The sequence below is a fragment of the Ambystoma mexicanum genome, chromosome 6q (assembly GCF_040938575.1).
Source record: "Ambystoma mexicanum isolate Mex_15411 chromosome 6q, UKY_AmexF1_1, whole genome shotgun sequence".
Taxonomy (NCBI): Eukaryota; Metazoa; Chordata; class Amphibia; order Caudata; family Ambystomatidae; genus Ambystoma; species Ambystoma mexicanum.
In genome coordinates this window covers 418114166-418186254 of record NC_090937.1, presented here as the reverse complement: position 1 = coordinate 418186254, position 72089 = coordinate 418114166, and positions in this window count along the sequence as shown.

Sequence of the window (72089 nt, the reverse complement as noted above, 5' to 3'; positions counted from 1 at the left end):
AATGCAATGCAATGAAAACAGTGAACAGCTTCAGGCACCCGTAATAATGGGTGAGAACCCCTTTTCCATTCTGTCTTGGAATACGCATGGGCATATTCATCTATTTACCAATCCTAGCGTGGGCCTAGAGTTCAAGTCCCTCATCCTCCCTCATTCGACGTATACACAGTATTCTTCCATGTGGCCAGGCCAGGTGACATGTGTTGACCGTACAACAGCCTTTTCACCCTGGTGAAATCAGGTAAAGATGCCTTAGCTGTGATGTCCCTGGACTCTAATTCTGGTACCTTACTGACTCACATTTATATAGTTGGAAATGTGACACCCATCTATTAAATATAAATGTGCATTAGCATGAGCGAATTTCTGGGTTGGTCGACATTCTAAACTATTTAGTAAAAAGTATTAATCATTGGCGTGTGGCATGAGTTGAATATGGAAGGTCTCATATAATACTTGTTAGTGACTTCAATTCTGAGTTCATGGATTCCAAGTCTGGAGAGGAATATGATGAGAGTAATGTAGTAAGTTTCCTTAGGCAATGTAATGGCAGACAATGGTTGCAGTGCTTGAGGGGGCTGGGCCTGTACAATTGAATGGGTCGGTACTGAGGGACACTCCTTATCACCTGACCTGAACGAATGGGAAGGTTCACTCGGCCATTGATTACATCTTTGCAGGAGGGTGGTTATTTGACAAGTGTACTCAGATGACTATTTCACCTACACTACTTAGTGATCACTCTATGTTAGTGGCTAGGTTCTCACTAGGAATGTATCAGAGGGATTTGGGAGATCATGACCCCACAGATCTATCAACAAATCTGGTGGGTAATGGATTGGTCTGGAATGTAGTCCTGGTTAATGGGATGAAAGGCTTTCTTACACATCTTCTCATCTCATCTTCGGAAGACTGGAAATACCACACATTTTCAGGAAATAATTTTGAGGATTTTGCAAAAGATCCATCAGTTGCGTGGTACTTTAGGAAGGGTAAATAAACATTGTAGGCATTCTCATGTGTATAACAGAGAGATAGCGAAGAGAAAGCATGACATGCGGAAGGCTGTTAGGTGGTTAGGGAAATGGTCGGATCTCTCCCCTGAAAAGAGGAAGAGTGCAATTAGGTGAATACTCTAGTTATATAGGAACTAGCTCCAATATGGTCATGCAAAGATGAGTCAGGGAGATGCAGAGGTTATGTTTGCCACCTTAAGTAACAAACATGCTCGGGTCTTTAGGCGGTTAATGAATAATCTGGAATCTTCCCAGTCTGGTAAGCAAATTAATGCTGTTTCTGAGAATGATTGGGTAACCCACGTTCTAACACTATATTCTAGACCTAAGGGCGATCAAGTGTTTACTCTCCCAGACTGGGGCCTGAATGATAAACTGAACTCATCATTCTTTGACTATGATAATGTCATTGAGGTATTTAGGAAAATGATTTCCTCTCCGGTGCCGGGCCCAAATAAATGGTCAAATTCTTTGTTTAAAGCTGATTCTGTTCCATGGCTCGCAAGACTGACTGTGTTATTCAAAAGTATGGTGAGCTCTGGTCTTTTTCCTTCCTCGTGGTCCACGGCTCACATAGTGCTGATCTATAAAAAGGGAGTTAGATGTAGCCCCCTGAACTATAGACTGATTGCTATTCTAGATGCAGACAGCAGAGTGTTTGCCTCTATCTTACTCTCCCATCTTGAAACATGGCCTCATTAGGCTGGTAGACTAGACACATGGCAAACTGGATTCCAAAGGAATCTGGTAACATCTTTGAATGGCCTTATTGTTAAAAGCATTCAACATCTTGTCGGGGAAGGAAAGTATGACTCAGTTTTCATTGATTTCCTTGCCCTAACAGCCACCTTTAATGCCGTGGATCGTAACAATCTATGATCGAAGCTTCATCAGTGGGGAGTTCCTTTTGGGTCTCTTAAGGTTGATAGTGGGTTTGTATTCAGATTCTAAAATCCAAGTCAGTTTGAACTACTCTCATCTCTCCAAATGTTGGCCTTTCCTGGTGTCAGGCAGGGATGCTTTTTGGCATCCGGCATGTTTAACCTTTATATGTCTGACATAGCAGATTACTTAAAATCAGCTGCCTTTATTAGTCCGAAACTTCATCAATTAAGGCCGTTTTGGTTGTCCTACGTGGTTGACTTTCTTATCTTTCAGTGTACTCTGTTGGGACTCCCAAGGTTCATCGATGCATTTTCTGTCTTTATTGGCAACCATGCTCTTCAGATCAATCCAGTAAAGACACAGATTATGCATTGCTCTAGATTTTTTATTGGCCAAGAGCCAATTGGGAAGTTGACTCGCTGATGTATCTGGGCTTTTTGTTACAATCTAAACCTGGTAAAACAAAGCTTCAAGAGTGGCTAAAGAATCGTCCTTCTGCCCTTGCTAATCAATTGGTGAGTGTAAACTCAAGATATGGTAATTACATTTTGAACCAATGTATAACGTATTATGAAGGAAAAGACGTAACTAAAATCTTATATGGTTTGGATGTTTATCCTTAATCCACACTGGAGTATTTACCAAACCATGAAGCTTTGATTTTATGAAGGACTCTGCACTTACCTAATTTGGGTCTGATTCACGCAATTAGATATGAGTTGGGCAGTGTATCCCTGAGAGCTAGAGCGCTTTGGAAAATTATCTCACTTGTACGAAGGATCCTGTGTCCATCGACGGCCTCCCTGTTTGAGTATTTGCAAGTGATCTTAGAGGCAAGGGGCAGTATCTGGTTGGGTGAAGTCTATACCTTTTGTAGTGCCCTCCTTTTGGAGATGGCCAGCACCTTGACGGATTTAAGGGATAATCCCTCGAAAGTCATTAAAAATGTATTTGATTCCAATTGGATTTCAACTATTGAGAGATTGCACTCCTATTCCTCACTTGTTGATATACAGATGGAGCACAAGAAACTAGTAACATTGGCACCTTTCCTAGCTATATACCCAGCTAAGTTTGTAAGACATCGATTTTTGCAATTTTGTTGGAATTTGTTTAAGACAAAACAGATCTTGGGCAGATTTGGTTATTTGTAAGCGGACCAGAATGGATGTCGATTCTGCAAGCGTGAGTTTCAGTGCAAAACCCTGAAACATCTGGTGGTTTTTATTTTTATGCATTTTTTGTTAAATTAATATTGTTTGTATATTAACATATTTCTCTTGTTCTATTCCTGCTTTTTAAAGATTATATTTTGTTCAACCATATAACAATATCAAAAGAATTGCTCACAATCTTAACTTGGCCATTAAACAGAAAAGGGAACTCCCAAAATACACACCATTTGGGTCTATTTTATCAAATCCAAAATTTCCAGTAGCACTTACGCTTCTGATTTATTTACTAATTTCTCAATTGATATACACCCCTAAGTACTTTCACAAATAAGTGGATCTGGGATTTAATCTATTCCCCTTTAAAGTGTACCTGCCCACAGAATGATATTTCCCCTTGGCGAAAGGCGGATCGGGTAAGACTTTTTTATCACACCAGTTGTTGTTTATAGTTACAATTAAGCCATTAACTCACAGAAGACCACCATAAAGCCATTAAGACTCGCAATTAAGCCATTAACTCTCAGAAGACTGCTTTGAAGAAACACTGGTGACCATTAACTGCCCTGCAGCAATCAATATGATATGATATTTTATTTGTATCGCGCTAGTACACAAGTGTTGCAGAGCGCAACTAGGCAAAGGGAGGGGAACAAGGGAGAAACAAAAACAACGATCTTACTAGGCCCAGTGACATTGAGAATGCCCAAGTGCATGGAAAAGGGAGAAAGGGGAAAAGCGCATAGAATGGAGGAGAGAAACAGAATAAATAATACGTAAATGAATAAATAAAGGCGACGAACAATGAAAAAAGTACAGTCAGCTAGTGGCAAATGCTAGATTAGTGAAATAGGGTATATCTGATGAGTGCTGTAAAAAATGGGAGGAGGACTGTATGGGTACAGATACAGGCTCCAATACAGGGGTGGCCTGTAGGCAGTGCAGGATGGTGGCAAGGTGACTACTTAGGCATGAAGGACAGAACGTGGCCAGGTGCACAGTGCCGTGGGAGAAAACAGATCAGCAAGGGAGAAGAAGGGCAAAGGCAGAAGTGAAGAGAAAGGTCTTGAGGTGCTTCCGGAACTGCAGATGGTTCTCCTCAAGTTTCAAGGTGGCCGGGAGGCTGTTCCAAAGGGAGGCCCCAGCTGAAGGGAGAGATCTAACCCCAGCCTGTTTCTTTGAAAAAGAACTGACCCTGGGGGAGTTAGAAGTAGAGGAGTGCAGGGCTCAAGAGGGGAGGTATTTACAGAGGGATAGGGTTGAAGGCCCCAGAAAGTCTTGTGGACAATGCAGATGGTTTTAAATGTGATCCTTGCATCCACCGGTAGCCAATGTATGGATTTCAGAGTACTAAATCATGCTACTCCACTCTTACTATGCAAGCCCTAATATGTCTATTACAAGTCTCCTACCCCGGTGGAGATCCATAACTGCAGCCTCTCCGTGACTAGTTTCTGTGCCATCTCAAATATAGTTTTATTTGACCCTTGCACACCTGATGTAGCCCCCATACCATGAGACAAGGCTTTACCAGACTGCGCACGCCCACCGATTTTATCCTTATGCTTGTTTGCACACCTGACGTAGTCCCTGTACCATGAGGTGAGACTTTATCAGACTGTGTACACCCACTGGTTTTGTCCTTATGCGTGTTTGCAAACAAGACGTAGCCCCCCCATACCATGAGTCAAGGTCTCGGGAGGATAGCTGAGGGGAAATGTGCTTGCCTTGGAAGCAGATGACACAGATCAACACAGGTTCGATCCCCGGGTCCGCGCTTAGAAACCTCTGGGTATTAAGCACGTTATAAATAACCTGTCATATAATATCATAAGGCTTCATCAGATTTTGTACACCACTAATTTTGCAATCATGCTTGTTTGCACACCTGATGTAGACACCCCAACATGTGGTCAGGCTTTAGAAGACTGTGTACACCCACTGATTATGTCCTTAGGCTTGGCTGCACACCTGACCTAGCCCCCGTACCAGGAGGCAAGGCTTTACCAGACTGTGTACACCCACTGATTTTGTCCTTATGCCTGTTTGCCTGCCTGACGTAGGCCTGTAAAATGAGGTGAGGCTTTACCAGACTATGTACATCCACTGATTTTGTCCTTCTGTTTTTTACACTTCTTTAGTAGCCCCCACACCAGGTGGCAAGGCTTCGTTAGTCTGTGTGCATACACTGCAATTCTTTGGTGTATCACTGAACGTTTAACTATACAATGAACTTTCTGTAACTAGTGCCTAGATGCCTCTGGGTTTAAAAATAAATAAATTATACTTACATAGGAATTTCTTTTGGCTGTCTCACAGAGAGGTTGACACCCTCTTAAGGGCTTGTTCAAATGTCCCAATTTACTAACAGGAGGGCATTAGTCAGACAGATGGGTCAGCTTCCCATACCACTTGTTTTTTCTCCTTCTTTATTGGGCCTGTCTGATTCCTTTCCCACTAAGGAAGCAAAGTAAGTTGCTATGGCATTCCTATCAAAAGAAATTCAAGAAAGTGTGAACCCATATGTACAATTTAACAATCAAATTATTTTCCTTCCCTGTGATGGGTTCACAAAATGTTATTGGTATTTCAGGTGCCTGGCCTGGTGTCGGTTCCTTTTAGGCTCAGATCTGAGCCATGCATGACACCTCAGTGGGTGGTCGTCATAGGACTCTTTGTCAGAAAGTTCTTTGAAGTTCAGTTGCTCAGAGCGATTACGTGAACTGGCTGTCACAACTGCCACATTTCATGTCTGAGAAAGCATGAATTGCATCTTTAATGCAAGACTTTTTTTGAGAATGTCTAATTGCTTGGGTTGAGCCCACTTCTCTGAATATATTCTTGTATTTTGAGGGAATTGCAGGATACACACAGTGACAAAAACGTCTAATGGGCACCACTTGTTTTCCTCATACAGCCTTTGGTTGGGAACAAACAGAACATTTGACTCTTTAGTGAGGCATTCTCATAATGTGTGTAGCCCAGCCTCAAAGGCCTTGGGAAAACATCTCCCCAACAAAGTCACTGGAGTCAGATAAAGTAACATTGTGCTTCCTAGACAAACATAGCTTTGATTCATTCATTAATGTAGCATTTAAAGTAACTTTCTTTTCCATGTTTCCATGTTATAATTAGTTATTTAAACAGTAGAACATTATAACATGTTTGCCATCAAGCTCCTGTCAATAATCTGTACGTTATTATGTTATTATGTTATCATGCTGATTCTCAGACCTGCAAAGAGGAAAACAGAAATAATATAGGCTTCAATTCGATTTTCACTTTTCTAATAATATGTTGTGTTTTTTTATCTCATACTTGAGTATTCTCCATTTAACAAAGTTTGCTGGTTACTTTCATATAACTGGAAGGATGTACTTTTGGCCTTGTCTTTCACTGTGGACAAGCACATGTTTCTTGTAGATGTGATGCTGACATCACAATATTTCCGTGCATGTGTTTCTTTCAAATGTTTTGCGCAGGATGAGGTCCATATATCTTTTTTTAATGTAGTTTTCTCCTTTGCATCCTTTCCATTTGTATATATTTTGCTACAATGTTTATTTCATTTATTTTTGACAAGCCTCACCTCATCAAACGGGGTGCTCCTTCAAGCATGCAGACAGCATAAATGGCAGGAAAGGTGTGAAGTGGGAGAATGGAAGAACAGACTCCCGCCCTTCCCCTCTCGCGCTTGGCCTAGAGGATCACGGCCTAGACACCCGCCACGAGAGGAGTTTGCCTATCTACCAGATGACCAAATACCCTGGTACAGGAACATACGGATGTGCCCACCTACCTGCCCAGCAGCCCGCCCTGCCCATGCCGACACTTGCGGCATGGATCAACTCGACTAAACCTACACGTCGTTAGAGATGCCATGACGACCTAGCCAACGGTCAGCACACCTGTGCAAACATGCACACCAGACACTTCCATACCAATCCACACGAAGAACATACTCAGTGCTATGACGTAGGCGACAGACATACCCACGGACGTGCATCTTTATTATTTTTCACATAGGCTCTCAAAATGCAGAAACGCAAGACGCATAATGAACTTATCTAAAAAGGCTTGCTCACGCTTCTTCTAAGAACCACTTACCATAATGAAGAATATAGCGGCGACACGATACTGAGGATAGAGCAATATGATACCGTAACCTAAAGCGCTCTGCATCAAACGGTTCCACCTATGCACCAGGCCCAAGTAGGCCGCAAGCAAAAGCTTCCATGAACATTGAATGAGCAAGAGCTCGGTTGCTGACCCTGCAGAATGAGCCCGGCGAAAGCACACAGCCAAGGGCACGATGTTACAATCTCGCATGCCGCAAGCCGACGCCAAGGTCGCACCTGCAAGATAAACCAGGCACACAGTGGGAAAAACAATATTAATTGCGCTGAATTTTGCCTCAAACACGGTCCCACCTCACGTGACAAAGCCAAACCTGACAGGATGCCAAGCCCAGGAGGAAGGAGACGCCTGAATCCCACGTTTCAAGACACAGGCAGATACAATTAAAAGACTCATTGGACATCTGCAGCAGTGGGAGTAGTCGACCTCCCATCATATGAATAAATCCTCACATTGTTTACACCTACCCGTAGTAAAACATTGTTGCAAATGACAGGTGCACCGCGAGCTGGGAACAGCGATAGTCCCAGACTGGGAGGCTCGCGAGCGGACCAATCAGAACATGGGGTTCTTATCACTGACGCCATTAACATTGACCAATCCTCAGAGGTCTTCATGTAACAATTTTCATGTATCAAATTGAAGGGACAGCCCAAGTATATCACCTGACTAACCCTCAACCACTAACACCGTTCTCTATATGTATGCTATACTAACCCTACCACTCGAGTAACCAATCCAGAGTGGAAATAGGTTTATTGCTAAACTTTCTAAGGTGACGCAAGTAGCGCGTCATACTAAGGTAAAAAGGGCCTGCGAGCCCCACGATTGTGTGTGTGTCAGGATGGACGCGTACGGTCCTTGACCCATCCCTGCCGTTTTGTATAATAAACAGCAGAGTCACCTTGCTTCTTGCGTGTGTCTCATACTCTATCTGTTTTGGGATATACGGGAGGAGTTGGGGCCTCCCTGCCCGGAGGTCTACGGACGGCCCTGCCGACCCCGGCAGAATTTCCCCCCGACAAGTTGGAGGCACTGCTGAGATCTGTTTAAGATCTGCTTTTTATTTTTTTTATTTTTCCAGGTACTCCCGTTGCGAAGAGGCCCGGCGGCGCGGCCCCCTCTGCCGTTGCCCCCTTCTGAGGACTACAGGACCATCGCGGAACTGCGAGAAGACCGGACAGCGCAATCCGGATATTGGCCTTCGGGAGCCGTTTGAGAAGTATCCCGCCCGCGGTTGGTGAGTGTCCAGACGTGGTCCAGACGAGGGGAGGTGGCGAGCCGCTTGGAGGGGTGCACGCAGTCGAGCGGCCCCGCATCAAGAGAACTTGGTGAGCATGCCACGCACAACAAGCAATGTGAAATTGTGAGGGAGGGGGGAGGAATTAAATACGGGAGGTGGGAGGTGTTGCACAGGTGCACGGCGAAGGTTTGATAATTTAGTGTTGGCAATGAAATGAATGGTAGCCGAACGAGTGCGAGAGCAGTCGGCTACGTTACGCGAGAGAGGGGGTGGAGCACGAAAACATCACGTGCGGCCGCTCGTAGACACTGATTGGCCTAGGTCGCGACTACGCGTAAGGGTGTGTGTGTGGTTTCCTACAATTTGACAATTTATTGATCAATGAGTAGATGAGGATCCCTATTGTTCGAGCAAGAAACTCGATAGGTAGATGACGTTTCCCTGTAGGCGGTAGCTAGTTAGTTGCTCAATACAGAAGATAATTGGCTGGTTAAGCCCTCCTGTCGAGGGGCGTATCACACGCGAGGCGACGCAGCGTGCGCAGTCCGATTATATTATTGATTACCTTGTTCCAGGAGTGACAGGAAGACAGCTGTGAGGTTAACAGGGGTAGATTACAAGTGTATTTTGCACTTAAAAAATATAAGAAGAACTTACCAGTAGTTCGAAGAGATCGGTGACGTCACCAGTAGGGCTTTCATAGGATATTCCGAGTACAAGGCATCTTTCTTTCTGAGAGTGGTGGGGAAGAGAACTGTGGTAAGGGAGTGGAAACGGAGATAAACGGTAATGAGTTGATCGGGGAAAGGCGAAACGGGGGACGTGGCTGCGCATGGAGAACGCCGGCCACGGCAAGTGTAGAAGAGGGAGGAGGAGCAAGTGAAAATAGGACGGCTGTATAAGAACGTCACAAGGGGTACACAGCCGCAGGGGGATACGTGCGCCTCGGCCGCAGGGGGCCGTAAGGGTGTTGTGTAAAGGAAGAAGGAAAGAAGAAAATATACAAATGTAAATACTATATTTTAATAATTTTTAATAATTTTCCTTAGCGGACTATCGCAAGTCCCCAAATTTACGGGGCCAGGTAAAGGTATAAGGTATAAAGGTATAAGGCTGTGTATTGTAAGTGTTAGTAAGATAATAGCTACCAAATAGGGGAAGGATAACAAGTGAAGCGCTACTATGTCATACGGGACATTATCGGGAGGGTGGGGGAGCACATATGTACAACACTGTCACCCCATAGGGAGAAACTGATCAAGTATAGTATAGAATGGACACAGGGGACAGACAACAAAATGATAACACCATATAATGGTAGCTTCGATCCATATACCCAACATTCACTATTAAACCATCTGCATAATACATACAAAGGGAAGAAGTTGACACACCACGTGGAGGTGTTTAGCTTATGGAGGATGTTCCAAGGGTCCCGACCAGGACCAAATGGAATGTTCACTGTGGGGGAAATACCGGAAGAAAAAGAGATTAAGGAGGAAGGAGAGAATGGGGAAAAGGGGAGTGAAGACCCAAAGAACACTGGGAACGGACAAGAGGGAGGAGAAAAGAATAATAACCCAAAAGAAAATGAAATAAAAAAGGAACAGAGCAACGATATACCCCTAGCAAAGGTAGTGAAAACCGAGGGAGGGGGGTTGTACCCTTTAAGAGAATTAGGAGAAATAGAAAGAGGACAGTTAAGGGCGGCTGAGGGGTACTCGAACCCGGCATACAGCCCGCCACCATATGTGGCCCACAGGAAGATGCCAGCAGGGGAGGGGAGGACTGGAGAAGAACAAACTGTGGAAATAGGACATGATGAGTGGGTGGCTGCGCAGATACTATTAAAATTACGAGGTTCATTAACAGGAGAAGAGAAGGAGGTAGTAAGGAAAATAGACGAGGATAATACCAGGGAGAGTGGAATGAGAGGGGAAGAGCTGTTACGACAAAAGGAAGAGATTTTGGAGGAACGACTGTCAGAGTTAAGGGATGAGCAGAATGAACTGATCAAACAGCTCGAGAGGGAGGAAAGAGAGAGAGCAAGGGAAAGGAAAGAAGGTAAGAACGAATTGGAAAAAATAAGGGAACGAACTGAGGAGCAAAGGAGAGAAGCTGAAAGGGTAAAAGCAGCAGCAGAAAGGGTATCAAGAGCGGTACTACGAGAGAGGAGAAAGGAAGAGGAAGAGAAAGAAAAAGAAATGGCAATATGGAAGAAGAGATTACTATCAGAAACGACTAAGAAATACGAAGAAGGGAGGGTGATAAAGAGTATATTAGAAAGGGAGAGGGTGAGATGGGAAAGGAAGAAAGAGGATGAAAGGATATTGGAAAAGATGAGTAGTGAAGTAATGGAGGAATTAAAAAGGAAAATGGAGGAAATTGGTAGAGAGATGGAGGAGAGAAATGAAGGGGAAAGAGAAGGTAGGAGAGGGGAGAGTGAAGTAAGGGGGTATGTATATAGAGACACAGAGGTAGCAACAACATCAGCGCAAAGGGGAGCGGTTGGTAAAGGAGAAAAGGGAGAACCGGACCTAATAGACTTAAAAACAGTAACAATCAAGGGGAAAAAGACAGAGTGGGGGCTGCCATTTACGAATGACTTTTGTAGTGAAGAAGAAGAAGGAACGGAGAAGGAAGGAAGAAACAGTGAAAGGGAAAGCCTAGATAAACTATACACCACACGGACCAATGCAGACTCACCATGGATCTGTAGAAGAAAGGATGAACTGGAGAGAAGTGAGGAGGAAGAGCAAGGAATAGCGGAAAGACAGACACATGAAGCCACACCGTCACCATCACACCCTCTCCCATCCCACCCTACATGCTCAACCACCTCACGCTCATTACGTACAATAAAACTCGCGCCCTTCACAAACGAACTGACACCCTATGCAGGTAGGCTTAGAGACCTCCCTAGACGCAGGCTGGAAGGACGAATACACACGCCCACATTAAATACAGGAAATGATGGAAGAAGGGGAAAAGATGGAGAAGAAAGAGTTACGAGCAGGGGAAATACGGACGAAATTGACGATGTGGGAGAGAGGGAAGAAGAGGAGGGGTGTGAGGACTCGATTTTATGGAACCCAAGGGGTAAAACGAGACACAACTTAATGCCACTTCTGGAGAGGGGACGGGTTAGACCACAATACGTCCCTTGGAAGCATACCGACAAAGAAAATATAAAGTGCAGGCTCCCAACATTAAGTGGAGGTGCGGGTAAATGGATATATGAAATGGAAAAACACACGGCAGGACAGAAACTGGCAGTAGGAGATATAAAGGGCCTTCTAATATCAATATTAGGTGATGCAGCGGATGACATTTGGAAGAGAGCGGGATTCACTGGGGTAACAATAGCAAACACATCGCACGATGGGGCACCATTCGCAAACTGCAGACATGCACTATGGCAGGCACTGAGGGTACAGTACCCAGACACATCAGACATAGGAGCAATTACCTCACACAAGATGCGTGAGGCCGAAGATCCTGTTGATTATATCCAGGAAATACAAGAGAAGTGGCGCATGGAAACTAGAGAACAATGGGACAAAACACCAGCAATATTTTATCATATACTAGTACAAGGGCTCCCAGAGGGAGTTCAGAAACAACTGAAGAAAGTAGTGGGAATGGAAGCAAAAGCATGGCCAGAAATACAACTGACAATAGTGCATCATTGCAGGACATGGCAAGGAAAAATGAAACAAAAGGAAGAGGACAGGAAAACGGAAGAGGCTAAACTAGTACAGAAAAAACGTACTAAATACACAATGGAAGGGGCACTAATAACAACACCTACAACAATGACCCAAAGCCCCACACAAGTAGTGGCTGCACAAAATCCCTCCCAAATACCACCCTCACATACTATCACACAACAGGTGCCGCCACTCCAACCATACACGACCAACATGGGAGGAGGATACTCAATGCCAGGAGCTGGGTATTATAATTATAACAGGGGAAGAGGAGGAATTATGAGAGGGAGAGGGTACGGATATAACACACAACAGCAGGTGGGAGGACTTAGAAATTCCTACCCCACCGGGCAACCAGTATACCAGGACAACACAGGAAGCTTTCCATGGCAGAGTAGGGAACCACCGGTATGTTGGAGTTGTGGATTAGTAGGGCACATGTCACGCACGTGTAGAGTAAGACCAGGAACACCATCATGGAGCGAACAGGGACAACCAAGGCCCACACAGGAACAGCAGGGCATACAGCAACAGCAGACGTTGCACCAGGGAAATGAACAGCAACAACTAATAACACAACAACAGCCACAGACGATTCACTGCCACAACAACAGGTAGCGATAACACAACAACCCCAAGTACAACAAACACAACTGGGTAGGGTGACGGTCCTGGGACACAATCCTTACACAGGAAATGGTCAATCGTTGTACCCTCAATAGGACAGCCCACAGACGGCCTTGGTGTGTCCCATCCTGTCAATAACACCTAATAGTGCGGAGGAACCACGCATAGAGGTAACGATAGGTGACAAAAAATTATCATTCCTTGTTGACACCGGGGCAACCCGGTCTTGCATAAGGAAAGGTAAATTTAAGATGTCGGGCGAAGCCATGAACACCCAAGGATTCTCTGGGGCTAGAGGGTTGGTTCCCTTTACTGATAACATTCCCTTATCTATAGGAGATTATGACATGTCAGTCCCACTTTTATATTATAGTGCCTCACCAGTAAATATACTGTGGAGAGACTTCATGAACAGGTTGAACATGACGATCTCCTTTACGGAGGACGGCATAATTTGCTCTACTCCAGGAATTAACAAGCTCACAGCACGACAGATTATGCAAGCAACTCCGGACAGACAGCGATTAGGGCTGAGCCAGTAGATGGCGAACTATTCCAGTACGGGACAGACATGGCATTTGCATGGATGCCAGGGATAGAGGGAAAGATCTGGAGGAGGCCGGCAGCCTATTTGTTCAGACCAGAAACACCAGCCAATGAACCAGAAGGAAAGGTGGTTCCAGTGGACATTGAGAGCATTATAGCAACAGCTGATTACATTGCGGTACATGCCCAAGACAGAGAAGGAAGAGCATGAAGGGCAGTAATAGCACTAGCAGAAGGATGTAGACTCACCCAGGTGTCAGATGAGGAGCTGTTCTCAGAAGAAAAGGAGGAAGGTGAAATGGTGTTTATGATGAGTGTGGAAATATGGCTAAGAGTGGCGTACAAACAAGTGGCGCAGAAAATTGCAATGGCACTTGAGGCACCCATATCCACCCCAGTTCCCTTCTTTGAGGAGGATATGACAAAAGTACCCACGTCATTATGGACTACTAGCCCCTATGACGTGGGGTGCATAAAAAGCATAGGGGGAGTAAGGATAAAATTGAAAAAAGGTGCAATACTCCCCAGAGTAAAACAGTACCCACTATCAAAAGAGGCAGATGAGGGCATATATGAAACCATAACGGCCCTTATAGATAATGGCATATTGGTCCCCTCAGAATCACCATGTAACACGGCTGTATACCCAGTGCGCAAGGCTAGAGGGGGGTCTTGGCGCTTCATACAGGATCTCAGGCCCTTGAACAACATAGTAGAAGCAGAATACCCCATAGCCGCAAACCCGGCCACAATATTGTGTGGCATTCCAGCAGAAGCATCACGATTTACAGTGATCGACCTTAAAAATGCTTTTTTCTCAATACCATTGCACCCAGACTCACAAGATCTGACAAGCTTCACTTACAGAAACACAAAGTGGAAACACACCAGATTGCCACAAGGGTACTGCGAATCACCCTCAATCTTCAACAGAGTAATACAGATGGATTTGGGTAACATTGAAGTGGAAAGCACAGTGTTGCAGTATGTCAACTACATAATAATTTGCAGTACAAACGAAAGAACATGCAGAGAGGACTCATTAAAGATGCTGACAATATTGGCTGAAAAAGGTTACAAGGTAGACATGGAAAAGTTACAGTACTGTCAAGAACAGGTACTTTACATTGGTCAGCTCATAACCCAACATGGAAGAAAGATTGCACCACAAAGAGCACAGGCCATTTCAAAAACGCCAGTGCCACAAACAGTGAGGGAACTGCAGCAGTTCCTGGGTCTGTGCAACTACTGTAGAGCATGGGTATTTGATTACAGCTCATACATAGGACCCCTGCTTGAGGCGTTAAAGGAAGCTAATAAAGGGGAGAAAAAGTTGGGGTGGACAATGGAAATGAAAGAGGCTTTTGATGAACTAAAAGATGCAATATCAACTGCTCCGGTACTGGCAACCCCAGACTATGAGCGACAATTCTTTATATTTTCACATTGTGACTCAGCAGTAATGAAAGCAGTGTTGGCTCAAAAAACAAGCATGGGCTACAAACCAGTAGCATTTTACAGCGGCCACTTAGATCCTGTGATGTTAGGTCATTTCCCTTGCAAACAAGGTCTCGCCGCAGCTGCTTTTGCGGTAGAGAAAGCATCAGCAATCACCATGGGGTGCCCAACTACACTGTTTGTGGAACATGCACTATTTGCAATATTGAATAAACCTAAGTCCACCCTAACCACGCAAAGGGCATCAGGTTATGAGATCATCTTACCCAGAGCTGAACTATCAATTGTTAGATGCAGCACGGTCAACCCTGCGAGGTTCCTAGCAGAAGTAATTGAGGAAGGAGATTATGCACACGATTGTATGCAAATCACTGAAATGTACTCATGTACTAGAAAGATTGAAGAGAACGCACTAGAGGGAGGTGAGCTCCTGTTCATTGATGGGTCATCAACTATCGACCAAAGGGATGGTATAAGGAGGACTGGGGCAGCAGTGGTAAAAATGATGGAGGTACCGGTGTGTGTGGCAATGAAGTGTGTACAACTACCACAGCATTATTCCGCTCAAGCAGCAGAATTAATTGCACTAATCTTGGCGTTCAAGGAAAGCTTTGACAAACGAGTGACCATATATTCCGACAGTGCATATGTTACGTCCACTGTCCACTCAGGGCTGTCGAAATGGAGAAGAAGAGGGTTTAGGAGAGCTGATGGCACTCCAGTGCAACATGCCCTCCTATTAGCTGAACTAATTGAAGCAATAAATGACCCCCAAGAATTAGCTTTGGTCAAATGCACCGCACACACCAATGGTGAAGCCCATATTTCGAAAGGGAATGCAGCAGCAGACGCACATGCGAAGTATGCTGCATATTTTGGTGAGATATGGAACCCCCCAGAGTCAAAGATAGGGAGAGGGAGGGGAATGGCTAAGGAGATGTTGATAAGAGAAGGATACACCCATCTCCCAGCCACACAGATAATGGAGCTACAAGCGGCTGCACCAATGGCAGAAAAAGAAATATGGGTAAAAAGAGGATGCACAATGTCACCAACTGACGCACTATGGCACCAGGGTGACACTGGAAAGATTGTAATGCCACTGACACTATTGAACACCGCCCTGAGCCAACTACACCACCCAGCCCACACAGGCAAGGAAGTAATTGCAGCACGAATTAGAGAAGACTGGTTCTGCCCCGAGTTAAATTCTCATGTGTCAAATTTTATCAGCAATTGTCTCACATGTCAACCGTTTACGGCCGGTCACACTCTGAAGGTGATAAGAGGTACTATACCCCGGCCAGAGGGACCCTTCCGACATCTCCATATTGACTATGTTGATATGATCAACTTATGTCAAGGAAATAGGTATATGATTGTAGTAGCATGCCCATTCTCGAGGTGGATTGAAGCAGGGCCCTGTTCACACCCAGATGCATTCAGAGCAGCTAAATTCCTAGTGAGGGAGGTCTTCCCCAGGTGGGGAGTGTGCGAGGTACTGCGGTCAGATAATGGCCCACATTTCGCAAACAAAATGTTCCAGCACATCACATCCTTACTGAACATCAAGCATAAATTTGCATGTGCAAACCACCCACAGGCTGACGGTGTATGTGAACGCCTGAATGGCCTATTAAAGGAGGCAATTGCAAAAATACAGCAAACAACAAAGAAGAGTTGGTTGTATTGCCTTCCACTAGCCCTATTTGAGCTAAGGAATAGACCAGGTTCCGACCACCACCTCACCCATCACGAGGTGGTTACCGGACGTCAAATGCGCCTTCCACTAACGCCAACATCAAGAGCATTTACTGATCACGAGAGTACTACAAATGTCCTTGGTGATGAAATGTACCAATATGTGTCTTCTTTGATTACTAGTGTAGTGTTTGTGTCTCAACAGCTCGAGCGCACGCGGGGCGGGTCTAACAGCAATGAACAAGAAGACGCGGATAAAGAATTGGAAAAGGAAAGACTGTGGAAAGTTGCTAAAGGTGACCACGTACTACTTCGCAATTTCAACAGAAGGTGGAACAGCCCACGCTTCACTGGCCCCCATCTGGTAGAGGAGGTATCAACGAGAGCAGTAAAGCTACCGGACAAACGTGCCTGGAACCACCTACATGACATAAAGATCTACAAACTCCAGACCCGCCCCAGCGCCACCGACAGGGCCACTGGAAGAACAACAACAGCGTCACCAACGGAGGAAGAGACTTCTACCACAACTAACGGCCTAAGTGTCCCCATACGCTGCCACCCCTCAGATTCCCCAGAGACAACTACCAGAAAAGAAAGGGGTGATCCCCATACCGCCCACCCCATGGTTACACGATTAAAGAGTAAAGAGACTTCCGACAGTTGAGCCCCAAACCCTCTGCCCATTGACCCCCTACCCACTGCAGTAATAACTGAACTGAAGGACATTGTCTTGCACATATACACATGTAAACACATGAATGTTCTCTTTCTTTTCTCTCGCACATGCAGGTACAGCGTATTATTGTACTACTAAGAAAGTAAATACCTAACAAATTCACTGCCCAGGAGTAGATGGTACCCTCAGACGATAATTACCCGGAAGAATTGTCACACCAATTTGTATATGAAATAAAAAGGCCAACGTACCTGAAAAGAAGGAGGGTATGTGTCTACTACATAGCATTCCTCTTGGCCATAGAACATTCAATGCCCCACCTCCAACCATACTTGCCTGCCCTAAGATATAGATCGCTTAGATTGGCGTGGGAACAGCTCTTCACCTGGGCACTGAATGACTATTTGATAGGGAGAGCTTAAACTAACACTAATAACAAGCATATTAAGAATTTTCAGGCGGGCAACTGTAACATTGCAAGAATAAGCTGCCGGACTGCAGCAAGGTAAGAGCAAAATGCCGGGGAAATTAGCATTTGTAATAAAATTGATAGGGATTTTAATGATCACCGGATTCTTGGCTGCCTCTGTATGGCAGTACAGCTATGCTATCAATATTATTGCTGTACCCAAACCTAATACACCCCCACCCCCAGCTGCAACAGGTGTTACGTCAGGTGGTACTAGTAAAATCCCACACAAGGAAAATAGAGTTAAACGCAGCACATACTTAGATAATAAAGGTATTGACAACTACATACAAGATTCAGCACACATCTCAAACAACATATGGTACCAACACATGACCCGCATAGGCAAGCAGACAACAGAAGACAGCTGCTACGTTTGCTCATTAATCCCATACGCCATGAGCGCTTCTCGAACATTGTTGCCACGGAGATAGATGAAAAAATAACACGATGTATAATATACCTGGCACTGTTCCAGACGAAAGGAAGATTTCAAGGGACAGTGGTGCAACTGGTGTGGAAAACACAAGATACATATCCATATGAAAACAACTTCCTCAAGACTTATTTGAGTTACCACAAGAGCAGTTTACATGCTGAAGGATTCAGATACATAACAAGTGGTCCTGAAAAAGGAGAAACAAAGAAAGTAACACTACAGTACCTACCATGTGATTGGTACGCCACTGAAGTCCCTGGTAAGAACGGATGTTGGGAAAGACCACTGGTGATAATAACAGGGAAGGTGTACATGAACAACAAATGGGACATAGGAGTGGTTGGTAGCAACATGGTAACAAGAGAAAATATTTCAACTATTGATGGACACAACCATAGATGTTGGATGACTTGGGTTAAGTACGTACCCATGCTCACGTGGATGGAGAAGGATGAAGACCCAATAACAATACTGCCGCTAACTGCGCCTAAGGTATGCTACCAACATAAAGGGGAGGTGGACGTAGGATACAACACCAATTGTGAGAGCGTGATGGAGTTACCTGAGGGGGGAGCAGGAACAGCAGTAGTAATGGACCATTACTGGGCCTGTGGAGAAAAAGCATACCACACACTGCCCCCTCTGTGGAATGGTATATGCACAATGGTGCATGTTAATGTACCATCACTAGTGGTACCCCAGAAACATGTCAATGTGGCGAACTTCCCCAAAATGGATGAAGGGAACAAGAGGAAGAAGAGATATGTACAACCTCAGAAGAGGCCAGAGAGCAAAACCGACGGCAATAATACTGTCCTGAAGAGAAAGAAAAGACAAAGAGAACCTCTGACAGGAAATTACCTATGGGGAAGGTCGGAAACAGCACTCACTTCAATTCCACCAGAACACAGACTATTCAGCAGAGCAGCAATGTTCTTCTCCTCAATAATACATCCAGGACTACAGGCTTACGCAAACGCAAAATGGCTCCAGATAACTCGATGGGAACTAATGATGACTATTAATTCTACGGTAAATGGATTCAACGCAATAAAAGAGGAACTGCGAGCTGTGAGGATGGTAGCACTTCAGAACAGATATGTACTGGACCTCCTCACAGCAATGGAAGGAGGAGTTTGCACTAAGATAGGACAATCATGCTGCACATTCATCCCTGCCAACGATGCTGACAATGGTACACTGACAGAAGCAGTTTTACAATTGGCCCAGATGCACTCAAAAATGATGGATGAAAGTAAAGGTGTGAAAAAGGATGAGAGCTGGTTTTCAATATTATGGTCATGGATGCCATCTTGGCTGTCAGATGGACTGAAGATTATAGTTGGATGTACTATTTTGGCTGGGGCTACACTGATCAGAATAAGATTTTGGAAGGCCCGGAAGGCACGCACCACAGACGAGATGATCGAAATGGCTGGTATGCACCTCTTGATGCCAACAGATGACGGCCAACACACAGGCACAATCATAAAGGAGAGAGAGAAGTTGCGCAACCAGATAATCACCAACCACCTGGACCCACCATCTGTGAAGCTCGAAAACCCAAGAAACCCAAGGAGCTACATAGGGAAATGGGTATACTGCACTCCTGGAGGAACCTGTGCATATATGTAGGGAATAACTAAAATATGGATAGTAAGAGGAGATAAAGAAAAGGATATGTTTGTGGTCGACAAGTCGACCAGAGGGGGGACTGAAGTGGGAGAATGGAAGAACAGACTCCCGCCCTTCCCCTCTCGCGCTTGGCCTAGAGGATCACGGCCTAGACACCCGCCACGAGAGGAGTTTGCCTATCTACCAGACGACCAAATACCCTGGTACAGGAACATACGGATGTGCCCATCTACCTGCCCAGCAGCCCGCCCTGCCCATGCCGACACCTGCGGCATGGATCAACTCGACTAAACCTACATGTCGTTAGAGATGCCATGACGACCTAGCCAACGGTCAGCACACCTGTGCAAACATGCACACTGACACTCCCATACCAATCCACACGATGAACATACTCAATGCTATGACATAGGCGACAGACATACCCACGGACGTGCATCTTTATTATTTTTCACATAGGCTCTCAAAATGCAAAAAACGCAAGACGCATAATGAACTTATCTAAAAAGGCTTGCTCACGCTTCTTCTAAGAACCATGTACCATAATGAAGAATATAACGGAGACACGATACTGAGGATAGAGCAATATGATACCGTAACCTAAAGCGCTCTGCATCAAACGGTTCTACCTATGCACCAGGCCCATGTAGGCCGCAAGCAAAAGCTTCCATGAACATTGAATGAGCAAGAGCTCGGTTGCTGACCCTGCAGAATGAGCCCGGCGAAAGCACACAGCCAAGGGCACGATGTTACAATCTCGCATGCCGCAAGCCGACGCCAAGGTCGCACCTGCAAGATAAACCAGGCACACAGTGGGAAAAACAATATTAATTGCGCTGAATTTTGCCTCAAACACAGTCCCACCTCACGTGACAAAGCCAAACCTGACAGGATGCCAAGCCCAGGAGGAAGGAGACGCCTGAATCCCACGTTTCAAGACACAGGCAGATACAATTAAAAGACTCATTGGACATCTGCAGCAGTGGGAGTAGTCGACCTCCCATCATATGAATAAATCCTCACATTGTTTACACCTACCCGTAGTAAAACATTGTTGCAAATGACAGGTGCACCGCGAGCTGGGAACAGCGATAGTCCCAGACTGGGAGGCTCGCGAGCGGACCAATCAGAACATGGGGTTCTTATCACTGACGCCATTAACATTGACCAATCCTCAGAGGTCTTTATGTAACAATTTTCATGTATCAAATTGAAGGGACAGCCCAAGTATATCACCTGACTAACCCTCAACCACTAACACGGTTCTCTATATGTATGCTATACTAACCCTACCACTCGAGTAACCAATCCAGAGTGGAAATAGGTTTTTTGCTAAACTTTCTAAGGTGACGCAAGTAGCGCGTCATACTAAGGTAAAAAGGGCCTGCGAGCCCCGCGATTGTGTGTGTGTCAGGACGGACGCGTACGGTCCTTGACCCATCCCTGCCGTTTTGTATAATAAACAGCAGAGTCACCTTGCTTCTTGCGTGTGTCTCATACTCTATCTGTTTTGGGATATACGGGAGGAGTTGGGGCCTCCCTGCCGGAGGTCTACGGACGGCCCGGCCGACCCCGGCAGAATTTCCCCCCGACAGGTGTGTTTATACAGACTGGCAGAGCTTCACCTCATGTTGCGGGGGGGGCTTCTTCACGCATGCATGGGGCTACTTTAGGCATGCAGACAGCATAAAAGGCAAAATGGGAGAGTTTATACAGACTGGCAAAGCCTTGCCACATGGTATGGGGGGCCACATCAGGCATTCAAACAGAATAAAAGGCAGGATAGGAGTGTGTATACAGACTGGCAAAGACTCACCTCATGGTGCAGGGGCTACTTCAGGCATGGAGACAGCATAAAATGCAAAATAGGTGTGTGTATATACATACTGGCAAAGATTCACTTCCTGTTTCGGCAGGTGAGGGGGTCTACCTCAGGCATGCAGACAGCATAAAAGGCAAGATAGGAGTGTGTATACAGACGGGCTAATTCTCACCTCATGGCGTGGGGGAGGGTACTTTAGGCATGCAGACGACATACAAGTCAAAATAGGTGTGTATATACAAACTGATGAAGCCTCACCTCATGCTGCGGGGGGCTACTTCAGGCATGCAGACAGCATAAAAGGAAACATAGGACTGTGTATACAGACTTGCAAATCATCACCTCATGGTGCAGGGCGGCTGATTCAGGCATGCAGACAAGCATAACACCATGCTAAATGTGACTAAGTAGGTAAGCTTAACAGCAATATAACATCAAGTAGGCAGGCCTTGTGGCTGGGTAACATCATGTTTGTTCCAGGAATAAGGTTGTTTATTTTGAAGTCAGACAATTATTCATGGGAAATGCACGTGCAATGGCAAATTTGAATGAATAGCTGCAATACAAAATGTCCTCTCTGGGACAGCCTAGCATAAGATACATTAAATATTTAATCAAAAACCGTTCTATTGGTTTATGGCAGACTAGGTTGACAGGGAGGTTTTGGGAATGACTGAACTCACAAAATGGCAATCCCAATGTTTTGTGACATCTGTCTTCCTGGGACAGAAAGAAAATGTTCAGGTTTTTTGTAAGCAAAATAAGTAAGTCTCAACATAGAGTTCAGCTCATCAGGTCCAACCTAGAAGGAAAGGCTCCACATCTCAAAATTAATCTTAAAAATAGAAACACAGAACATAGCTCTTACGGGGCTTTTGGATCTTTGGAAAGGCTTACCGAATGGTACTATGTGAACTGAAGATAATTACATGAGGAAAATGTAGGTTCTAGCTGCACCCTAGTCAGAGTCCGACCCAGTCAGGGCATTTTTGTCTCCTTTTTTTCTTCCCTTCTTCCCACTTCCTGTACCTCCCTTCCTGCATGACTCCCCTGCCTCATGTTATAGCACTTGCACGTTCCGAATGCTTCAAGACCTTTTAAGAACGTTTTTTGTTTTTTTCTCCTCCCTCATTTTTCCTATTCCCCCTTCTCTTGTCTTGATGCACCTAGAAACACAATGTTTGCTGTACAGTACCCATTACAAACAAATCCAACAATTATCCCACGACTTTGGGAACACTACTGCAATCTTTAAAGCACAGGATTGGTTGTAAGATTCTGAAGAAAAAAAAAAGGTGATATTGCTATGCCTCTGCATCGGGAATAGCATAGCACCAGGGAATCAAGATCTGCATGATGGTGCTAGGACTCAGCTACCAGAATGGGCTCTTAAATAAAGTTAATATATTTTGGTACGAGTATGAATATGAAATTGGGCTGTTACATAAGTATACCTTGTGAAGACGACCATTTTCAGAATTAAATATAAAAAAACATATCAAAGCATTTCAACTCAATGGGCCTCATTACAACCCGGTAGAGCTGCATTACAGCGCCGGTAGAGCTGCCGGCTCCGTTATCACTCTGCCGCCTCATTACGAGGTCTGCTCGCGGGTGCCAAACTGCACGTGTAGTCTGGCCAGACGTGCATACCGGCACCCGTGAGCAGACCATGATGCTAACAACGGACCCGTCATTAACAGTTCCGTTGTTAGCATCCTCCCAATTCCCATTGAGCCCTATGGGAAGGCTCCCCCGCCACATCACTACCTGAATAGGTGGTGTCAAATGTGTGTGGCTGGTGTTTGTGCCTGGATCTGGAGTCCTTGTCCATGGTTTCTACTCTCCAGCACTGCCTCTGTCCTGTTTGCCAGCCACATCACTTGTGGAAAAGGGAACACAGAACATAGACATCAGACAACAGACAACAATGACAATGCATGTGTTGCATACACAATAGTAACATTAGCAAGAAGTCAGCATGAGTCAACTAGCAATTGAACACACACACATGACCATGCGCTGCAATCAATATGAATAAAGTCACACAAGTGTAAGGAAAACGATGAGTCACAATTGATATGATATGATAGTTTATTTATATCGCACTTAATACACAGAGGTTTCTATGCGCGGACCCAGGGATCGAACCCATGTTGCTCTGGTTCGTCATGCTTCCAAGGCAAACCCGTTGCCCCTGAGCCATCCTCCCGAGACTGCAAATTATAAGACACACACATGTGAACACAGCACATTGACGTGTGGCCACATGCACATGGCAACAAATCATTCCACATCACAATACCAGTGCTGCAGAGTGTTCTTGGTGTGGTCCAGAGTACGGACTGCCACCTCCTCTTCATTTATGGCAGCCATCATGTCCTCCCAGATCTTCTGACGTCCACACATCCCAGTTCGCATCTGCAGGTTGCAGAGGGTGTCATAGTGTGCCAGGATCTGCTCACCCAAGATTACAACATCTTTAGCGGTGAAGCCCTCAGCCTCGCGTGGCGATGCCTCTCGATGGAGCTGACATGGATCCCGCCTCAGGCTGTTGAAGTGCATCTGGGCCCTAACAATTTGCTATGATGGTGGAGACACAGTAGAACACACAATGGGGGATGAGCAGGGACTCCAAGGTAGTGCTGGTGGTCATCAAGCACTCACACACTATCAGGCAGCAGCAGATGGTGACGTTTGGGGAAAATCTAGGGCATGAGCAGACAAGAAATGGTAGGCGGCAGGAAGAAAAGGTGTCTCATGGATTCACGGTGCAGCAGTGTGAAGATCAGATGAAGGGGTCTAAGTGCATATTTTCTGCAAATCCCTGTATGATGAGTCTTTGGCCTATAGGGACCAAAAGCAGAAGATGATAGACTAGACAGCTTTAGGGAAACACTGCATATGGAGGTGTTGGCCTCAAGGGTATCCCAACATCAAGACGTAGAGGCATATATTAAGTGCCTGCAGACTGAGATGTTGAATCAAGTCAATCCCGCTGTCAACACATGGAGACCTTGATGAAGTCTCTCCACAAGTAAATGGGTGCCACAAGGGACATCCTCGGCCAGGAGATCACTACCTTGAGACAATCTCTCGACATGCAGTTGGAGACGTCAAAAGTGTTTATGGATTATGACTTGGTGCCCACTCGCAAAGTACATCACCAGGACCTTGTCACAATTGGGGCCCTCATACACGCATCCCTCTCATGAGTGGCCGTAGCCAATGAGGACCAGGCTTTAGTATTGGGTGGACAGAGCGCACCATCTGAGGATCCAACACAGGATTCCACTCAGGTGTATCCTTTGACCATTTCCACACACACCCCTGTCCTCATGCCCAAGCCACCTCTTCTTCATGTGCCCTGGTGTCCATGAACCCGTGGAGGAGGTATGCATTTTGATTTTTTATTCTTCTCCAGGGTGGACTATTTGTTGCTTCTTTTTTGATTATTTCTCCCATCCAAGGTGGATGTTTTATTGTTTTGTCTTCGTCCAGGGTGGACTCTATGTCAATTGTACACCTGTCGAAGTTCGCAAGGTGGACTATATTTTTCTTTGTCCAGGGTGGATTCCTTTAGATTTTTACCCCCACACAAAGTGGCTTGTTCCATTTTTTTGTCCTCATCCAGGGTTGGCCTTCTAGTTGAAGTGAGCTTTGGGGTCACTTTGTGTATTATTTTCATGGGCTCTTTGGGTTCCAAGTCCACTCCTGTCCTTGTTGCATGGGATTGAAAAACACCTGACGGTCTCATTTCACTTAGGTAGATGATCCAGTTTAACTGTATGCATGTCGGTAATGTGTATAGTGTGTGGTGCATTGCTGGTGAGGTGCAGGCGCCGGATGCTGGTATGTCCTTTTCCTGTGTCATATGTCATGTTTCTGATGTTATCCCATTAATATGGTCAAGGAATGTTGAGGGAGCGGGGTGTGTCACCTTAACTTTTCATTCATGTTTGTGTATCCTGTGGTTGGTTAGTTTGCTTTCTAATATTCTGTATGGGGGACATGTTGAGGTCACTAGCGACATGCATGTTTAGGGGGTGGGTGGGCAGCTGTTGATTTTCCCCATTTCAGGAACATGTACATGGCTGTGGTATGTGAGGGTGAGCAGGTCCAGCAGCAGAGGGAGACATCTTGAACAGGACTTGTGAAACCACCTCACATGCTTGCATAGGCAATCAAGGACTGACTCAAGGAGCCCTGCATGGAACTTAAAAACCTGACAGCTATGGTCTACCCAGCAGCACATTTGACTCCACAACCCTGCAAAGCTCACATGCGTTTAGTGGTTGCCCAACCTGCCAAGGGCCCCACATCCCGCTCCAAACATCCTGGGTGTTGTCTCTCAGTGCAACACAGCAGGGGGCCTCGTTTTGCCAGGGTACCAGGGTCCCTTCCCACCTGTGTCCACTGGAATGCATTGCTCTACAAGATGTTTCTGTCCAAGTGCAGACATCTGTAGTGGGCCATACGAATGGTTGGAAGAACCAGGTGGCCGGCCTGCTCTGGAAGTCCGGATATGCACCAATTAGTATTTTACTCCATTTGGGTCTATAAAGAGGCTGGACACTTTTGACAACCCCCCCGCCGAGTCACCCAGACAGACGAGAAAGCTTATTCAGAGTTTTGTACACAGTGTGTATGGGTCCTGTCTCTGCTCCACTTGGTTTTCGCTGCCCAATCCAGGCCTTATGGAAAGTCACAGCACCTGCCCAAGCCGGTCAAGGGCCACAACGTATGCAATGTACCAGCACAGCTTGCCTTGCTGGGGCAACCTTCCAGCCCACAGTGGTGGGAAAACAAGTCTCTGCTGATTTTCCGAGAGTCCACCTTTTTTCAGTACAGCAGGGTGCCTGGCTGAAAGAAGAACCTTAGCTGACTGCAGGCAGACGGAAGGCCAGCCAGGATCGATTTGGTGCACTTGTACCATGTAGGGTTGGACTGCTTGGCTGGCATTGGATGCTGTTTTGAGCAATTGGTGTCCACTCACCTTTGGACTGTGGCAAAGGTATATCCCCTTGGGGTGTGCCCCCTTATGTGGGTGTCTACAACCTCCAAGCAAATCAAAGGATGTGCAGCTGAGCAGCTCACTAGTGGGCAGATCACAGTGGACGGAGTGGAGAGAAGGAGGTTTAATTGTTTCATCAAAGTGAAGGTAAGTCAGTGAATGACAGCGAAGTAAGGAACTCACACAAGGGAGGAAAAGGATTAATTGGAGCAATTAAGTAGGTATGTTGCGTGTGGTGTGTATGAAAGCTTTCATGAAAGATGTATATGTTTAAAAAAAATTAAATACAAAAATATATAGTAAATGTATATGTTTATTGTTATTATATAATGCATGTATTTGTTTTCAGGTAATTCAAAAGGGGAGTTGTAAATAAAAGATGCATTTTATTTAATACTGTCTGTCTGTCTCTGTTTCAGATCACTAACTTGTTTCATTCATTAGCGTTCCCTGGAGCCGGGTCTCCACGAAGGAGGCTGTGTGACGGAGAATGGAATCCCTGGGATCAAAAGGGGAGAAGGAGACTTGTGGAGGGGGAAAAAGAAATCCAGATGACAATACGGCATCCAATGCTGCATGAAAGGAGACAATGGGGGTCATTCTGAGTTTGGCACCATTGGTATTAGCACCATGGCTGCCTCCAAACTCGGGTCTGGGTCCGAGTAGTCGGAATGGGGACTTACCGGGACATTCCGAACTATACAGACCTGGAAAGCTCCCATTTCAAAAACCATTCCCCAAAGGTCTTTCCCAATGACAGGGCTCTCCTTCTCTCTTTTACTTATTCACCTCTTCCACAGTCAAGGGGCTTTGCCACTTTCTTACACCTTCCCTCTTATGGGGATCAAAGTCAACCTCTCTCTTTATTCACTGTGCCACACCCCTCTTCTGTTCTCATGCCCCCCACTCACTGCGGTACACCACTCTTCTGAGGTTCAAGGGGATCCCATCATCTGCGAAACACCTCTCATCTAGGGATCAACAGTCAATCTCTCTCTTACTGCTTTTCACTCATCCGATGGCAAGTTTCTTTCTTCTGGTCTCAAGGGGCTCTTATGCCCCTCACAAGGGCAACTAGCCCTCCTCGGCTCACTGGCTCTCCTCCCTCTGACTGAAGCAAACTGCTCTTCTACGGTGCAAGGGCTTATTTTCCACCGCACTGGAGCATGCTCCTCTACTGGGACTACAGGATTGTTCTTCCCCCTCTCTGGAGCACGCCCCTTTTCTGGTTTTCTGGGAGCTCTTTTGTGCCTCACTGGAGCACACCCCTCTTCTGGGGTTCAATGAGCTCCCTTCACCCTCTATGGAGCACACAACTCTTATGGACACAACAGGGTTATCCTTCCCTGGTGCTCTCCACCTCTGAACAAGCTCCTCTCCTGAGCATGGAGCCCAGAGACACTGGGGGTCATTCCGAGTTTGGAGGCAGCCATGGTGCTATTAGCACCATGGCTGCCTCCAAACTCGGGTTTGGGTAGTCAGAATGGGGACTTACCGGGACATTCCGACCTATGCGGACCCGGAAAGTCCCCATTTCGAAAACCATTCCCCATTCCCATTTGAGCCCCCATAGGGCTCACTGGGAATGGGGAAGGAGCTAATAATGGGCCCGCAAATTGCGGGCCCGTTATTAGCTCCATGGTCCCTTAACAGGTCCCACTAAGGGCGGCGGTTGAACCAGCCGTTCCTGGTGGGACCCGCTAAGGGACCTTGGAATGTGGTGGTAGGAGGTTAATGGCACCGGCATCCTTACCGGTGCCATTAACCCCCTACCGCCATACTCGGAATGACCCCCAAGGTGTTTTTTATTAAAAAACTTTTTGACTATGATGTTATTTTTAACCTGGACAAGTACTGGTGGAACCGGGCCTACATCTGGGAGTGTAGTAAAGGAAGCCCTGGTTTCATTGGCGAAATATGAGACTGTTATTTCAGAACATTCATTCTAGTGTAAACCCGGATTTGATCCTAGGAAAGTGTCTTAATATCTCAGAGCTTAAGTCTACCCAAGTGAAAGAACAGGTGCAATTGCACATGGACGGGGCTCAAAGAGCATTGAGAAAGATCCCGATACAACTGGAAAATACTTTAATTAACTTGTCCCATTTGAAAAAGAAGAGGGGGTGAAGAATGGTTGGTTTTCTGTTTGCAGTGATTGTCATGACAGAAATTGGAGCTATTGTTGGGACAACTGTTTCCACCACCAATGCAGAGTCAGTGAACACTTTACAGGTCAAAGTCTGGGACTTGGGACAAGATTCGAAAATAATTCAACAGAGGCTAAATTTAATTTAATGTATTAATAAAGTGATATAGTTTATAAATAAACTTTACATATGATTGTGTTGCATATTAGAAAAGAAAAAGTAGCAATAAAGAAAGAAGAAATAAAATACATGATAGTAATTAAATATACTATATAAATTAAAAAGCATCTGATTGCTACATACTATCCAATCAAGGTAGCACCAAGTAAACCAATACAAAGAATAATTACAATACAAAAAAAATAACATCTTTTCCACTTCTCTAGGGATTATTTTAGCATTTATCAAAGTACAGTTTACCTACAGAGATAGCACATAGTGCCTCTACCATTGCTTCATCAATTGCATTTATTAAAATAAGCTTATAGACAAAGCTTTAGAACCATATTTCTATCCTAAACTTGCCTATAACTCAGAAATGAATGGTGCTTTCTGCACTAATTTGCAGATAATCAGAGTTGTCAATTTGTTTTAGATGGAAACACCCAATATATTTTCAATTTTGAGCCAGACATTAAACATCGAAATGAGTACCTTAGTGCTTTGGGAGTTAATACAGCGCAACCAAAACATGGGTCTCTAATGGACTCCAAGTCATGTACATAATTTCCATAACATGAATGGTACATATCTATCAAACTAACACATTCTGTCAGTATGTGTTTTGCAGTTTCTCTTATCATTCCGTTTTTACAGATAAGGCAAAATCTTTCCAAAGACTAAATTAACTTTGGTTTGACCAGAAAGCAGTGGTTCAATACGTAAATCAAACTATCTTCATCATTAAGAAGCAATCAACAACAATTGCTCACAGCATAACATTCATGGTCTAAAATGTGCTGAAAAAACATACTCTTGACCGACCAATTTCAGACTGATCACTACGGTTCCGTTGCTCCTAAAAATTCTAGACAGGGCGGCCTACCTCTAGATACAAAAGTATCTGGAGACCAACAACCTACTCGGCACTAGTCAATCTGGCTTCAGACCCAGGCATGGGACAGAAATAGCTTTGTTAGAGCTGAAAACTCAAATAGAGGACCTAAAAGATAATGGCAAACTAGCCCTACTAGTACTCCTGGACCTTTCTGCAGCCTTTGATCTGGCCAATCCCCAAATCCTATGCAAACACTTGAAATCTGCTGCTCACTTCTCGGAAAATGCGACTAACTGGATCAGATCCTTCTTGGACAATAGACACATGAGAGTATTATCACCCACTGCCTCTGCTGACCCATCTCCGGTCCCCTGTGGAGTTCCTCAAGGATTGTGTGTATCCTCTACGCTCTACAATGTATTTACCAAACCATTGTTCGATGTGCTTGACTATCTGGGTGTCACCTACACTAATTATGCGGATGACACCCAGATACTGATCCCCATCACGGGCGATTACATTGCAGACGCCAAAGCCCTGAACGACGTATACCAAGTCATCCAAGCATGGATGGCACATTACGAGCTTTGTCTTAATGATGACAAGAAAGAGCTCCTCATCCTCGGCACCCAACAAAGACTCTGCAAGCTCGACCCATCTTTCAGCACTTTCAACATTGATGGTAAACCCATCAAAGTGGCTAAAGAGACCAAAACTCTCGGTATCTACCTTGATTCCACACTGTCCTTAAACAGACAAGCGAATGCAGTCGCCGCTGCCTCAGCCTACACATGTAAGCTGATTACAGCTTGCCGCCTATTCCTCCCCTCCCAGAACTGCATTACTCTCGCCAGGACGCTGGTTATGTCTAAACTTGATTACTGTAACGTACTCTATCAAGGCACTAACCAACGTAACCTTAACAAATTGCAGATTGCCCAAAAAAAAAAATAACAGAGCAGTCCTCAATATTCCTAGATCTGCGCACATTACTGACACAAGGAAGAGCCTACACTGGCTCTCTGTTGCCCAAAGAATTTCGCTCAAATCACTGACTCTCACTCACAAATGCATCAATAACTTGGCCCCCTTATACCTAATCTCTCGCTTCTCTCAGTACATCTCCTCACAGACCCTAAAATCTATCCAAGCCCACTCGCTTATAATTCCTAAATACAACCTACAGACGGCCGGAGCTGTTAGTTTCCCAGTCCTTGAATCCAAGCTTTGGAACTCCGTACCATTGTCCATCAGAACCATCCCATCCGCTACGCTTTTCAAACATAAAGCTAAGCGCTGGCTATCGTCCACCTCCCACTCACTACCAGCCTAAGTAACCTGCACCAGTACTCCCGCATTAGGGGCACTTCTTATCGTGAGAATGTATTATATTTTGCCTGTACCTGTACCACAGCCACTTTTGTACCTTTTTTGCCTTAAGATTTTGCACCTGTGAACTTAATCTCTGCCTGTAACTGTAACGGTATCACTGCCATTGTTGTACCCTGTGCCTTAAGACATGCGCCTGGTTGCCCTCGGGCCTATGCGCTATACAAATAAATAAAATACAAAAATACAAATACAAATGACTGTTCTAAGTGGGGTGTCTCAGCTGATGCAGGGCCAAATTCCTTTGTATTTTGTGTCATCTGATATCATCTGATATCATGGGCCAAATTATGGCACGGATCACACAATGAGAAGTGGAATCAATTTAAGAGAAGATTGTATTTGAATTGGTAGTGTGATTGCCTTGTATATAGATGTGGAGTGGGTAGAGCTTGGTTTTAATTTGAGCATTCCATATATTACTCTGGAGTTTATCATACTAACGTAGTGCACAATGTGGGTTTCTGGCATAGTGACAAATATATCAAAATTGCAATTCCTGAAATGGTAGCTTTTCAAACCTCGGAGCCTGATAAGAATCTAGTCGCAACATGTGGTACGTGTGTAAAATTCAAGGAGCGAAATGACATATGTCGTGGGAAACAATTTGTACCTGATACAACAAGTGCAGTTTGCGGGAAGCTCATGCTGTTGCTGAAGAGTGTGCAGTGTCCATAAGTAACCCAAAACCTGAAGAGTTAGCGCATGCCAAATTAATTAAACACTAGTGGCTGGTCAGTACTTGTGCAACACATTTCACAGTCACCCATCTTAATCATGGCTCATGTGTTGTCAAGCCGCTACATTACAGTGTTTATTTTTTATCTCTGAATCAAAAGATATCGTGGTGACAGTTCGGGGAGAGTGGGGGTGACATTGTTTCATGCTGATGGGTACATGTGGGAAGGTAAAATAGAAAATGTAGTACTCTTCCAAAGGAATAAGTTTCCCATATATCCTGACATTATTGAAACACAAAAACGTGCATACAATCAAACTGAATGTACATCAGAACAACATCCCTATGAGTCACATGGGCTTGACAGGCAGAGATGTGTACTCATGAGGAACTTGGATGGAGAAGGGTCTGGTGATTAGCATGCATCTTTGTGTGGTTGATAGTGCTAATGATCAGGTTACGCATGATGATGTTTACATTGTTGACTGTTGAAAGATGGAAAATTCAATTGAATGGAGCACATGTTTTTAAAGATCCATATGTATTCAGTGCTTTGTGTAGCAAATGTGAAATCCCCTCTGGTGAGTCATTCATTTTCTCTCTGTTTCGCGACATTTGTTGACTATATGGACAATTGCTAGTCATTTCCTGCAATAGATGAACAATTATCATCAATTATCATCATGTTTGAAAGAAATAATATCAGTTACTTATGCTTCAATATTAAGCAAGTCGCATAATCACATGGTTAATGATACGATAATTGATAAATGATGGATTCATTTAGATTTAAGGGAAATTGCTGCTAATTTATTGGTATAGTTTTAAAACAAATTGTATTTTCAAAACATGTGCTAACATGGTTGCCTAATGGTCACATGAGTTGTTGAGGTGTAACTAGGGTTCATGCTTCTGCAGAGGCCTTTGTTTATACAGGTCTCTGCAGAAGAAGGGGGAAGATGTTGGAATAATGTAGTGTATACATTTCAACCGTGCACTAGTTTAAATTGATACTACAATGACAGCATGACTTATGTGTGTGAGTTAGGATATTAATACTGATGTGTGGCACTGAGGGAAATCTAAAGAGGGGGGTGATTTGGAGTTTAGCATAGCCAAGTGTAGGGTATTAACAACCTTAACCACTAAATACTAACACTGATAAGGTTTTGTGTTCTTACATCGTCAGGTATATTTTTGCTGAGTTGTTTGCTTAAAACTTTCAGCCAAAAGAGTTTGTTATTTAATATTTGGGGGTTGCCCCCAAGCACCTCTTCACTATTATCTAGTCCATCTTCCCCACACCCCCTACCCCTAATATCCCTTTACCCCCGTCCCAGAGAAAGGGTGCATTATCAATGAACTGCAGAGCCCTATCAGGTGGGAGAAGTCAGATCATTTCTTGTCAAAGACTGGATACTGTGCTCAATACCTACCGATATATGCCATCACCACCAAGCCCTAGTGGACACTTCTGAGGTAGGATGAGCCCTTCAGCTGGTCGCTGGACTACCAAAGGGCATTCAACACCATCAAGATCGAACTCACAAACGCAATGCACCTTGCCTTCTTCAATCCGACAAGGCACAAAAAACTGGAGGTAGATGCCAGCCCGGTCAGTCTGGGGGCCATTCTAGTGCAAAGAGAGAACCATGAGGTGCCAGCAAGGTGCATGGTGGCATATGCAATTAGAACCCTCTCCCAGACAGAGTGTACATATTTGCAAGAAGAGAAGGAAAGCCTAACATCAGTGTGGGCCTGTGAATCCTTCCACCACTTCGCGATCGTGCAATATTTGCCCTCGTCACAGACCACCAAGCTCTTTTGTCACTGTTCGGAAACCCTAGGACCAAGATGCTGCCGAGGATAGGACGGTGTGGCATCCACATACAAGAGTAGGACTATACGATCACACACAGGCCGGGGAGAGACAGCAACCCGGTCGACTACATCTCACAGCACCCAACAGCAACAACAAAGCCACCAAGGGAAGGAGATGCAGAATACCTATGCTATGTCAGAGAACAAGCCCTTCCGCTTGCCCTCACCATCAGGTACTTAGCACGGAAGACGATGCTGACCCAAACACTGGCTGGGCCAAAGAGTTCAAAGTTTCCAACAATTGAAAAGACTACACAAGGCTGCTACACCAACATGATGGGGCAAAGAGTCAAGTTGGAACGACTTGCGAAGATCAGTGCTGAACTAGCAGTATCGGAGCAGGGAATACCACTAAGAGGCTGCTGTATTGTCATCTCATTATCCCTGCAGAGGGGGTTGGTAATGCTTACACAAGAAGGGCACTGAGGGGAGGAAGCAAACAGGAAATTACTGTGTCAGACAGAATGGTTTACGCTCATGAACTCCATGGTGGAGGGCATAGTCAAAAGCTGCCTACCCTGCCAGTGCACAGCCCGAAGTGAACCATCAATCCCAATGCAACCGACCTGCATCCGGAAGAAGGTATGGCAAGAGGTCTTGATTGTATTGTACAGATCATTAGAGTGCAGGGACCACCTACTAATGATAGTGGATGAGCTTTCGAGGTTCCCAATAGTCAAGTGCACATCATCCACAACTTTCACCCAGGAAGTGGGAATCATTGACAAGGTCTTCAGCAAGTGAGACATCCCCACCACAGTCAAGACAGACAATGCACTGATGTTTAATGTCCAGGACTTCCACAGATTTGTGAAAACCATGAGTTTCACACACCAGAGGATAACCCCCTATGGCCCCGAGCTAACAGCATGAAAGAAAAGTTCATGTCATCCATAAAAAGGGCCAATCAGAAGGCCGCGATTGAGGACATGTTGATCCAGCAAACAGTGTCTACAGTACAGTACAGGAGCACGCCAGACTCAGTGACAGGAGTGCCGCCCAGCGAATTGATGAGGGCACACCAGGACAGGAAACCACTACCCCAGGGGGAAGAGCGGCACAGTGCCCACCAGAACACAGAGGTGCTCTGGAAGATGAGGTGAAGGAGCGAGCCAGGGGACCAAAGGAAGTTGTGAAAGAAAGAACAGACTAGGCCCGGAAGGCGAGAGTGAACGAATTTGAGGAAGGAGACAAGGTGCTCATGAAACAGCGAATGTAAAGCAAGACGGATGCCAAGTATGACCGTACACCCTTCAGGGTGACAGATGTAAAGGGGACAATAATCACACCTGCCAACCAACAGAGGGTAGTCTTTAGGACTGGTCCTTCTTCAAAAATCTCATACTTGGAGAAACCCCCAGCGTGGACAACGCAACAATCCAGGAACAGGCGATGTAAGAGGAGAAAAAGGGGTGCAGCAAAAGAGGGACACCGATGCCACCAGGAAGTGGAAACAACAATGACCCAGAGGGGAGACCAAGAAGGTTCATCAAAAGACCCTACCGGCTCATTGAAAAAATGTGATGTGGACGTAAGAAGATGTGTGAGGGGGAGGTGTTGCAATTGAAAAGTGCCCTTTAAGAGTGAAGGACAAGGCTGGAGGAGGAGGAAGAGGAGGAGCCTCAGGGTGGAAGAGGCAGTGGGAAATAAAGTGATGTTAAGAGCAGACAGTGTTGTGTGGTCTGTCCATTGCAAAGGAGCTCCATTCCTGCTAACTGGTCCACACACCCTCCTCTCCCCACCAAACCTGACAATGGGTGATATCCTCCCCCCTGTGTACTCCCCTGGTTTCCTGTAGATCCCTTGCTGCCTTTTTGATCCACCCGATTGATAGCTCCATCGTCCCTTGTATCTCTGCTTCTCTCAATGTGTCCTTCCCCCTATGATTTCTAAAGTGCTCCTTTGCTTCCCTATGCTAAGTCAGCGATCAACAAATAACCTAGTAATAACAATAATAATCAAAAAAGTTGACTGCCTTCTTTACTACCCTTCATAAAATGGGAATAAACCCCACTGTATATTTCTTTAAAATGAAAGGTAAACATATTAATTTATGCAGTGAAATACGTTATCATCACATACATTTCAAAGATGTGTACTGTTTTTTATGACAACTATATTTTTTATTTCAGTACTTAAGTTTGGGTTTAAACAGTTATTGATGCACTGCTTATTTTATTGTTCGCATTACATTGTTAAATTTGTTTTATCATTCATAACATTTTCCTCAAATAAATGTCTTGACTGGTTTCAATGCAAGATCATTCTAAAACAAATTCCACAATGTACCAGTGGCATTTTGCTATGATTTTTTACGAAATTGAATTGGATGTTCAGCTTTCCAAGTTAAATCACTCGCCGACAGTCCCAAAATGCTATGGTTTTATGCATAATATAAGGTTATGAGTGTGAGCCAGGAGTAGTGGGATGGTGTGAAGAGAGTCCATAAACGGCCACTGTGTCTTAATATTATGGAAAGGGGGAAGCTAAGAGGGTAAGGATGCTGCCTGGAGGAATATGCCTGGAGACTCGTTTTATAACATAGCCCATTCACTCATGCAGATCCTAGTCCTTTTTGGATTGCTCCATTGCATTATGTGATTTGTGGGACTTAAAGTCCTGGATGAATGTGAAATAGCAACGAGTACTGGATTAGTGGCTCCCGAATGGAATGGAGCATGTTGGGATGTAAGTGTATTGGGTTCAGAATGGCAATGAGTAGTATATTGGACATGAGCTGAGGGCCTAAGGTTTGGATTTGATAAGTCAGGCCAGAGTTCAAGTGTTGAGATGTTGGTTGTACAAATGAAGACAGAGATCTCTCAACATATTGAGAGGAATGGACAAATACAGGTGGCTGATGTCTACGGCTGGGCGGATAGTCCTTGTTTGACGTGCGTTCAAAAATATGAAGCAAGACACAGGATAATCTGATGAAATTGAATGACAATTGGTGTTACCAGTATTTTACTCCAAAATTAAACAAAACAACCCATTTGGAAGCCTATACTGAAAATACGTTTTTTTAATATTTTTTTAAAATTATTTTAACCATTAAATGGATGGTTGCTTGATTTTACATTGTCCAAATAATGAAATGTGGATTTGAAACTGAAATAACTTTCGAACCTGAGCTAGCGTGTGTTAAATCGTATACACACTTGCCGCTACTATATTTCTTTTCTTAGTGATGAGTCAATTAGAAGACAAGTAAAGCAACTGAACTGTAAAGAAATGGAATTAACTAATTATAATTTCAGTTTCCACATCATGGTATGCAGAAGAATTCTTAATAAACTAAAAGATACGAATGACATAGTTAATCCCTTGTTGCATGGGAACTAGAAAATATGTGTTTTGCATAATTTTTCCATTTTAAGGGCGAAAATAATTAGCATTTCTTTGTAAGCATGGTGAACCATAAAAGCATATTTAGAAAAGTTGAAGTAAAACAATTACGTGTGGAAAAATCATACATTTTAATTTCGGTATGAAACAATAAGATGTTACATTACATTCAGGTGTGTGCTATGAATGCATGGTACCAACATTAATGGGCAGAGAAAGTTTACAAGGGGCCTCTTTTACACAATTTTTAGTGCGGCGCAAAGTGACAGTCTGCCATAAAAGTGCACTTTGAGCCGTTCTAAAAAAAAACATTTTCCGATTCACAGAACGAACTGTGCGCTGGCCCCTTCCACTCAGTGCTCTGTGCAAGCATTTTGTGTGGGAAGCGCAGGTATGGCCATCGTTCACTGCTTGATGTTATTTATTCCATGTAAGTCATAATTTGTGTTCACAATGCACTATCCACAAGCTTCATACTGTGAGCGTTTCCAATGACGTGTATTGCAGTCCATTGCCACACATAGATGTAATGGTGTTGCAAACAAATTCTTTATACAGTAATGTGTCCTGTCAAATCAATGTCAACAGCAAACAGAGTTCAAACACCCACCTTCTAGGATGCACAGCATGTAAGGGAAGTGACCATCAATGCATTACCGTAGTACTCATGGACGGGTGAGGATGGGTGCGAAGGACCTTGACCAACTGTACCACAACTTTTGATAGCATATCATGTTTAGATTGAACCATATACCTGCACACATGGCACTCACATGATGTTGCTGCATAGGTGTATGCCTCCAACGCCAACCATCTGGTCACTGCTGACGAGGCTACTGGCAACCTTGTCAAATGGATTCAGTTAATCCACATGTGCTGATCCACCTCCAGTAGTCTGGGCTGAGGCCACATTGCCTACGCGCTTCTACTTGGTCCATCGCATGAGGTACCCCATCCTCTTGTGGACCTCTTCTGCAGTGCACCTCTCCACCCCACAGGCATTCATGTTATCTGTGACCACCTGCCACATCTCAACCTCTGGGTCACTGGAAAAGTACTGCCAGCGCAAGGGTACAGGTCGAACTGGTGTTTGTCGTAGTAATCAAGAAAAAGTTTATTTCGGATTTCTTCATTAACAACCAGATCAGATAAATAATAACAATCATGAAATAAATAATAACAGAATAAAACCCAATTTAAAAGCATTGGCCTCCACCCACAAGAAATATATTTTAAACAAACAAACAGTCAAATTGACTCTAATACCATACCATACACAAGGATTCTAATACCCCATGTCGTGCAAAACATACGTTCTCAAGCTATATTTAAATTTGGAGTCCTCAGAGTTCAGTATATAAAACATAGCTTTCTTGAGATACCTAATATGATTGTCTTTGAAGTAAATCATTCTTTCCTTTCTTTATGATATTGAGAGCAAATCAAAAGAAAATAAGCCAGTTCCTCATTCACCCCCATTTTACATTGGCATTTACATGACACCTTCATCCAACTCAATCTTTTAAACATTGGGATTAAATTCATGCGGGCCAATATTAGCAACCTCCTACCTGCTGGTGAATTCAACTGGACAATAGGCCCCAAACCCAATTTAAAGTTCTTCAGATCTGTGTACCAGGCCAACAAGAGTAAACATTTTGATTTCACTACGTCAAACTCCAAGGCCTTTTTCTTAGTCCAGGTATGGATTCTTGCCTTGGTTTGCTTCATGGTACCCTTCAAAAAGTTACTCCCAGATGCGTACAAGAATTCCTGCCCAAAGGCTGTGCTGAGACCTTTACCACTCATATTTGGTCATGCCCCTTGAGGCCACCATCTCTAAGAACCCTGCAGCCACATTAGGGTTATATACAAAACCTAATTTAAGTTTTGCCCAATATGATAAAAATCAGTACTGTGCTAATAGTTCCACTCTCTGAAGTCCAAGCTCAATCCTATGTGCACTACTTGGGCAGCCAGGTGGGAGCACATGTAATTGTCATAGAAACCTTTTCTGTACAAAGTCCAGAGGTTTACGATCCTGGTATCCCCACACTTCACTTTCATAGAGCATTAGTGACCCTACTTTCACCTTATATACGTCCAAATACGTATTCAATCTGCGTGGCCCATACTGATGGTAAAATGTCAGTAACCCTTTTAACATGAGGGTCACATTTTCAGCTTGATTGTTTATCTGAGCGGCCCACTGACCAGTCCTAGAAAACAGTCCCAAATACAGATAGGAATCAACTTCCTCTAATGGTACTCCTTTTATACTGCAGTTGCTAGGTTTAAGGTGCTTGCCAAAAATCATGATCTTGGTTTTGTTTTCATTTAAATTTAGTTTATTCTTTTCAAGGAAATTATTGGCATATGATAAGCCCAGCTTGAGGGTACCAGGGGTGAGTCCCAGGATCACTGTGTTGTCCACATACAGTGGAGCACTATATTAATTGAAGTAATCAGTGGGGATTGTTAGCTCCTCATCTGTAAATTGCCTCTTCCTTGGTAGCCCCCTCACCTTGACCTGTGCCTCTGTAGTCTGGCCCCTCTTGGCCATAGTGGGTCTTGGTGGTACACGGGCATCTGTAGGCTCACCACCATGTTTAACAAGTGGACCCTTTTTCTATGCTCTTCGCTGTCCCCATCCTCTCTCTCTCTGCAAAGCCCTCTCACTGATGTTGCAAGTGGCATTCACAGCAAAGTACACTTAAACCTTGCTGCCTACAAATTTGTGTGCTACACCCTACCTCTCACTACATCCGCACATGGAAGGGAAGGCACATGCAGGTTGGAGGCACACATGAGCCTGTTTTTACAGACTAATGTGTATATGAACACTGCATGAAATACATAATTTACACGCATAAGACTATTCCTCTGATTCTGTTACAGCTGCCTCGTATGTGAAGTGCAAACATCTGTGCCTTGCTGTAGCTCCTGCCTTGTGCCATATCTTGCCTCCTCCAGCCTTATTTTGTCTCCATATCCCAGGATCGCCTGCTGCACGCTAGTGTGTCACTGGCTGCTGACCACTAGCACTTCCTTGGAGTACCTGCTATTGCCCCACAGCCTGTTCTTCTGTGCCTCTCCTGTGAGGCTCTGTGACCACCTCATCTGCCACATTAGGACTTCCTCTTCTAAATACCACCACCACTGCTCCACAGTACGCATAGTCAGGGCCCAGCTTCACTCCACCAGCGTCAGGTGCACCATGCCTGCAACATCGACCAGCACCCCAAGCCGAGGGCTGTCAACATCTCAGCTTAGTTTAGTTTCTTATTTTAAAAATGCTACATATCCATACGCCTCAGAGGTGGAGAAGTTGTCATCCTCAGTGATAAGGTCCCGGCAAATTATGATGCCCTCTGCAGAATGAGCGGAATATGTGGCTGTCAACAAATCTGGGTGGACTTCACGGCTGCCATCAATGCAGAGGCGATGACAGTCCATACGGGGGACCATGCAAGGATGCACTTGGATGACCTTAGTATCTGGAGCCAGACGAAGTCAAAGGCATCCCTTGAGGCAGGTGCCGTCATGGAGGTGCTCCATGAAGGCTGCCTTTGGATGTCAACCCTTCAACTCTGGATTCTGGAGAGGATCAACCCAGAGGTCCATGTCGAGGTCCCTGACCCACATGCATGTATCCAGGCTGCTGGTGAGTACTCAGAGGGTGTACATTTCCACAGATTTGGTATGTCCTGCATAGGTATGCTTGACTTAATCAAGTTAGTGATTTCCAAGGCAAGCGTGTTGCAAAATCCTTAAATGGCATGCAGTCTCATTCTGATGCAGTAAGTATGTAAGGGCACACATCTGTGAAGTGGGAATGTGTATGTAAAAGTTCAGTAAGCCACTGTGACAACGTATTCTAGTATGAGTGCACTGTGGGATGCGGTCAGCAAGTCCTCTGAAAGGAACAGTTGCCAGATTGAGTTGTTGGGGTCATGTCAGATACATAGATGCAAGCACATCTATGGGTTGTTCCATTGTGTATGATGATGGCATCATCTCCACTCAACAGCTTAGACTGACACATGTGAATGGATGTGTGGTCATGGCATTTTGTTGCATTTGACTATCCAGATCAATATTGGGTCCTGTCATGCTAGACACTGAATGAGGGGGCATACATGACCCTCAACAACAGGTGCACATACGTGTGCTTGGTTACATGTTGGGCTGTCAAGGGAGCATGCTGGTAGATGTGGTTGGTTGGAGGTGTGACTATTGTGCTTTGGACACATGGGGCCAGGTGTCCTTTCCATGGCCCTGTCTGCAGGATATACTTGGATCACTGCCTCATAGTGATTTTGATGTGAACAGAGTTGTTGTCATGTGTATGTGGACAGACATCAAAGTTCACATTTGCATGTCTCATCACTGTAACTTGTCCTTTTGCCTTCAGTTGTGAGACTGCAATATGTCCATTTCTGAGTGTGGACCTGTGTTAGGCAGTTGCTTGTTGATTGATGCTGAAGGCATGCTACTGATGCACTCAGGGAGAGTACATATGTATTGACACTTTTGATTCATCCTCTGTTGTTTGTTACCCAGTTGCAGTGGCTGGGGAAGAAGGTATGAGCTGCGCTGTGGAGCTGAGGCCATATTCCCGGGGGGCGGAGGTGTGTGGGGGGTTTGAGAGTTCCCTCTGTTGTACTTTTAAATTCTGAAAAATAAATGGAAGTTTCAGAACTTTCTAGACTTCCAGGGCTTGATTCCGATTGAAATGGAGACCTCAGAGCCTCAGGACTTTTACCGGACAAGCCTTATCCAGAAGGAAATTCAGCTTTAAAGAAAAACAGTGCTGGAAAGGGGGGGCTCAATGCACTAGGTATAATAAACACCTGAGATAGTCTTTCTTTTAGGATTATTCAACCCCATTGCAGTATGTGGTAGTGAGAAAGAGGAAGGCTATCTAGTAAAACTTTGTCTTGAAAGAATATATCTTATTGGATGATAGGGATATGGATTTGGGAATAAAGAGCCTCTTTAATGCTGTAATTCGGTCCGAACTATGGATTTCAATAAGTATTTTCTCCCCTTCCGGTAGTATCACGATAATCAGCGTGGGTTTCAACTTCTATCAATTGAGTAGTATCCCACTCTGATGCCATATGTAAGGGAGGCATGGTATAACAAGTATTACACTAACACAAGAGTTGCAAGTTTCAAAACCTTTATTAGATTCTTGGGATTTGGAGAAACTCCTACTTTGCCCTATAGCTATTACGGGAGTATTCTCTACCATCAAATAATAGAGATAACACAGTCCTAGTCAGTGTTTGTAAAATCAAAATGGCCAATACTAACAAACCCTAAAGCCTGCCCTAGCTCTCATGCTCTCATACAAAAAGTTTTTAAAGGGGAATATGTATGCAAAGGAAAATCAGTGTTATAACATAAAGGATCAAAGTGGCTGAGTTAGTTCTCCTCCCCAAGTTGAACAGCATGGAGAAAGGCAGAACCCATAGACAGGATGAAACACTATGGCTCAGGTTTTCAAAACAAAGGCAGTTCAAAATGTGGATCGAGTCCCACTTGGCCTTCCATATTAAGGTCACTTATTCCAGCTTTCTAAAAGTTCTTTCACAGTTCAACAAAAGGTTCACGTAGGTGTCCCTCTGTCGGGCTCGTACATCTCAAAGCTTTAACAGTTCACAAAGGTGTGCCTCAGTACCTGATTCAAAGCAGATCTCCCTCAGCTGAGCTTGGACCTCGCAATCACAGCACTAGCAGGGATCCCTTCCCCAAAGTTAATGCACATTCGTTAGGGGTTCTCTTCCCCTAACCTATCATACTTCTGGTCTCTCTCAGTTAAGCTTGGTCCCTTTACTGATGTCGAAGACTTTCGAATGTGCAAGGCTTTCACCAGAGACCTCTGCAGGACCACTTTGACTCTCTCTTCAGCTCACACTCTTATGTTATTTGCCAAAGTGTCTCTTAGTCTTGGTTGTTCAGTACCAAAAGCAAAAAGTTAAAAGAAATCTTTCGCTTGAAGCATTCACCGGTTCACTTCCCCTTTTGCCGAGATTAATCTTGACGATTACGCATTTCAGAGGGGATTCACTTTGCCGCTTTATAAGAAAACATTGCACATTTCACTGAGACTGTTGAGTGGGCTACTTCCGTTCGCAGGACCACTCTGCTACTCTGTATCACTGCCTCACAGTAATCAGCCACTTAAAAGTTCATCACTGGTTAGCTTTCTTTCGCATCTCATCCGCTTGCGCACAACCATCACCTTTGAGATACACTGTTGTGGCTTCAATCTTTACTTGACACTGACTGACCTTTCATTTCTTTCACTAACTCACCGGTTGTGCAGATTTCTTTCTTGCATATGCGGCTTTGATTCACGAGTCAAGGTTAATACCACAGGCTTGGCCTCGCTTCCCCAAATCTGTCGTTCACCCAGGAGGACACTGGTAATCTTAAAACACAATGCATGTTTCTTCTTGGTGTGATTTAGCTTTCTCTGCCTCTCCTTCATGGTTTCTCTGAAGCAACAAACTTTCGTAGGGATTTTCACGGTTGCCCTACACTTTACTCTAGTCTCTCGATCGGTCGTCCTGCTCCAGTAGGTTTGCCTCTGCCCCAGAAGTTCGGCTCCTTCCCGTGCTCCACCATGCTCAGAGTGTGTCTTTATGTTTTGCCTTTTATCCGTGTGGGGAGAGCTAATGTGTATCAAATGTATGTGATAAAAGTCATGTGCCTGACTTTGTCTGACCGTATTAGCGGGACATGTCCAATGAGATATATAAGTGTTAGCCTCTTTACTTTCTTTACTCTCAGTCAATCTTTTGTCATTGCCTCTCCATATTGTTGTCTGTCTGGCTTACTTCCCTGGAGTGGCGAGAGTATCTTCGCTCTTCATCATCCTCACTCCCCTACGAATCCTCGTCTGACCCCCATGGTCCCAATACTGCTGTCACTGTCAACTTATCTGTTTCCATCAAAGCTTAGTCTCCTTAATATGGCGTTTACCCTCTGCATTCCCTTTTTGTAACTCTATGTTCACCCCTCACTGCTTCTCCTGCTCCAATAGAGTTTCCCTATATTTCTTCATATACATTCCCCATCCTCATCATTTAAACATTGCAAGTCCATCTTAATCTCTACCACTTTTGAAGAGTGCCTTTCTCGGCTCGTGTCTCTGTCTCGTTCACTTCTCTGCTCCTCACTTTTTCTGTGTCGGCGTTCTTTGAAGAGCCGCGTGACTTGTAACCTCCTTTTCTCTTTCTTAATTGTAATTGCCTTTCCCTCTCTTCTTCGGCTTTCCTCCTTGCTATGTCTTCTATCTCTCTCTCTGTTTTCTTTTCTCCATTTCATCGCTTTCTCATGTTTCTGCTTCCTTGCCGTCTTTCACTTTCCTCCTTTTCTTCCCTTTCCCTTCTATACACTTTCTCCATTATCTCGGCCAATTCTTTAGCTACCTCCTCCACATCTTGGCTATTCTGTAATTCCTTCCCCACATGCCCTGTCTCACTTGTTGTTTTTCCATCCAGTTTGAGCAATATTTGTCTGGCTATCCATTTGTTCAGTACTATCGATTCTTGGCCTTCATTAAGCCCTGTTTTCCCCAAGTTATTCTCCTTTGGCTTTGCTTGCATCTCGCGGAGCTCATTACGGTAGCTGCTAATGTCTCACGCTACTTTACTTGCTTGCCATGTGCCATCTGGTGTGCTTCCGGTGCTATACGCTGGATCTACGAAAATGGGATTGGTATATCACACTGCTTCTTTTAATTCCTTCATTGGGGAAAATCCCTTGCTTTCTGTTGCTGTGTCTTTCTTCTCTGTTTGAGGAGGAGAAGGGGGAGAGGGAGCCGAGGGAAGTTTGTCCCCTGTGTCCCATTGACTCAGCATCTAATGACGCCAAACTGAGTCACCTTCCTGGTCCTGAAACATTTTCAGTAACTGTAATATGGCCAGTCATTTGTTTAGTTTACTCCCCGTGTATTCGGCCTGAAAATAAGTGGTTATTTGTTGCTGCATACTTTTGGAAAAACATCCGTCTTTGGGCCATGGCTTTGCCAGCTTGCCCTCCGTTTCACGAGTCCATTCTGGACTATACTTGCGTATTTTGTCTTGATACAGGGTGAGGTGCTTGCACATATGTTGTATTGTGTATCTCTCATTTTGTTACCTTTATATTACACTTTATCACTACTTACTTGCCCTTATATTGGGATTTCGATAACTCCAATTTTAATCAATACAACATAACAAATCTCTCCTGCTCACCACCATAACACTGCCGTGCTCCCCGCACAACTCCTCTGTGGCTCTCTGCTCTAAAGGTTCAAATCACAACTCCACTTGTAAATTTCTTAAGCTCCACCCAAATGGCACAACAGTGGTTTTCAATCGCAATCGGCACCATTACCCAAAAAGTTCTACCATGTTCTTGTACATCACAAGTCCTATTAAACAACCTTACTGGTGGCGTCACCAATACAATAGTGGAGGAAGTTTCAAAACTCGATCTTTCCATAGGTATGTCCACTTATAAACTGCCCCAAACACAATGACCCAATGACAAGCATAACATAACATATATATGTCCGCCTTCCTGTCTCATAACAGGGAAATACAATACATTTGTGGTCCCTCTTCTATCGCGTCACATTATAGAGACTACCAGTAAACTACCTTCCGCGACATTAGGTTGCCTCTCCTGCTAACCAATATACCCAGGTAAACCATTATATATTCATCCATGAACCAAGCTAAATTGCCTAACACACAGGAAAAGCATTATATTTTTTTTTCTATGTTTTTTCATCCGCCAGCGAAGCTGACTGTCTAACCTGACCACCCAAACTGACCACCTAACAAAAAGGTATCCTTACATAAAACACAAAATTCAACAAAAGACACCAAGTGAACCTCTCTCCCCATTTGTCATATAGCTGAGTCTGTACTTACAATCTGTGATCTGCTGAGGTCTTTCGGACACTGACTCTCCCTTAACCTGCCACTCTGCCATCCGGTCTGATAGGCATCCCATGGGAAGCCAGCAAGAATTTTCCTCCAAAGGTGACTCCTGTCAACCTTCTCCTTATACATGTGTGATCTTAGACATTGGTTGTCACGGGTCACCACACAGCCCCTCAGGCATGCAGTGGGACGTGATGGTTTCTCACTGATAAATCCTAACATCCCTCCCCCACTACCACTTTCTATAGATGTGGCCAAGGCCCTCTAGCAGTCACCCCAATTATCAGTCTACAGTTTCGCAGGCTTGCAGAGAGACCATTAGCCCTTGCAACATATTACATCCCCATGTGAAAGGTGAATCTGCATTGGGCAAAATGTGTCCTCCCATCCCTGCAACCCTGGATGGTTACCAGACTGAGTGTATCTTTTCAAGGCCATGGGAATGAACATTGAGGTGTTAAGTGTTTCCTAATGTTGCCATCACTGATCACCTGAGTCTCGGAGAGTGCAGTAAGTTAGCAGTTTGAGCGTGCCACTTGTAACATTTTCCCCTGTGGTTCTATGGGAGCAGTCCTCTTTGTCTACCCTAATTGAAAGGGCATTGTCCTGTTCGTGTAGGTCACGTGTGTTGAGAACACAAAATGAAGATATCCTGCTTGCAATTATGAGGAGTTTCACCTGATTTTCTGCAGGTGGCTCATTGTCTTGGTACCTGGAACTTTCCAGCTCCACTTGTCCTTGACTGGGTGCATGCCCTCTGCGTGCCTCTGCCTGAGACGATCATGTCAGCATGTCCATGTCAGCATGTCCATGTCCGCCCTCTACATATCTGAGTCATAAGCATGTGCTTCGTGCCTATATTTAATAACCTAGTGCATGTTTGTGTTATCTTCATGAATAGATGAGTATGTGCTTCCTGTATAAGTGCAGCTTTGTTGTGATGTCAGCGATGACATCACTGATTTCTGGATTTGATTCTTCAACTTGCCCGATCAATGTCATTTCCATATCATGCAAATCATCGGTTAGATATGGTCTAAATGGCTGTCTGAGAAAATAACGCTTCTCACACCTGTGATACATTGATGATTTCAGTGATGGGCATAAGAGTGAGGCATATCTGTCATTTCTCTGCCTTCACATTGAGAGTCGTGTGGGGGGCATATGGGTCAGATTTGGCCCCCCATCTACAAGAGCCATGTTGCTTCACCACCCTTGCATAGCCCTTTGGGTATACAAGCTGGGGATCTGGAGGTCTGAATGTGTTTAGAGGGAACTCTTGCACCTACCCTCATAATCAAACAGCCTGGGATGTTAATGAGGGCGTGAGGTAGCTCCTCATGTGCAGGAATTAGAAAGCTCTCCTTGCTTCCTGGTTCTTTGTGCCATATGGGAGAATGAAGACCTTCCTAGCAGGAGGACTTACGCTGAGTGGAGCACAGAGCTGTGCTCCAGCTAGGGGAAAAACAAGTAGGAATGAATGTGTTTATGTATCCATGTATGTGTTAATGAGTGAGTGTATGGGTGTGCATGTAAATGCACAGGGGAACAAAGAAGTGTATGGCATAAGGGTACGTGTGTGTGTGTGTACGAATGAATAAGTGAATGCTGTGTGAATGTTAATTATGTTTTTGCCAACTATGCGGCTGCTGATTTGGGGCAGGAGCATGGAAGTGGGCTCCTTTTTCAGCTATCTCGATATACATTCTCACTGTGGGATGGCATTTTGCATACACTGGGAATCAATGGTAAATCAAACATGGTAATTGTTATTATTTGAGAGTAGACTATCCTACTTTGGTGCAGCCAGTCTATTTTCCTACTGTGACAAGTCATGTTTTATCAGATATCCAGAGTAAAGCAGAAATTATAAGTGGTGTTACTTGATTTGACTGAGCTACATTGATGCAGCTAGTTTACCTTTATATTCTTATTCTGGCATGGCATTTCTTACAGGACATCAAAACTAAAGGGAACATGACATGTTGGTCTGGTAGCCCCTCTACCGAGAATGAACAAGACCAAATAACCTGTTTTATGGGAAGGTGCTCACTTGGGAAGGTCTACAACCATGTGTCAGCTGACTGTAACTTTCATAGTAGAGAAATATAAATGTGCATATCATTGTTACATAGCTAGACTGACATGCTTTGGTGCAGCCATTGCGGACATGTTTTCTTACTGTGGCATGTCATTTATTTTTTTCACTGATCATCAATGGCAAAGCAAATATGATATGGGTTATTATGTGGCTGGGCTGACCTGCATTGTGTTCTCCAGTTTCCTTACTGTGGCATGGTATTTACTTACTGGGCATCAATTGCACAGCAAATATAAGTGTTATTGTGCAGCTATGGCTTACTTTGGTGAAACCAGTCTGCCTATATTGTCTCACTGTGGCAGGGCATTTTGCTGGGCTTCATGAGTAAAGCAAACACGATAAATGCTCTTACATGTAAAGTCTGTCCTACATTGCAGCAACCAGTCTCCACATTTTATCTTACTATGGTATGGTATTTTTACTGCGTATCAATGATAAAGAAAACATGGCAAGTTCATATACTGGTCTACATTACATCAGCCAGGATGGGGATGTTTTCTTATTGTGGCACAGTATTTTTACTGGCAAACCCAACAGCAGTAGGTTCTCACATTGGGATACTGACTTATATTAACACAGCCAGCACAGACTTCTGTTTTCTGATAGCATATTTACAGGCAAAAGAAATATAAGTATGCTCTTGAATCTGAAAACAGGCATTTATTGGTGCAACCAGAATCACGAATGTATGTAGGGCCAAGTCTGAATTTGTACAAAGTGTCAAAGAGATATTGCCACTCTGCTCAATGAAACACTGCTTTCAAGTCGAGTGATAGTGCTATTTCAAAGGTCTTTCATTTTTTTCCCTTCCCAAATTATATGTAGAAGTTTCCTTATTCTTGCACTGGATGTGTGACTGGGGACAAATCCTACTTGTGATTGTTTGATTAGTAGTGAAATTAATGTTTGCAGTTATTTGACTAGTATTTTGGCATAGATTTTAATGTTTAAATAGGTTAGTGATATTGGATGATATTTGGAACATGCTGTGAGAGCTTGTCCTGGTTTGGGCATAAGTGTTATGAGGGTTTTGTTGTATGCATCAAAGAAATAACTCTTGCCCTCTGCCTCTTTGTAGAGGTTTGTTAATACTGGGCAATATAGTTAACACCTAGATTATGAAATTTAAATGGGAATCCATCATGGTGACTTTTCCATTGGCATTAATTGTATAGTCTTTTTTTACTTCTGATTCTGTTATTGGTGCTAATAGTGTTTGCATATATTGGAAATCAAGCATCGGTATATGTCGGGAGTCAAGAAAGTTCTCTTTCTTTGTGGGTGCTTCTATCTTCGGATTCGTAAAGGTTTGCATAGAAAGTAGCAAATGTGTTGGTAATTGTGTTAGGTTCGATTATATTTGGTGTTTCTTTGGTTTAGGAGCATTATCTTCTGTTCTGATTTTTTTCTTTTTGAGCTGTGATGCTAATAGCCAATTTCGTCTGACACTTTCACATGACACGAGCCATGCACAACTGTTTGTCACTCACCTCTAGCAATGAACAAGACAGTGACAAAACCAAGAATGTCCATGCATTGATGAAGTGTAACAGTTTTAATGACATGAAGTGCCCCAACTATCCCCCGCCCTCCTCCCACTACCAACTCCCCAGTACACTGTCCCATTTTCCTTATGCCACCACCAACTCCCCAGCACACTATCCTCCCTCCCCCTCCCACCACCAACTCCCCGGCATGACCACTTGGGGAAATATGTGTCTCGCTGTTGTCTATAACCATGGCCTCTTACACCAGTCTTCCCCCAGTGATCTTGGGCACAGATGGCACTGGGACTCACGCCTCGTTGTGCTCTGCTGATACTCCTCTGTGGGAGTTGTAGAACTGGATGGAATGGAGCCTGGCCCCTGTGACGTCCCAGTCACTTGTGGCGCATGCGCGAGCCTCATTCGGGACCCGTGCATGCGCAGTTCAATAAACCACGTCCGTGCGGGCAGTTGCCGCCGGGATGCGTAGCAAGCAGCATCGCGTCCCGTGTCTCTGTGATCGTGTGCGTGTATGCATTTATGCGTGTGGGCCACCCGAGGCACGGGTGGCTATACAACAACTGGCGACGAGTCGGGATGCCATCGGAGCGTTTGCTCGATGAACACAGCAGGTTTCACATCAGCAACGTTACACAGTGGTGAGTCACGGACCCAGCGGGAGCAGCTCTATGGTGTTCTAGCATCTGGTATGCAGCAGTAGCGGCCTGAAAAGGTGCTCGTGCGCTGCTCATACCACATACACATAATTTTTGGAACTTTGGCAGTCCTCTACAACCCAGAGGACAGCCCACATCTCACAGCTACCACACAAAAGGTGGCTGGAAAGCACAGCAGGCAACAAGGAAGACACTCGGAGCTGGAAGGGAGCAAGGGCATGCTGAATTCCACCATACAGTAACGTGAGGTACGTGCACTGCCCACCCAAGTCAGGTTTGCGGCCTCTGAGCCATAATGAGGTGCCTGTGCGACCTGTGAACATGGTGGGAAGTGACGGAGAGGCGGAAACTGCGACAGTGGTGGTGAAAACACAACAGGGATCTTTGTTACCCATGCAAGACTTTGATGTGTCAGGTCCCCCTTCGAAGTTGAGCCCAAGATGGTTGCTATGGATAAAAAAAACTCGATATGTACTTTACAGCGACAGGGATAACCAATGACGATGCAAAGAGGGCCACTCTTTTGTACTCGGCGGGTTTGGATGTCCTACGCATATATGAGTCCCTGAACCTGCAGGTAGTCACCTATGATGCTGTCAAAACTGCTTTGGAAAATCACTTTATACTGCTCTCTAATATCGACTACGAGAGGTTTCTCTTCTGTGGGGAAAAACAGCGGGAAGAGGAATCACTTGATCAGTTTTGCACTCGATTGCGGCTCATGGCCACCACGTGTCGATGGGACAATGAAGAATCGATGATTAGGAATCAAGTACTCCAAGGGTGTGGCTCAGGCAAACTACGAAGGCAAGTGTTGAGGGAACCGGACCCTGCAACAAATCCTGGACAGTGGTAGAACCTATGAACTGGCGGAGTCGAGAGGTGCCAAGATGGACATAGCAATGCGTCTGGGGAAATCGGAAGAGGCATTTGCCATCAGTAAACAGACTGCGTCGAAAGACAAGTGGGGTCAGAAACTACAGGAAACTCGTCCCCCGACAGGGTCTGGATCTATCTGCCAGGATTGCGGATATGATTTGCCCCACTCTGAAGAGTGTCAGGCCAAATCGAGGTCATGTGGCCGGTGCAACGGACCCGGACACTACGCCCGAATGTGTCGTGCCCCTGCTCCCGTGTCAGTACAGAGGGGCCAGGCCAGGGTACGTGGTGGTGGTTCGAGAAGGCAGAGGAGCATTGCGGCCTTGGAGCAAGAAATGCAGAGACAGTTGGCTGAGGAGGAAGAGGAGGAGGAAGAGGAAGTATTCTTCATCTCGAGCATCGTCACTGGGGCGAGGAGTAAGAGACAGCCCAAATGTGTTGTGAACATTCAAGGGGTGCCGACACAAGTGCTGATTGACACAGGGGCCTCAGTGTGCGTGCTTGCCTCGGAACATTACCAGAAGATTCCGGGCCCTCCCGCGCTGGACATTTCGACTATGAGGATCTTCACATTTGGCGGGGACACTCCGCTTCCCATCAAGGGTGTGTTTGTAGCCCCTGTATCCAGGGGCGGAAAGACCATAAAGGCCCGATTCTTCATCACAGATGTGAGCCCCCACTCTCTACTCAGCTGTGCGGCATCCGAAGCCCTGAACCTGGTTCACTTTGCACTAGAGGTCTATCAGGTGGATATTGAGACGCGGTTGGACAGGTTTGCAGGCATTTTTGAAGGAGTTGGGAAGTTGAAGGCGCCCCCGGTACATCTGCACATTGATTACACGATCAGGCCAACAGCCCTCAAGCACAGGTGGATTCCGTTCCATCTTTGAGAAAAGGTGGAAGAAGAGCTCCGTTCGCTTGTCAGTATGGACATTATCGAGAGGGTGGAAGGACAGACGCCCTGGGTTTCGCCCATTGTGGTGGCGCCCAAGCCAAAACAGCCTGGGGCAGTGAGAATTTGTGTAGATTTGCATCTCCCCAACACCGCAATTAAGAGAGAGAGACACTTAACGCCGACCCTCGATGACATCATAGGGGAGTTGCAGGGGGCAAACCTTTTTTTCGAAATTGGATCTACGGGCGGGCTATCACCAGCTTGAGCTCCACCCAGACTCTAGATTCATCACGACTTTTACAACACACGAAGGTCTTTATCAATTTAAGCGCCTGAGTTTCGGCACTTCATCGGCCGCCGGAGTCTTCTAGAACACTATTAGGGGGGCGCTGGCAGACCTTAAAGGCGTCTTGAATATGAGTGATGACATTTTGGTATTTTCTGTCTCGGAAGCAGAGCACATGAAGAGGCTTGAGAGCACGCTGAAAAGGTTGAGCGATCTGGGACTTACCCTGCACCGTCAAAAGTGTGAATTCTTTAAAGACCAGATAGGGTTTTTTGGATTTATTTTTCACGCCGCTGGATGTCACCGGATCCGTCTAAGATCAGAGACATTCGAGAAGCTGCGGCACCATTATCCCCCACGGAGGTAAGGAGCTTCTTGGGGATGGTGAATTACTGTGGGCGCTTCATCAAGGGTTTGGCTTCCTTGTCTGAACCCCTCAGGGTGCTGACCAGGAATGACGCCGTATAGAGGTGGGAAAGCAAAGAACAGGAGGCATTTCAGGCCCTCAAAAATGCCCTGTCCGATGGGGACACCATGGGGTACTTTAACCCTTCCGTGGAATCGGAGATTGTTGTTGATGCCAGTCCCGTTGGTGTTGGGGCAGTACTGTTGCAGCCTGATGAAAGGGGGGACATGCGACCCATCGCTTACGCGAGTAAGGCTCTCTCCAACACCGAAATGCAATATTCGCAAATTGAAAGGGAGGCGCTAGCCATTCTGTGGGGCGGTCACCATTTTCGCCTGTACATCCTGGGCAAGCCCGTTGTAATGGTGACCGACCACAAGCCGCTGCTGCCCATATTGGCGGGTGTGTCTTCGAAGCCGCCGCCCAGGATTGAGAGTTGGATGTTGGCCCTAATGGAGTATGGGGTTCGACTAATATACAGACCGGGAACCAACAACCCGGCAGATTATCTCTCACGACACCCCAACACAGAGAACACGGACAAGTTCGGTCGTGTATCCGACTGCCAAGGGTTGCTCTGTCACGTGGTGGATGGGGCGTTACTGGTGGCGCTGTCTATGCTGGCTATAGCGACGGAATCACCCAAGGATGTGGTGTTCGGCATCATCAAAGCGGCCGTGAGAAGTGGCGACTGGAGAGAGGTGCTGCGTAACAATTCACGGCGCCAGTCAGATGCCCAAAAGGACCTGCAGGCACTTTGGATGGTACGGGATGAACTGTCTGTCTCTGATGATGGACTGATTCTAAGAGGGCGGCAGATTGTGATCCCGCAGGCGTTAAGGATGCGCGTTTTGGAGCTGGCTCATATTGGGCATCAAGGGGTCGTCAAGACCAAGGCGAGACTTCGGCCCAAGGTCTGGTTTCCTGATTTGGAGGGGATGGTGGAGAGTTTTGTGAGAAAGTGCTTGTCATGTCAGGCAGCCAACCCAGGAGACAAGGCCCCACTTATCAGTTCTATGGAGCGGAGTGAGAAGCCGTGGGGAACCGTCCACGTGGACTTTGGCTCGACTGGTCGGGGCATGTATCTTCTGGTGGCGGTGGATCAATGGTCAAGGTATCCGGAGGTGGAGGTGGTGGAATCCACAGCGACGGAGTCTACCACGAAAGCCCTAGACAAAATGTTTGCGGCGCATGGATTCCCAGAGGTACTTTGCTCAGACAATGGACCGCCATTCACCGGCAGCCAGTTTGCCCAATATCTCCAACACAGGGGGACACATCACTGCAGGGTATCCCCGCTATGGCCTCGAGTGAACGGAGAGGCTGAAAGGATGATGCGTAACTTAAATAAAGTACAGAGGATTTCCGCAAATGGGGGTGAAGACCTTCTGAAAAAGCTTGTGGAATTTCTGCGAGAATATCGCACCACACCTCACCAGTCAACGGGGGTTGCCCCTGCGGAGGCGCTGTTTGGGCGTTGCCCTCGGGGAATGATACCAGAAGTAGAGGACAGGAGACCAGGTGTCATAGACAATGACAAAGTTCGAGAGGAGCGCGCCATGCGCAATCAGAAGGAGAGTGAGAGACGAGGTCTGCAAGACAAGGAGGTGTGTGTCGGAGACTCTGTGTTAGTTGAACCGGCACCCCGAGGGCAAACTGTCTTTACCATAAGAGCCTCGCCCATGGAAGGTCACCCACGTGAAGGAACCATGGTGACAGCAGCCTGTGAACGCGGCACTGTCACCCGCAACAGGTCTTTCTTTAAAAAAGTGGACACGTCACCAGAGACCACAGGTCTAGAGGAAATGCCACACCAGGACGTGATCCCCGAGGCTCCAGTCGAGGGTCCCATTAGGGCCATCGCCCCGGCTGACGACAGTACCAGTGGAGCACTGCCAGGCACTTCGAGGTACCCCGTGCGGAGGGACCGGAGACTACCTGTTCACCTCAAGGACTATGTCCTGGACTCAAGGGACTGAGCCGAGGTCCCAATGGACCGTCAACAGTGACGGGAGTACCCAGTTTGTGTTTACCAGTTTTGCATTATTAGAGCACCTTAATGTTGTACTGTTTTGTTGATAAAAAAAAAAGGGGACGTGATGTCCCAGTCACTTGTGGCGCATGCGCGAGCCTCGTTCGGGACCCGCGCATGTGCAGTTCAATAAACCACGTCCGTGCGGGCAGTTGCCGCCGGGACGTGTAGCAAGCAGCATCGTGTCCCGTGTCTCTGTGATCGTGTGCGTGTATGCATGTATGCGTGTGGGCCACCCGAGGCACGGGTGGCTATACAACAGCCCCCAGAGCTGTTGGAGTCTCAATTTGTTGCTCTTCCAGATTGCCTCAGCAAGTGCTAAGACAGCTTCGGACATCTCCCTGATCATCTGCCTGTATACTGTTAGTTCAGCTGTACTGGTAGCTGCCTCCACCCTGCTCCTTGTCATGTTCCTCACAATCCTTTTGGTGGCCCCTTCTAGGCAGTCATGGATTGCCTGCAGGTGTTCGGAGTGTGTGCACCCTATTGCCTCCATCTCCCCGTCTGTCCTCCATCTCATCCTGCCTCTGAAGCACGGTGCTGCTTGGTGGTGTGTGGCGTATAGGAGAGGGGCTATGCAGTAGCTCTCGGCTGTATTTAGGGGAGCCATAAGAGGGCATGTCAACATCTGACTCAGGTGTCTGAGAATGCTGGTAGAGGCAAGGGCTACCCAGGGTCTGGCAGCAGGGAAGGCTCTCCAGGGTCTGTGGATGCTGCTGGCAGGGAGGACTCTCTGGGGTCTGTGGATGCTTGTGGGGTGGAGGGCTCTCCGGGGTTGTAGATACTCTGCAGGTGGTGACATCGGTTTGATGTACCCTTGTGTTTCCACAGTTGCCCTGAAGCAGGTGTGGCCTCAGTTTTTGACCCTTCAGCTGTGGGAGTGGGTGTGGTGTGCCTTGTGCTGGTTCTGGTGGGCTGTGGAGTGGATGTTGTTTTGGCCCTGCTGGGTTGTGGTGTGTCACGGCAGGACATACACCTCCATGTAGCCTGACAGGGCCTTTGTGGGGTGGTGATGGTGGCAGACCTCGAGGGGCTTGATGCGCCACTCCCAGATGGGCCTGCAACTTCCTCCTCCTCTGATGTCTCTGGTGATGAATGGGTGCCTGTAGGGGACATGAGAAATGTTGTCAGGTATAGTTCCCCCATGTGTGTTGGCATAAAATACACATTTGCTACGGTACAAAGTGCGACCCCACACATTTTGGCAAATGGGCATGGTTGGTCAGGGGAGATTGCATGTGGTCCCAGCATCTTGGGGATGCCTGTAGCAATGAGTGTGAGACACAAATTGCCAGTTGATCTTTGGCCGGTGTGTGAGGAGGGCAGGGTGTCCATGCTGGGGCAGCTGATGTATGGCATGCACGTTTGTGCTCCTTCATGCCCCCACATCCCCTCCCTGGGTGGCACTCACATGGTGGGGGTGGTGGCTTACTCCATGACATTGGCAAGCTGAGCACATGTCAGTGTAGGTGATACATTTACTTCCCTGGGGCATGCTGCCATGCAAACATGGGTAGGCCAACTGGGACCACAAAATGCTGGTGTGACTGATGTATAGTGTTGTGGTCGCTCACGCACCACAATCCCGCTGGCACAGGGTGCACCAGCAGAGGTGTGGGGTGCATGACATTTGGATAGGTCACTTGCCACCTATTCCCCCTGCTGTGATGCTCAAGGTGCCTTGGTGCGAAACCCCATGGCTGTTGTGGATGGTGGCTAATGTGCCACCCCGTCACTCCATCCTGTTGGCATGCCCAGCTACTGGGTCTAATGACATGTGTCCCTGTCCAGTGTGGCATCTTATGCAGGGATGTAATTTATGCATGCACATGTTTTGGGGGGGTTGACTCACCTCCTGCATCCTAGCTGCTGGCAACCGTCTCTGCACCGCTGACTCCCTCTATTCCTTCCATATCCAGCACCATGCAGCATTGTGGTGACAGCAGTTTCCGCTTCCTGACTCTCAGGTCTTTCCACCGCTTGTGGCAGTCCTCTCCATGATGGGATACACTCACCACTGCAGTCACCTTCTGGCTGATTGCATGCCAGATAGCTGTCCTGTGCTGTCCTGCTGTCTTATGCTGACGACTGTCATATAGTTCATTGCAGTGGGCAATTACCTCATCTGTGAGGACCACCAGCTCCCCCTCACTAAATTCAGGTTTCCACAGACGATTTTCTTCTACCTTGCCTTTGATCCTTTGCTAAGACATTCTGGCTTCTTTCCAGGACTGGATGGCCGCAGGAAGTGGAGCTATTTGATGGATTGAGTTTTTCAAAATGGCTGCTGCAATGTTTTCCCTTTCATCACCAGCGGTAATAGCCCTGAGGATGACGGCGGCAGCACTATTAGCACCGTTTTTTCAGCAGTAACCCTTATTTTGGAGCAGTTTACGCCTGATGCTAATAGCGTTACCGCCAGAGTCGGGCACGTGTTCACGCCAGGTTGTGATGCTGCACTAATACCGCTGCACCACCCGGCGCTAATGCTATTTCCGCTCAGTAAAATACACAATCAGTAGGGTATCCTGTGCTTTGAGTTTCATAAGGCAGACTCTCCACTTCCCATCTGTCCATGTTTTAACTCTCTTATGTGCAGGTTCTTATTCAGTATTATGGCGACTCCTGATATTTTCCCATTTGTTGAACAGTTGCAGCTCACCTTGCCCACCCGCCCTCTTGCTAACTTTTCTGCTTCTTCTGGCGTTAAGATGGGTTTCCTGTATTAAGACGATGTCAATGTTTTTGGTTTTAAAATAGTGCAGTATGTTTTCCTTTTAATATCAATGTTGAGACCATTTACAATTTGTATTACTATCGAAAGATTGTGTGTATCTTTGTGTGTTGGTATTTGCATCGGTTGTTTCTTACTTAATGTAGATGTACTTGTATCTGATGTCTGGCTGGCTCCATGCCATCTTGTTCATGTTTTTGAGTAAGTGCTAAATGCATGTTGGCTGTGCATCTATTGTCTAAACGTATGCGTCATACTTTGTACAGTAACTAGTATAACAAAAATAATTACAGTAACTCAACCGGTCAATCATGTAGACCTTTATCTTCTGGTAACCGGGTGGTTTTAGCGCAGACTAACATTAGACTCTGTGGCTTTTAATGGGAGTAGTTGGACTTGTGTCACTCCCCTTTCCCATTCTGTCAGGGTTTGGATATGAATGTTTGGAGAGAGAGGTCTGTGATTGCTTGTGTGTCTGGAATATTCTCTGTTCATTATCTCGGGATAATTTGTCCTCCTTGCTGCACTTTCTTTGCGTTTTGATTTTTGCTGTGACTTTCATTCAATTTCTAATGTGTCTTAAGCAGTGATCTCGATTTGTCTCTTGCATGCCCTTCCTGTTGATTCGTTGTAGGAGGGTTGGTCAGTTGCAACAGTATTTGCTAGCAGTCTTTGGTGTATATCTAAATCTTTACCATCTGTCTTCCCCAGACCTCGATTCGAATGGTGCTTTGTCCTAAGGTGTCTTTGGCGAAGGAGACATTATTTCCATCTTCTCCTCGTCTATATTTTGGAGGTAAAGTTGTACCTTAGGCAATTAGAATTATTTGTTTTTCACCATTCTTGCCGAACTAGGAGAACATCACGACAATCCCATCTTTTAAAGTGTGGTCTGTGGGCTAGTAACTCTTTGCGCTTCTCTAGTGTCTATTTTAAGTGGTCTTGTGATATATATGAATATCTTCTGGTCCTCATTGTAGAACGGGTTAGATTTCCGTGCATTGTGTAATGTCACATTCACATGGCTGTATCTTAGAGCGCAAATGAAAGCAGGCCGTGTTGTCATCCTGCAACTTGGGATGCAGCTGGATATTCTATGCGCTCTTTGTAGTTCCAAGCGATGTTCAAAGGCAATGCCAGTCTGTTGTGGTCTTAGCCTTTCCATGTATGTAATTGGGTCATTATTTTCACTCTCTTATTCCAAAAAAACACAGGTTATTCCTTCTATTGCAATTTTCTTGGTCTGTTGTTATATTCTCTAGTTCCATGACCCTATACTGCAGTTGCTCCAGACCCTCAAGCCTGCCTTACACCATTTCTATTTTTTCTTCTTCTTCTTTGAGGGGCCCTGAGAGTTGTTTCATATCTTTCTTCAGTTCTCTGAGGTCTGCCTGTGTTTCCGATGTCCTTTAATTGATAGTTGTTGTCACTCTCAGGGTTTTCATCTTCTCAAGCAGGCGGTCTAGAGTTGCTGCCACCATTGTTTGCGCAACATCGTCTCTGCTCTTTTCTAGATTGATATTCGTTTGCCATGCTCACTCTGGCAGCCGTTGTGCTTGTGTCTTGCTCATGTATATATTGTGTATATATTTCCATTTAGATCTTCAGTCCTTCTTTATTTCTTTTCCTCTTTGCCGGGATAATTATTTGACTTTCTTCTCCTTTGTGAGGATATTGTTTTATTTAACCTGTCTTGTTTTGTCATTGTTAAGTGGTTTCCTTTTTGCAGCTCTTCCCAGTCAACACTTCTACACGGCTGCTTGCCTTTGCTTGCATTGGCCTGTAGTTTATGGGGCTCTTGTCCCTTCTCAACGTTTGTCCGCCTCTGGGGCTTTGCATCTGTTAATTTTATTTTAAAAGTTTCCGGGCTTTTACACTTTTTGTTTATGTTGCTTCTTCCATACTGTGAGGGGCAGTTTGCAATCTCATCTCTCACTCTCTTTGTGTTGGAGTGGTGGCGCTACCGGCTTTCCTCGGGTCACCATAGTGATTTGGAACCGGCATCTATGCCTCGTCTTTTACACAGGCCACTGCTATTTCCTTGCTAAGGGGTAGCATTGTTTCATCTGGGCCATGATGCTGACGTTCTGCCTGGGTCTCCTCATCCACCTCCTATCTGCTCCTCGGCCTTCACACAAAGTCTACTGCCATTTTGAGGTAGGTTGTGTATGAGTGCGGGTGTTTGGACCTATAGATTAGGCAGGTTTTGTCAAAGTTTAGTGACAGCTCTCACACTGTTGAAACCATGGTTGTACACTAGCCACGCCCTTTGGAGGAGTGTTTTCATTGATAACAAAGCCTCTGCCTCTGCCATGTAATTCTGATCTGCTTTTTCAGAATTGCTACTTTCCAAAAGCAATGCTTGCTACCATCTGGACTCTGCTGGAGCTTAATCTTTATTTTGATCATCATCCATCTCGTTATCATTACTGTTATACACAGTGGATGGGACAGCAGCAATAGAGACATGAAATTTTCAATTAGTCATTCGGGTGATCTCACCTGATGTTCGGTAGATAGGCTCTGCACACCTCCCCCTTCTGGCCATGATATAGCATATCGAACTGGCAATACAAGCTCCTCTGATGGATGCATTTTCTTGTACTGGTGCATTAAACCTATTGACTTGTCACATTTGGTTTATAATGTGTGTTGTAAACCTTTAATTGACCCCATGCAATTGACCCAATGCCAAACTTAATTTCCAATGAACAAAGTGCAACTGCAGGACATGATGCACGAGCATCAGGTCTTTCCATGCCTTTGGATAATTTTGGGGGCTGATTTGATTTCCATATGTGTGTAACCCGCCGTCATGAATATGTCCTGCTTTCTCCCAGCAAAATCAGAAAGTGTGTCTCACCCACAAGCTGCTCACAATGATGTCTGGCACCTCTCACTACTCCTCCTAGGTGTCACCCAATGACATGCAGCTCATCCACTCACTTCAAGAATCCCACATATCTAGTCCACTTGTTTCAAGAGAGGGTCACTGACTGGTGTACCACTCACTGCATCTCGAATGCCCTACTGCTCCCTTCTCAACAAAATCAGATGAGCATGCCCTTCTCACACGAAGCCCTCAGTGATTTCTGGCTCTTCTCACTTCTCCATCCAGGTGTCACCCGATGGCATGCATCTCATCCAGTTCCTTCAAGAGACTCACACATACTAGTGTGTCATCTGCCTCCTTCCCAAATCGCTAATTCTCCCTACCAGAAAATTCAGGTGGAGTCCCTCCCTCAAGCCGACCTCAGGGATTCCTGGCTCCTCCTGGTACTCTTCGTAGTTGTCTACCGATGACAGAAGTCTAGGTCACTTCCTTCATGAAAGGAACACAGGCTGCGGTGCCACTCGCTGCCTCTCTAACTCTCTACAGCACCCTTCCAGCAAAATAAGATGAGCATGCTTCTCCTGAAAGCTTACCTCAGGGATTTGGCTCCTCCCATTCTTCCTCCCAGGTGTCACCCAATGGCATCTGTCTTGTTCAGATCCTTTAAAAGATGGACGCAGACGTGCATGTTAAAAGGCCCCGTAGCATCCGTGCTGCTACAACCCAGCAAAATCAGACAAGCATGCCTCTCCCTCAAGTTACCCTTTGCTTTTATGACTTATCCTGCTCTTCCGCCCAGGGGTTACCTGATGGCACATGTCTTGTCCATTTACTTCAAGAGATGAACACTGACTTATGTATCACTAGCTATCTCCCCAAATCTCCCTGACTCCCTCCCAGTAAAGTCATGCAGGTTTGCCTTACTCTCAAGCAGCACCCAAGGATTCCTGGCTACTTCAATCCCCCCACCTCGGTGTTAACTGATGGCATGTGTCTCATTCACTTGCTTCACGAAATGGATACTGACTGGTATTCCCAGAAAAGTCAGAGAAGTGTGCCTGTCCCACATGCTGCCATGAGGGATTCTTTTTTCTCCTTCTCCTAGGTTTCACCTTATGTACATTTCTTGTTAAGTTGATGTAAGAGAAGGACACTATTCATGTATCGCTGACTGACTCCTCCCCAAAACTCTACTGCTACCAACTAGCAAAATAATGCAAGTGTGCCTCTACTGCAACATGCCCGCAGGGTTTCTCCACCTCCCACTCCCCCTCCCAAGTTTCACCCAATGGCACATGTCTCATCTTCCTGCAATAAGAGAGGTACACTCATGGATGTGTAACATCTACATCCCTGAAACTCTGCTGTTCCATCCCAGCAAAGCCAGGCAAGAGTGTTTCTCCCACAGGCTGCCATGAGAGATTCCTGCTTCCCTCTCAGATCTCGCATCAGCGCTATCTCTATCAGATGCGTGGAGACTCTTCAATCCAACAGTGAGTGTATATGCCCTGTTCCTGTAAGTCCATCTCACACACTGTACAATAGATTTCATACAAATATATAACATGGAAAAACATTAACCTTACATATTTTCAACATCCACCTATCCGACAATGCACCTGCACACCTGAATCTGCAACTAGACAGGGCACAACACAGGTAGGTTCAATGTTGCCTCACCCCCTTTCAACTACAAGTCAGAGACCTTTGTAGATAATGTTGAAACAGAGCTTATCGAAAGATTAACAAGGGTAGAGTCATGGTGCTATCACCTGGTAGGACTCACTTAAGGAAACAATTTTGGAATGTTCCTGAGAGGATCCTTGGAAAAGGTACAACCAATTCTGATACGTCGAAATGAGCAGGACATTTTGAATAAAACGAGTACTATTCCTGCAACGTGAACAATGCCCTCTTATGAAGAAATTGGCAAAACAGAGAGGGAGGCAATACGACTGGCAGACTCTGCACACACAAATCTGAATGCAATGTCATTTCACAAGTGCAAGTAGTCAGAGATGCGAAAGAGAATGTTCAGGCGGGAAGTAACAGAGCAGACCTTGGCAGAATCAACTTGCCCAGAAAAACAAATATGGGAATGGAGTTTTTACATTAAATAGTCCAATCAGAGAAACAGATATTAAAGTAGCGCTAAAGTCTGGAAAAAGTTTGGGTCCATAGAGGCATACAGCGGAATTCTTCTAAATCAACCTTTGTTGCTGTGCCATTGCTGACAGAATCCTTTTCAGGTTGGACACAGAGAAGGCTTTTGACAGTGATATGTTGGAACAGATATGTTAACTATAAATTCAGGCTTCAGCTTCTGCAACAAGTTTATAATCCTTTGCACAGGAAGCACAATCAAGGTCATTGAAAATGGTGTAATCGTACAGAAGAATATGTATATCTATATCTGTGAAAAAAGCTTTGTTAAAAGGGATGTTATGGTTAGGTTGGGCTAATAAAAACCTATCAAATTCAGTGAAAAAACTTTATTAAAGGGACGGTAAAGTTAAAGTGCGCTAATAACAACCAATCCATATTATGGATACAAGTAAAACTGAAAAACCCCAGAAATTCACTAGTTATAGTAAGCTAGGCAACCATAATTCGTGCCACCACCGTGCACTGCTAAGGCTAACGCACAGGACATCAAAGATAAAATCACAAATGTCATTGATGACAAATGTCAAACCATATTGTCCCTTTAACAACTTTTTTTTACTGAATTTCATAGGTTATTATCAGGATACACTTAATTCGTATAGATGTACCATACAACGTACTGTCCCACTGCCCCCCTGCTTTTAATCACAGGGTCCACCGGACCGTGCAGCTGTTCACAGACCTCAGGTTCCATCCACACTACCCAGTAGCACAGGGGTTCTTTCACATTATGGGAGCATACAGCAAAGAAACTGAACATCTTTAAATACTAACACATAAGAGAATTGTAAGGAAAAATTAAGTAGGTCTACAAACTCTGTACTGATAAAAGTAACAATGCAATTGCAAAGAGTGTGCAACATAATGGAATGCACCAATCAGGAAAATAACCTCTGCTTCCAACATTATTACCGCAATGTTGCATTACATACAAACTAAGAAGCAATTGTCAGTGGGACAAGTGCAAAGTACTGACTACAAAGTGGTAAATTCACTATACTTGTCCCTATAACTGTGCAGTTTGTTCTGTGTACAATACTAGTAAAACCTTTTCTCTTTTTATACACAGAAATGGCAAGCGAGCTGGAGTGGCTTGAGGAAAATGTCCCTCGTGATGAAATGAGTGAAGACAGTAACTCCAATGGTACACAGTGCAGTTTGAAAAGTAAGAGAATTAAGAGAATTAATACACATTGGGGGTCATTACGACCCTGGCGTTAAGGGTTTAACAGCACCGTAAAAGATGTCGGCGCCGTTAAACCCTTAATGCCTGATTACGAGGTACCTTTGCGGCTCCCGACCTTAACGGCTTGTCTGGAACAGCCGTTAAATTAGGGACCCGCAAAGGGACTTCGGAGGTAATTACGGTACCGCAATTTGCGGTACCGTAATTACCCCCTTCCCCAGTCCCAATGAGCCCTATGGGGCAAAAATGGGAATGGCGAAGGGCCAATGGTAAATGGGGAATTACCGCCCCGCCAACCTTGGAATGGGGCAGTATTTCCCCATTTACCACTGGCAGACTCGTTACAATACTGGCAGCAACCATGGTGCTAATAGCGCCATTGGTTACCGCCGGTGTTGTAATGAGGACCATTGTTTCACATGTACATGAGACATATTTTTTGCTTTTCCAGTACATACGAGAAATGAAGGGAATGGCCCAGAAGCATCAGTTCCTTCACAAGTACATTGGCACATAGAAAACCAAACTAACAGTATACAAAATAAACTAGTGAGCCTGGAGGCGAAAATGGACCAATTAATTAACAGTTTTGCCGACTTAAAAGATTTTGTACAGAGACATGTAATGGACACCTTCCCCCTGTCCCAGCCAACCATCCCCACAAATTCCCTGTAAGCAAAGACGTTATGATGAGACCTCAATCCCTTCCTCCGCTGATGCCAAACCTGTGATAAACCCCAATTCCCCTGTATATATTTCCATTTCTGCCACCCCTTCCCTTTCCTAATTGTGTGTATTTATGTATGTAAATAAAGTTCTATGTGTATACTGTTGCTGTGCGTGTGTATTTTCTTTTTTAAAAGCCCTGTTAGGAGTCTGCGGAGCGCAGTACTGTTCAGGATGTCTGCAATGCATCCTATGGACACTGCGTCTGTTCGGGAAGTCTGCATTCAAAATGGAGGTGTCCTACACCCATGTCCGCAAAGATGTGATGTACCTTTAATTAGTTCAGGGACTGGCAGACACTTGGGGCATGAGCATCTCTCTCCCCGTGTGCTACGAACATCGTGCCTATCTAGCATGTCCGTAAAGCGTTGGCATACTTTAATTAGTTCTGGGACCCCACCCATGTCTGGAAGACACCTGGGCGCATGTGTATCTCCTTGACTGTGTCCTACGGACAACACGTGTGTCCGGCATGTCTGCAATGTTGTGGCATACTTTTAATTAGCTCAGAGACCCCTCCTATGTCCGGCGGACACCTGGGAACATGTGCATCTCATCCCATGGGTACTACAAACAACGCGCCTGTACAGAACGGTCCGCTGCATGTGTGTCACACTTTTAATTAGTTTAGGGACCCCAACACTGTCCGTAGGACACCTATGCACATGCGCACAAAGGATCCCGCACAATAGGTGTCCAGCAGACAGCCATTCCATTTGCGAATGTCCGCCACGTCACCATGTGACTGCACCCATGCTGAGCATTGGGTGTTATTTGCAAACAGGGTCAAAACCCCAGAACTGCAAAAATGTGTTTTTTTGAGAATTCCAATGTGTTTTACTATGAAATGTCACCCTTGCAGAGGTCCCAGACCATTGCTATGGCAATCAGGATGATTTTTGAAACTTTTTGAGCTCAGGTCGTGTTTCAAAGTGTCTGCGGAGCATGCGACTGTGCGCAAAGCGCTCCCCAGCACCCATATAAAAGGCCACACCTCGGTGCTGCTCCTCATTCTGTTTTTGGATTTCCAGGACAGAGTACTTGGTTAGCGTTGGCATTCTATTGCTGTATTGCTGCTCAGAGCACTTTGCTGTAACTGGCATTGCTGTTGTTTCTTTCCCACCAGGACTACTGCTTCAAGTTGATGTGCTGTTTGCTAGATTGCTGTGTTCCTGCTGTTTTGCAGATTCCTCTGTTCATGGTTCCAGGCTTCTTTAACTTGGATTATGGCATCCATGCCTACCTCTGCTGCTTCCGCTGCCTCAGCACCATCCCCACCACCTCCACCACCACTTTCCCAAGGGTCTGGGGAGAGGAACAGGTGTGACAATGTAGAGGATGAAGAAGAGGAAGAAGAGAATGAGGTAGTAAAAGTGCCCAATACCAGCTGACACCTTGAGTCTTGGGTGAGGAGGCTTTTACCACATTGGTGGTAAACCCAAGGCTAGGGGTCCAAGGTTTGCTGCAATGCACTCAGTCACGGCAAACATGGTCTCTACAGTATGGGACTACATCCATACGGCGACACCTAAGAACCAGCCACAAAGCAGCAGTTCGGAGGGTTGTCCCCTTTGAACAGGGTAGTAGGTTGAGTTCCACTTCAGCATCCTCGACATCTTCTCCTGTCACCATGAGGACACTCCTGTGGGGCAGTGGATTCCTCCGACAGCCTCGCCGGCCATAGGCACAGCAATAGATCCTTACCTTTCAAAGGTCAATGTTTTGTGTGTGTACTGCCATGCAGTACTGTGCAGGGTTCGGCTGTTCCAGAGGGGTTTTGAGGCTGCAGTCCGAAACCACGAAGGAAAGTGCCACCTACCTCAATGAGGCACACCCAACATCTTCCTCTCTCCATCTGCCTTTTCTTATCCCTGTGGTTGGTGCCCCTTCCCTACCGTCCCTTCCCTTCCCTTCCTTGTATGTCATGTTTAAAAAATCCCAAAAAATTCACAAAACATAAAAAAAGGCTTTTTTCAGAGCCAACATGCACAGTTTATAAGTAAAAGGCTGTGCGCAGTCCGCAAAGTCCACAGACAGTGTGGTAGTCTGCAGACTCCCAAAGGCATGCAGGGGGTGGCAGCATGTAAACCATTGCATTATTTTCTGGGTCAAAGTGGTGGCTCTGAAAAAGCCTTTTTGGGTTTTAGTTTTTGTTCTTGAAAGTTTGAAGTGGCCAACACCTACTGCACACATGCTTCCCATGCTTGCAAGAACGGCTGCAAAGCATTTTGTATATTGCGCAAAAAAAGGTGATTGCCAGCATCAGTAAGAAGGATGCCATCTCTGCAGAAAATGTTTGTGCTACAAAATGTAATGTTTTCATTGTGGAAGGAAGACATACCAACATCTCGCAAAAATGCGCAAACAGCCTTGTTGACATTGCGCCTTGTTTTCTCCATGTGCGCAACAAATGATGAAGAGCGCAGCCACTTCTGTCTCTGGGCAATGCGTGAAAAAATAAATCGAGAGATGGAAACATGTCCATGACTTTCCCAAGTGCCTCCTTCATCAGAAACTGCAGAGAGTAACATGGCCTAAACTGTTCCCTCCACAATGAACAATAATAATGGCTGGATGATGCTACGTCACCAAAGTGGCACAGTGGGGAAGCAAATCCAGCAACGTCATGCCATGCACTCCATACCAGTGCACATCCACATGAGGGAATCTAAGATGTGCAGCCACTCCACAGTGCTCTGCATACACCTGGAACCAATGGGCCTCATTACGATGTTGGAGGAAGCCATGGCGCTAATTGCCTCCAAAATCATACCGACTCCGGTCTGGTGGATGGAGTAATTACTGGTCCATTCCGAGGTCAGAGGGACCGGTAATTCCCCATTCACCAGAGCCATTCCCATTCCCATTTGTGCCCCCATAGGGCTCAATAGGAAGGGGGAAGGCGGCAATAATGGTACCGCAAATTACAGTACCGTTATTTACCCGGTATCCCTTTGCGGGTCCCGTCCTTAACTCCTGTTAAAACCAGGCGTTAGGGAAGGACCCGCAAAGGGAACTCATAGTAGGGCGGTAAGTGATTAGCAGCACCGGTGCCCTTACCGGTGCCGGTAATCCCTTACCACCCACCTCGTAATGAGGCCCAATGTATCCACAAGTCCCCCAACATCCACACATTCTATCTCCTGAAAGACACAGCCATAGACACAGCCATCTGCACTCATCTCAGTGAACAAACCTTCTGCCAGAGTCTCTCCTTGCAGACCACAAATAGGAAACCTTATTGACCAATCCCCTGGCCTCCACAGTCTCAGTAGTTTGCCTGCCATCCACAAAAGCCCCAGATGTGGCACCTGTGATCTGAGGACAACCACGGTGTCCGCTGACAGCTTGTGCACTTCACAGGGGTAGGGAAAGAAATTTTTACCACAGTAGGGAATTTCCCCTTAACTGGTGGCTCTGAAAAGAGTATTTCTTTTTTAAAGGTGCATGTAAACACCTTTTGTTTTGTATTTTTTGAGGGTGTTTCTCTTCTTTTCCTCCTTACTGCCTTACATCAACCTCTGCAAAGCATCCCTTAGATTCTGAAAGAAACAAGCATTTCCAAGAATGGACAATGAACCGCTATCTGCAGTAAAATAATGCACACTAAGGGAGACAATGTTGTCATTGGAGAAAACAGCCATATCAGCACATCGCAAAACTACACCCATGCCTCTCTTAACAATGCACCTTACAACATTTTGCTGGGGATTGAACACATATGGGTTGTTCCATTGTGCTCTTGGTAGTATTTCAGAAACAAACACCTTTGCACTAGGGAAAAGCATAATTAGTTCTTCTACCAACAACTTCAATGCAGGAATCCAACTTGGGGCACTGATGTAGCCCAAATGCTCTCCTGCGCAGTGCACCACCAAAAAATCAGGACTACCAAATGTAGCCATGTTTCTACAAAGGGCAAGCAGTGCCTGCACATTGTGACCAGGCCCACTTCACCATAAAGCCTCCAGGCATGGAAAACCAACATCTGCAGAAACCCCTCTTGCCTTTGCTACTTCTCCAGATCACATACAAAGGAATATCCCACTATCCATACAATAACTACAGCCATCTTCACTACTCCACCAACACAGCAATGAAAAATAGTATTAGCCTCCCTTCCTGTAAATCACACCATAGACACCTGATTGGCTAATCCCGATAGTCCCATTTCCATGGTAGGGATGCTGAGAAGCCCGGGATGTGTATGTTAGGAAAGCATGGCAAGTACATACATTGCACAATTGACAAAATGCACCACTGGGAGGAAAGCCAATCAATGCATATGTACATTGGAAACAGTGCTACCTGTAAATTTGGATAAATATTTGAAACAACAGAAAACGATTTCTGCACTCATGTAGCGAGCATCTATGTTTGAGAACCTTAACAAAATACCACACACACACACATACACACACTAACTCTTCCTGCCAACAAATCCTCCTACAATCTAAAACAATGTGTTCCCCTACTGCTATTACTGTACCATTAACACACATACCCACTAACTTCTTTCTTTTGCAATTGCAGTGAACAACCACCTCCTAAAAGTCAGTGATGTCTCTGCTGGAAGGTAACACCCAGAAGAAGCCTACTCTTTGCATCCAACAAAGTAAGTTTAGTACTGTTGTAGTGTTTTGCCTGTTACTCAAACAGTGCAGTGTTGTTGTATTGTAGCCTAGACAATTGTATCCAACCCCACAGTACTTGCTTCACCCTTACTCATTGCACCTTGCCAGGTCCATTGTTTATATTGTCATCAGAACACCAGTATGATAATACCCACTAGTTTTATAAAAACATTGTAATGTCCTTACTTCTTCAAGCACATTACACTGTTATACACACTGAAGCAAACCTTTCCCACAGGTGCACACACACATTCCAGTATAACCTTCCCAACCAAAAAAAACAACCATTTGCACAATCACACTCCTCAATATATACCTACCCTCATACTCGGGCACTCATGCACAGTACACCCGAATACATTGCACAAGTTCCAAACCCACACTTTCCTTTTTTCTCCAACAGACACAAGACAATGCCTACCAAAAAGCAACTCTGTAGAAAACAATGCAGAAATAGAGCAGATCAAATTCAAACCATTCAAAATGGCCATCCACCTCTAGCAGACATTGTACAAAAAGTTCAAACAAAACTTCTAATACAATCGTCACTGAGCAAAACAGAACCAGTTAGTAGGAAAAAAAGTGTGACTTCACTTATAAAATGTAAAACTAAAATTAATGTATTAAGAAGAATGCAACTGCCAGTAATGCTAACACTACATCTACCAACGTTAACATAGCCACAAGTAAGCATTCCAAAACCTTTATTTTACAAAAATGTTCCACCATAGAATCCTTCAGCACCTTAGAAAAACAGGGGATAAATCACGCTCCACCAGTAAAACTTAGCACAGAAAACGGATCATGGAAGTTCTCATAGTATAATATAATATAAATAAATTATTTATATTAATTTTATACAGAATCAAACCACTAACAAAATGAATTAGTAAACTACAAAAAGTACTTCATAACATTCACAATATCAACATAGATACCTTTCAAATGTCTGTGCAGGTGAGCGGGTTCACACCACCAGCAGAGCCATATTTCAATGAAGAGGCAAACAAACAAGAGCAAACAAACCCAATTGCCATACATAGCAGTGGGTGAGGGTATGAAAAGATAGACATGCTTTTGTGGATTAAAGATGCTCCTAAATTTGGTCAGGACAGTGATGACACTGTTCTGCAGTTCATTCACAAATATATCACTTGTGAAATCCCTTCAGAAAGTGCACATAGAGACCTACATGCACACATTTTGCGGTTTCAAAGACACAAGTGTGGCAAGTATTGTCGGCACAAATATAAAAACAAAGGCAAATACTATTTATAAAAGTTAATATCCAGTCTTCAACAGCTTGGCGTCTTTCCCTTTTTGTTTATGAGAAAATTTTAACTGACTGGTCAGCTGCTACCTGGGCTATATGCTGTGACTGGTCAGGATTATGAATACTGACTATGAAAGATTTCTAGCCCTGGTTGCGCTCATGCGCATACCAGGGCTAAAAATCTTTTAAAGGCAAATACTACACCAAATGCTGGTTTGGTTTCCCTAGACCAGTTTCAACAAAAGTACAAGTAAACAGATCAATGTCTTCTGTGAAAGGCAAAGCACCTAAGAACCCATACTGCATAAAAAGAACTGAAGAATCAAAGTACATCAATGATTACAATGCAATCATTGCCCTCCTATGGAATGCAAACATGCAGTTGCGCGATATGTCACAGCCTGCTTAACCAAAGCTGAGAAAACAGAGCTGTAAGACCTCTGGGATGACATATCATCTGACAAAACACTGTGACAAAAATTAAACAGCTTTGACATTAAATGGTCTCCATTAGAGAATGTGGCTCCTACGAATCCACAGACTATTTAACTGGTACAGCCTTGTATGGGAAATCTGAAAACATAGTCTGTCTAAGCCTTGGTGCTGCTGCATCCAGAAAAAGAGTTCTCAGATCGTACCAAGACATAGAAACAATAGCCAAAAACAATCCCAACAGCCAGGTCATTTTTAAAAACAATTTATTGGACACATAAACCATGTGTCTATACTACATACCCCAAATCTTCTCATACACAAATAAAATTAAACCAGATTAGAAAAAAGGTAACTATTGAGTCAAAGGTTGTGAGGACAGCCTGGGTAAATATACCAAACACAGCCTGATTAATCATATGAAGTTATCATTAAAAACTCCTCAACATAGAGAACTTTACTACATGTCCCTACTGCAACTTTTTAAACCATGGAGAAAAGAAGATGTATTGAACACCCATGCCTCCTATGAAGATGCTTTCAATGCAGTGAAAACACTATAACAGATATAAACTTTAAACAGTACAAAAACATGTTGGACAATGAACGTCAACAAGTTGAAGAACTTCAAACACAACATATGTAGACACTCCTGAAAGCAGTCATCCTTCTCTTACAGGAAGCCAAGAACCACTTGCAGAGCCACTCATAGTAAATGCGGCAGAATTAGCCATGACTGAAGTAGAAAACACAATGTGTCAGTATGAGCAATCTGAAGAAAACTTTGCTGTACTAAAATCACAACTTAATAATGAGCATCAAAACATTTTCCTAGAAGTAACTAAAGGAATTGACCATGGTGTGCAGCAAAAAAATAAAACTTGTACCTGTCAAAACTATAAACCTCTATTCCTGTAAGTGGTCAAGCTGGTTCAGGCAGAACATTCTTAATAAAAATCATCAGAAAATTCCTCCAACAATTGACAAACAGCTTTCAACTGCTGTAACTGCCCCCACAGGTTTAGCTGTCTACAACATAGGTGGTGTTACTTTACACCAATCGGCACTCCTTTTAGTGGAACAATAAAACAAGTGAGACTACTAAAAACTTTCAGCAGAAGCTGCTATGGAGCTAACTAGCATTTTGAAACAAATGAAAATGCTCCTAATAGATGAGGTGAGCATGGACTCCAACCTAAAGTCGGCTTTGATTCACCTAAGATTGCAAGAGGTCCTTAAAATGGACTATGAAGAACTCTTTGGAGAAAAACACGTTATTGTTTTTGGCGATCTTCTTCAATTAACACCAGTGAAAGGTGAACCTATCTAAAAACCTTAGGACACAAACTGTGCCATAACACACTTGGCAGTATAGGAAATGTAAATCTCTGGCAACATTTCCC